This window comes from Camelus ferus, chromosome 6, assembly GCF_009834535.1.
Source record: "Camelus ferus isolate YT-003-E chromosome 6, BCGSAC_Cfer_1.0, whole genome shotgun sequence".
Classification (NCBI taxonomy): Eukaryota; Metazoa; Chordata; class Mammalia; order Artiodactyla; family Camelidae; genus Camelus; species Camelus ferus.
In genome coordinates this window covers 93,432,419-93,493,366 of record NC_045701.1, presented here as the reverse complement: position 1 = coordinate 93,493,366, position 60,948 = coordinate 93,432,419, and the positions used below count along the sequence as shown (strand labels likewise).

Here is a 60,948-nt window from a genome sequence, read left to right as displayed (position 1 = left end):
TGGGGTGGCGGGGACTTACTTTCTGGTCCATTGGATGCAGAAGTAATGATGCCATCGGGCATCTGGGGCTGGTCATGAGAGGCTTGGCCCCCTGTCCATGTGCCGGAGAAGCCGCCACAGAAGAAACCCGCTGATCTGAGACCGCCATGCTCGAGGAAGCCCCGGCCAGCCACACGGAGAGGCTGCACACAGGGAGCCAGCCAGCCAGCCAGCTACAGCTGTTCCAGCCAGCCAGCTAAGGCACCAGGCTAGGGGCGAAGAACGCATCCTGGACGGGCATCCCGCTCAGCCTTCAGAAGACTCCACCCCAGCTGCCACCTGATAGCACCCCAGAGAAACCCAAGGGGGGCTGCCCAGCTGAGCCAGGGCCATCCCCAGACCCGGAGAGAGAGAAACAGATGGGAGCTTTCAGCCATGAAATCTCAGGGTGCTCTGTCACACAGCAGTAGACAATGGGGACACGGAGTTAATTTTAAGGCCACATGGCCAGCCCCACCTGGGCTACCCTCCCTGGGGCCACAGTCCAGGGAGCAGGCCAGGTCAGGGCCCAGCCGCCCGACCCCAGCATGTGCGCCTACCCACGGGCGGCGGTGGCCGCCGCATCTGGAGGGGGTCTTGGGATCCACACCCAAGAAAGTGTGGGGCGGGACTTCTCGTGGGCGGGAACAGCAGCTGGCTCCTGAGGTGGAGGAGGGACAGCCCCAGAGATGGGGAGAGGCAGCTCCTCCCGGTGGGGCAGGTGGACAGTCCAGCTGGAGCCAGCTCCTCCCAGCCCCCAGGAACCGGGAGGGGAGGGCCTGGCTCTGCCTAGGCCCTGGCCCCTCCCCCAGCCCCCATCCCACTCAGGCTCCTCCGGCCAGGCCTTCTTTCCATGCTCGCTCTCCTCTCACCCGGGGCTCCCTAGAGGAGTGTAGACTCTCCCCAGCCACCCCCCTCAATGCCCACGCAGTGACCGTGGGCGCAGCCTCAAGTCCACCTCTTCTCTCCTCTTCTCTCTGGCTCCACTAGGCAGCTATGACCGCCAGCTTCTCTCTTCAGGGCTTAGTCGCCCTTTCCCTCGATGAGTGTCCCCACCCCTTAATGACCAATCTCGGAAAGTGCTCAACCGCGCTGGGGGAGGCATCCTCTCGGCTCATCCCCACGCTCCCCCACCCCCACCCCGCAAGCTGCAGCGCGCAGCGATCTCTCTCCCAACCAAGTTCCAGCGATCACCTCTCAGGACCGTCCCCTCCAGTCGTGCCCGCCCAGCCTGGCCGCACACTCGGCTGGCCCCCACCCTGCCGCGGGGTCCATTTGGCGAGCCCCCGCCCTGCTCACACCCTGCGCGGCTCCGGGAGCGCCCCGCAGCCACCAGCGCCCCACCTGCAAGCCGACCCAGGCAGGTGCTACCTGCGCACCGGGCCCGCTGGTTCCCGCCGAGGCGCCCGCCCCGTCCCGCCCCGCGCGCACTGGGCATGCCCAGAGCCCGGTCACGCGCCCGCCCGCTCTAGTCCCGCGCGGACCCTGCCCGCGTCCGCCCCGGGCCCGGCTGCCCCGCGCGCCGCCATGGAGCACATCGAGGGGGCGGCCGTGGGCCGCTGCGCAGCCTCGCCCTACCTGCAGCCGCTCACGCTGCACTACCGCCAGGTGAGCCCGCCCGCCCGCCTGCCGCGCCTTCCGCGCCTTCCGCGGCCTTCACCCAGCTCGGGAGCCCCGCCCCCGGCCCGGGCCCCGGAGCCTCGTCCCGGACTCCGGAGACCCGCCCACCCGCCCATCGCCCCGCCCATGGCCTTGTGGTCCCGCCGCCCCGCGGGGCCCCGCCTCCCCTCTGAGCGCTCTGCGGGTGGGGCCAGGTTGGAAAACCTGTGGAGCGCCCGAGTCGGGGAGGGTCCGGGAAGGGACCTCTCCGGGAGAGGGGAGACCGCTCATTCCCCCAAGGAGGTTTTGCTGGACCTCGGCGCTTTTAGCGATGGGACGAATTGGGCGGCCCCGAGATCAGGGAAAACTTCCTGGAGGTGGTGGTCTCCATTCTGGGCAGCGGAAGAAGGAGAGTGGAGGGAGGAGGCCGGAGAGAGAGCCGCTGAGCCCTGCAGAGCCTCTCTAGGTGGGCTTCCTCCCGAGGGTACCTCCTACTGGCAGGCTGGCTCCCAGGGCGTCACCTCCTCCTGCCCGTCGCTGGGAGGTGCGTGCATATAGCAGGCTAACAGGGAACAGTTGTTGGTGAAGAAGCGGCTCTTCCACTTCGGGCCCAGACCTTCTACTAGCGGCTCCACCTGCCCCCACGCGTGGTGTCCTGCTGGAGTTCCTCCGAGCCATCCAGGAGGAGACTGCTCCCCCCATGCCTGATGCGCCCCTCCATGCCCCCGCAGTCAGTACAGGTGGTCCAGGACTTTGGTTCCCCTGGGCTGTGGCATCCCGTCTCCCCTTCCTCCCTAGCCCCCTTCCTCCCTAGCCCCCTTCCTCTCGCCAACGCATGGAGCCCTCTTGGCCTCCAGTCTGAGGGAGGCTGAACCCCCACTCTCCTTGTTGCTGTTTCCCTGTTGGCTCCAGGGACAGGGAATTCCTGTCCCCGGCGTGGACCCAAGTTGGCAGCGCTGGCCTAGGGCAGAAGCCAGGGTCAGCTGAGGGACAGAGTGTAGGGACGTGGAGGTTGCTGCCCTTGCCCTGGTGCTGGCCTGGGGCGGGGATGCCCGCATTGGTTGCATATCCTCCAGGCACTGGGCCTCTGGGGCAGCAGGTGGGCACCCAGCGGTCCAGGTGTGTGGCTGCTCTGGCCCTCGGCCGCGGCACTCTCCCCCACTCCCTGTGAGGTGCGGATGGGTCCTGGCACCCAAAGCTGTGCTCCTGCAGGCGGCGGGCTATGGTGGGCACGGGCTGGAGGGCAGGCCAGCAATCCTTCGGGGCTGTGGGTCACTGGGCAGGGCAGTGCATACCACCAAGGGCCATCTGCCGCTTTGGGCCGTTAGCAACCTGTGGCCAGGGGAGATAAGGTGGATGGACAGACAGACCGACAGGAGGCAGGATGCCCCTTTGGCTCTGAGGTCTGGGGTCTTGGGTCTGTTTTGCACTGCAGTCCTGTTCCTTCCTCCCAGGGCCCGGAGGATAAGCCAGGCCTGGGGCCTGACCAGCTGGGCGGGGGTCCTTTTGGAGGGGCTGTCTGGGCCTCAGTGGGCCTCTCTGGACCTTCCCTTGTGCCCCGCCTTGGCTGGAGCTAAAGGTCTGACAGATGTTTTGATTGTGAGCTGAGAGGGTCTCTGAAACCCACACAGGGAGACATGCACCTTGAGGGAGATGGGGACACAGCAGGCACGTGACATACTGAGGGGTCAGGCTTCCCTGGAGCCTGTCCGGGTGGGTGGCTGGCCCTGGGGTGTCCGGGTTGCAGGCAGGCCCAGGCCTGCCTCTCGCAGGTGGCGCTTCACAACAGCCTCCCAGGCAGCCTGGCCTGCCCACCACAGGACGTTGGCTCCCCCTCCGCCTTGGAAACCGAGGCTGCTGGCCATCCAGGATGCCTCTGCCTCCCGGCCAGGCTCAGACCAATTTTCCCAGCTTCCCTCAGACTAACATGTGGGCCTCTGCGTGTCAGGTCCCATTGCCTGGAATGCCTTTTCTTCTCTTCTGTGGGGCCCGGAGCAGTGTCACCTCTTCTAGGAAGTCCTCACAAAGTCTGTGCCTTAGTGTCCTCCCTTTTCTGCAGCCCTGGCTGCACTCTGTGTCTCAGGTTCTCAGGTCCACGCCCATTTCATGGCTTGAACAGGGCCCCACGTGTGGGCCAGGAGCTCGCCAGGGCCGCAGGGCTGACCCAGGGGCTGAGGGGCAGGTAGGCTGAGCATGCTGGCGATGGCCAGTCAGAGGGCAGGGCTCCAGGGCCGTGCGGCCAGCCTCATCTTCAGAGACCCCTTGGGGAGGGGTCGGGGCCAGGCGGAGTAGCCCGGAGGGTGGGAGCCCGCCTCCAACAGTGGTGTCCCGCTGGCAGGATTCTGACCCCTCCTACCCACTGCCTGCTGGAACGTCCTTAGTGTCAGTCTGGCTGCCCCAGCAGTCCCCGCCCAGGCCTCTGCCCCACGCTGCCTTTCATCCAGTGAATGCTGCTTGAAGCCCTGGGAGCCCAAGGCGACAGGGCGCCCAGCGTGGAGGAGCAGGATGTCAGGGGAAGTGACCCAACAGCAGGACCACAGGACGCAGCAGAGACAGCCCAAGACGGAAAGTGGGCTGGGGGAGGGGTTGCCCCACTGCCCAGTTGGCATCACTGAGTCACCGGGTCCCGCGGTGTGGTCTCCCCGGCTCAGGCGCGCCCTTCTCCAGCTGCTCCTGGAGCTGGTGCCCTCTGGGGAGGCCTGCCCGCCCCTCCTGCCCTCCCCTCTCCCTTTGTCCAGTGGCCCAGGGGAGCTTCAGCTCTGAAAACCTGATGTTTGCTTTACTCGCTTGGGACCCCCTGCCCTGACTGTGAGGATGAGTCATGCCCACCCCACCCCCGTACCCCCAGGGTCCTTCCCACACTTGGTGACGGTGTACATTTCTTTGCAGCTCCCGGTGCTCACCCTGTGCTGGGTGGTGGCTCAGTGCTGTGCCTGGGACACCTTTCCACCCTTTGCCCTGGTTTTCTGCCTCCCTCTTGAGAGCATCAGGCTGTCCTTGATCTCCCTGGCCAGCCTGGGCAGTCCCCCCCACCCGGCTCTCACCTGCTGCAGCTCCTGGCTCCCGACGGCCCCAGGCCCTGACTGGGTCTCCCCGGGAGGAGCCGGCGCGGCAGAGCTGAGTGGCATTCTCAGCTCCCTGGGGCACCTCCGCCCGCGCTGGCGGCCCTTCAGCCCACCCTGACCACTGCCCTGCCTCTTTCAGAATGGCACCCAGAAGTCATGGGACTTCATGAAGACCCACGACAGGTGAGGGCCCAGCCTGGCTGGCCCCCGGGGAGACTGGGGCCCAGGGGCACAGAGCCCCACCTTGCACCTGCATTCTGAGTGTCCCCACTCCCTGTCCTTTCACCAAGGGGTCTGCCCAAGGCCTGGAGACTGAGCTAGGTCCCAGCCCAGGCCTCCTGGACCGTGGTGGTGGGCAGGCCCTCTTGGACCTTAGGCCATCCAGGTGCCTGTGACCCCGAGCATCGAGAGTGTGGCCAGATGGCAATGTGGATTCAGGAGTGTAGCTGGCAGCCTCTGGCCAACAAGAGCCACATGTCCCATCAGTCACCCATCCTCAGCTGCTGCCACCCCCGGCCTGCCCGGCTGCCCGACATGTCCTCCACCCTTCCCACCCCCATCCTACCAGCTGGAGTACAGTCGGCCTGGGTCCTAGTCTGACTGTGTAACCCTTATGCCCTCTGACCTCACTGGGGCCTCAGTCTCCCCATCTGAGCAAGGGACCCAGCATTCCTGGGCTGTTGAGGAGAGGAAGTGGGCTAGGCGGGCCGGGCCCAGGAGGCCAGCAGCCGGGGCCCCCAGGGAGGTGAGGTGACGGGTTGCTTCTGTGCTGAGCTCAGCCCTCACTTCGCAGTGTGACCATTCTCATGTTCAACTCTTCTCGGAGGAGCCTGGTGTTGGTGAAACAGTTCCGACCAGGTGAGGCGGCCAGAGTGAGGTGTGGGGGAAGGGACACCTGCAGGGTCACCTTCAGGCCCCTGTGGTCCTCGGGTCAGAATGCAGATGCAGGGAGAGAGCTCTAGAGGAAACTGAGGCCCGGCCAGGGGGTCTGGCCCAGAGTGGGTCACCTAGAGGTGGCCACCACACAGGTGTGACCATGGTCTGCCCTCCCCGCAACCAGCTGTGTATGCCGGTGAGGTGGAGCGCCTCTTCCCGGGGTCCCTGGCTGCCGTGGACCAGGACGGGCCCCAGGAGCTGCAGGTGGCACTGCCTGGCTCGGCAGGGGTGACGTACGAGCTGTGTGCCGGCCTCGTGGACCAACCTGGGCTCTCGCTGGAGGAAGTGGCCTGCAAGGAAGCTTGGGAGGAGTGCGGCTACCAGCTGACCCCCTCTGACCTGCGCCGGGTTGCTACGTACAAGTGAGTGGGGCTGGGCATCCTGCCGTCTGTGCAGCCCAGGGTGATGGGGCAGGCTTCCTGGGAGGGAGTGAGCACCCCATCCCCAGGGATGTGCAAGCAGGGTGATTCCTCCTTGTTGTTCAGTGTGGGGCTGGGAGAGGGTTGGATGCACTTCAGATTGTGATGCAGGCCGGAACCTGGGGCTCTTGGGGCACTTTTGCAGCACGCCCGGCCCTGTGCCCCCACCTAGCTGCGCGGGGCTGGGTCCTGGTGGCAGCTGCTGCTAACAGATGCCTCTGCTTCCTGTGGGATTAAGCACCGGGCGCTGGGGGTGGGGTGAGTCACAGATCTGCTCTAAAGGTGGCTCAGGGACGAGGGGAAGGCTGAGACCTAGGTTGGGGTTGGGGGCTCCGGCACTCCCAGGGATGGGGGATGAGTGTGGCCTGAAGCCTGGACTTCAGGGCCTGCCCCCACCAAGCCCAGGTGCCCAACTGCCACTCACTCTCCCCATGAGGCTCGCAGCTGGGGTCGTCTTCCCAGGACGGGGTGTTGGGGTGAAGCCCCCCTTGCCCTTGGGATGCTGCAGTGGGTCCCCAACCCCAGTGAAATCCAGCAGGACCAGGGTCTTGCAGGGTCTCACAGTGTCCCCCCAACACTGAGCACCAGCTCCTGGCCGCCTTCTCCAGAGAGAGAGAGGGGGCCTTGGAGAGTCTGCCTCCTCTCGGTCCAGCACAGGGGCCACTCGGTGCTGGGCCTGGGGCTCCCTGCCTCAGCAATGCCCAGGCCTTTTCCAGGTGTCCTCAGCCTCGGGGTGGGTTTCAGTCCTGGGAAGGAGGTGGGCCAGGGTTTGGGGCCTCCATATCACATGTGGCATTTCCACACCAAAGGGCCAGACATCGTGATGCGAGGGCCCTCAGTTATCTGCAGGCGTCCTTTGTGTGGCCAGCTAGTGGCCGCTTGGCCCCTGAGCCTTTTGGCTTGAGGTGCAGGGGGCAGGAAGAATCCATGGGGTTTGACCTGGGGTACGGGGTGAGCTAGTGGGCAGGCAAGGAGGAGGGCAGGCAAGGAGAAAGGCAGGTGGAGGGTTGGGTCCCCCCGAGGAGGTGAGTCTGGGCAGAGTCCTGGCAGAAGGGCTGCCTGCCAAAGACTCGGGGGTGACGGGACGAGCAGGCCCGGCTGCAGTGGTTCCACAAGCAGGGCCTCGGGGCTACAGCCTGATCCTGAGGGCACTGGGGAGCCAAGGAAGGTTCTAGACAGGGAACAGCGGCTCAGACTGCGTTTTAGAGGTGAGGGCGCTGTGGGGAAGCTGGAGTGGAGGTCAGGAAGCCTGACTCTCCCCGGGATCCTGACTGCGGGCTGGACCAGCAGCGCTGCTCGCGCTGCCCTGTAGGAGGGCCCATCTCTTCCTTCAGTGGTCTCCGAGGTGAGCCAGGCCATTCATCTGCCAGTCCTAGGTGACAAGGCCCGGGTGCTGGTTTGAGATCACCTCACAAAGAACGTGTCTGAATGAAGAGGGAGAGGCCTGGCTGGGCATATTCTTCTCAGCGCCTGCCTCCTTCACAAGCCGGCGGAAACTAGGCCTGGAAACCCCACAGACTAGCCGCTTCCATCAAAGGCGCAGGCTGTGGCCGCCGGCGGAAATGGGCCATCAGGAAGGGTCCGAGGGAGATTAAGGGGCTGGAGGGCAGAGGAAGCAGCTGGGTGAGGTCAGTTTGTGTGGGGGGCCCCCGCCTGCGGGTGGAGGGCTTGGGGGGAGGGGGATGGAAGCCCCTTTGGTTCTGCGCCTCGCCTGTGTGCTGGGCACATCTCCATGGGGGACTCCCACCCAGCAGGCTTTGGCTGGCCTCAGCCAAACTCCTGGGGACCCGGGGTCTCACTTACCCCTAGACATCCCTCCAGACACCCCCTGGTTCCTTTCCCGTCCTGGTCTGGGATCCATACTGGCCCCTCCATCACCCTGCTCTCACGGCGACAGTTGCCACGGCTGCCCACTCTTGCCGTCCACTGGTGCCAGTCTGGGCCACTGCCCTCTGCCTGGTGTCTGTCCCCTCCTGGTGGCCAGCAGCCCCCTCCTGGCCACCACCCACTGAGGGAGGGGACTCCTTTATACCCTTGTCCAGCCTAAGAACCATAGGCCTCGTCCTGAGGGCCTCACTCCAATCCTGTCCCCCACCTCCATGAGCCCCAGCCCCTCGCCCAGCCTGGTAGTGGTGTCCTGCAGGTGTCAGTGGGGGGAGCTCTCACAGGCCCAGGCCACGTGGGCTTCCTGTCGGTCTGGAGCCCTGGGTCTAAGTCCGGGCCCACTGTGGGGAGAGGCCCTGGCTGAGGTCCCAGAGCGAGCCAAGGGGCAGGGCCTGAGCGAGCGTCTGTGCTGCAGACTAGCCTGTCAGAGATGTCACGGCCTTCAGCAGCCTGTGTCTACAGCCTCACGGTGGGTGCGGGGTGGCAGTCCACTGGCTGGGGCCCTGGGTACCCCCACCGCTCAGCGTCTCACTGCGCTGCGGTCAGGCATCGGCTGGGCCTGAGGTCTAGCCTGGGGCTCAGGGCCACCCTCCTAGCTCATGCAGTTGTGGCAGAATCCAGCTCCTCGTGGCTGTGTGACTGAGGGCCCCATTTCCTGGCTGGCTGTTAGCCAGGGACCATGGTCAGCTCCCAGAGGCCGCCCCAGGCCCTGGCCACGTGGCCCTTCCACTGCACGGTGGCTGCTTTATCTTCAGGATAGCAGGATAGCGTCTGTCTCTGTCTGATTTTTTCCATTTCTGACCTCCAAACCTTCAAGGAAGAGCTCACCTGATTAGGTCAGGCCCATCCAGGATCATCTCCCTTTTGACGAACTTGAAGTCACCTGATTAGGGCCCTTAACTACATCTGCGGGATTTCCCACCTTCATCACCTGACCTCTCCTGATCATGTTGGGAACCTAAGCATGTTGGGAAGTCATATCCAACACATTACCAGGTTTCCCCCACACTCCAGGGGAGGGGATTACCTGGAGTGGGTACACTGGGGTGGGGGTCAGAGAGGGCAGTGGGGGTGTGTCCTGAAGGGGTGGGATGGGGAGGACTGTGGGAGGGGCAGGGGTGGCCGGCAGGGCCTGTGTGGACGCCTTCAGCTGATGCTGTCTCCTTCTGTAGGTCTGGCGTGGGACTGACCGGCTCCAGCCAGACCATGTTCTATGCAGAGGTGACAGATGCCCAGCAGGGTGGCCCGGGCGGGGGCCTGGCCGAGGAGGGTGAGCTCATTGAGGTTGTGCACCTGCCCCTGGACGGCGCCCGGGCCTTTGCGGACAGCCCAGATGTTCCCAAGACCCTTGGTGTCATCTTTGGTATCTCGTGGTTTCTTAGCTGCGTGGCCCCTGGCCTGGGTCCCCAGTGAGCCTCTAAGGGGTGTGCATGGGGCTGGTCTGGCCACCTGCCCTGCTGACCCAATAAAGGCTGGTGTAGCTCTAGCCTGTGTTCTCTGACCTCGCGTGGTGGCCAGGGCAGGCTGGGAGGCGGGGATGGTAGGGTCTCCGTGAGAACCCCCAGCTCCACCGGAGCAGAAACCTGGGCTGCGGGCCATGCAGGGAGCTATTGCGGCTGGCAGAGTGTCGCCTCTGGGGGCAGGAGAGGTTGGGGACTGGGACTCGCTCAGGCCCAGTGCTCAGGGCCCATTAGGCACTGAGCCACGGACAGAGCTATGGCCACGGTAGTGGCGGCTGAGCTAGCCGTGTCAGGAGCAGGTGCAGACCGCACCACAGGGTGTGTGCTCCCCGCTTCTGGGCAGAGGAGGGGTCCCCACCCTGACCAGGGCTGGGCCAGCGCCCCTCAGTAGCCCCTGTGCCCCCGAGTGTTGGTGTTGAGGTGTCACTCCACCCACTGGCCTTCATGCGGTGTAGCCCTGCACACTGTCCTGTCATGGGGGTCAGGGACTGCGTGAGCTGCCCTCCATGACCCTTGAGCATTTGGGGTCACAGGAGGGCTGGGTGCCGACTCAGCCAGGCACCCAGTAAGATCTCTCCACCCAGCAGGTGGGCTGGAGCCCACTGTGAGGAGTATGTGCTGGTCACCATGGCTGTGGGCACTTGTGGGTGCTGCTGGGCCATCCATTAGGGATGGGGCCCTAGCCTGAGGGCCAGGGAGGCTTCCTAGAGGGTAGGCCGGCCTGATGCTTTTTGAGGGTGGTGACCTGGCCTGGCCCCTTCCCAGAGCCCTCCAAATCCTCCAGTCAGCCCCTTGGGTGATGATGCCCTCAGGGATGAGATGGGGGCAGCCTGGGTCATGACCCACTGTTCCTGGGGAGGGCAAGGTGTCCAGGAGATGCTGCCCTGAGAGCAGGTGGGGACACCTCACCAGAACTGAGGTCCCCTTGCCCCACCCCAGGCAGGCAGGTGTTTGCTTTCCTTCCTGCTGGCCAAGGAATGCTTGTGGCTGAGCCCAGTGGGGAGGGGCATGGTGCCCACAGCCCCTGAGCCTGGCCTTTGAGGCTGCCCAAGGCAGCTGTGCCCAGGGGGCCCATTTGAGCAGCACCACCTGTATGCAAATGCCGGCTGTGACCCAGGTGCGGCCACCCAGGTAGGGCCTCCTGGGAGCCCAGCCAGGTGAGTGACTGCTGTGTGTGGGGTGTGTCCAAGGGCTGCAGGGCTGGCGGGCTGCTGTGGGGTCCTGAGCAACCCAGCTGCGGCCTGTCCAGAGGAGGCCTAGTGGGCTGCCCTGTGCCCTGGGCCATCTGGAGAATTCCTAGGACAGGAGCTCTGCCCTGCCTAGAGCTGCCCCCCCGCCTCCCTCTTGCAGCCTGCCTGAAGCCCACCTCCTGAGCTCCCCTGGCCTCCTAGGCTGGCCTGCAGGCACTGCCTGCTGCCTCAGAGGGGCCTCTGGTGGGTACTGCGTGGGGCTGGGGTCTGCTCTGGGGAGCAAGGCAGGGCAGGAGGCAGGGGACAGAGCCCTTGGACTTGGGTGCAGTCCAGCCCCTCACTCGGCTCTGCAGCCTGATGGGCAGGTCAGCAGGCACCACCACTAGGCCTAATGGAACTGGCATCAATTTCCCGGCATTGGAGGGGGGGCTGTAACCGGAAACTCCCCTCCCTAGCCACTATATTTAGCACCGCAGCACACGGGCGGAAGCGCAGCTCACTCCTGAGCCCAGCTGGCTCTGTCCAAACACCGGGCCGCCTGCACCCCAGCCTGGTCCCGAAGCCCCTGGCGGGGCTAAGCAGCCCCACCTTGCCTGTGCCTTGTCCAGCCTGAGTTCAGCACCTGCCCCAGAGCGTGCCGGGAGAGCCCCCGCTGCTGGGGGGCTGGGAGAGGGAGCCCTCAGGCTGGGGGCGGGCGAAGCCGGGAGACTGAGGGGCAGTGTGGCCCAGTGGGCCCCAGAACAATGATGATGGTCCTTCTGGAAGAGGCAGCCTGGTCCAGCAAGGGCGGAGGCAAGGGCCCTGGCTGCCACCGTATCTCCAGCCCTCTGGCCCAAGGGCTACAGAAATCTCTGCAGGAGGGGACCCCAGGAGGGAGGACCCCCCTCTCCCAGCAGCCCCAGCTCCTGCCCCTTCCCTCAAGCGGCCAGCTTCCTGACTTGACCCTCTTCTGGGTCCATTCGGTCCCAGCTGTGGCTCCTAAGAGGTGGGAGGGGTAAGGGGACCATGAACAGGAGGGGGAACCTGTGCACTGCAGGGCGGCACCCAGGTGGGGATGCAGGGAGCCTGTCCTCCTCCCCGAAGGGCTTGATTGGAGGCAGAAGGGGCCAAGCGCAGGGCTGCCTAGCGGGAAGGGCCCCAGGCTGCATCCTCCAGCAGGTTGAGCTGGGATCTTGAGGTGGGGTGACAGTCTCTCCCTGGTGCCTCCATGCCGAGACAGCTCTGAGCAGGGAAAGAGCCTTGGCTGAAATGCAGTAGCTTCTAGAGCCGGCGGCACAGCAAGCCCAGCGTCTGCCACGCCGCCTGCGAGCTAGTCCAGGCCGTCCTTCCCTCCCACAGCTGGCCACGAGCAGGAAGCCTCGGGGGTGGACAAGGGAGGGGCACATGGGGGCCTGTTAACCGGAAGCTGCCTCTTACTTGTGCTGGAATTCCCCCCTCCTCAGCCTTCACCATGGCCAGGCCCTGGCCCGGCCACCGGCCCCTCTCATTCATATGATGGCGGTGGCTGCCTATGGCCACCCTGTCCCGACCTCTCCCCTGCTGCCCCTCCCCCTGCAGCCAGTGATCTTTGTGACAATGGAAGTCACCAACACGCAGCCCAACCCAGCTCAGCTGCTTTCTGTAACTTCCCGGCAGTCTTAGTAGGAAGACTTTAGTCAGGCAGGCCCAGTGCAGCAGCGCTGGCCACCACCTCCAGCCTCACCTAAGCCCCTCACCCTCTCTGCCTTGGCCACCTGTCCTTCCCACAGGCCCTCGCTGGGGTCAGGCTCCCTCAGCCCCAGGGCCTTTGCATGTGCTGTTCCCAGCTCACCACCTGGCTGACTCTGGCCTGCCCCCTGGGTCTTAGCAGGCCTCCTCCCGGGTTTGCCCCCGCATGCCTCACTCACTCTTATAGTTTGTCATTCTGCCTTACTTGTCTAGGTTCCCTGCCCACTCTGGACCGGGAACCCCTGAGGGTGTGTCTGCCTTGCTTACCGCTTGACTGAGTGTGGGAGAGGTGCCCAGGGCCTCCTTGGATAGTGGAGCAGTGGGCATGGGTAGGGATGGAGCCCTGGACCCCTGGAACGGTGCGGGGGACTCCTCTTCCTTCTTGGGGCCTCCTGTACTCCCTGGGCCGGAGCAAAGAGGAGGAGGCCTACCCTCAGTGAAGCCCCCTGCCTCCACAGGCAGTACCTGCTGCCCACCCACAGAAAGAATGCAACTGGGAGGCTCTGAACACAGCTCGTGTTTCCTTATTTGGTGGTGGTGGGGTCACTGTGTGGTGGTGCCTGGCTTGTGTCCTGCCCCTCTCCCAGCCTAGGGAGGGGCTCAGGTAGGGATAGGCGCTTGGAGTAGGCAGAGCCAGGCCCATCCCTTTAGGGTCCCGCAATTGCTCCTGAGGCCTGGACCCTGGGGTGGAGCAGTGAAGCCAGGACATTGGGCCCCCAGGCTGCTGAATGTACACATCTGAGAGAAAGGGCACTGCCTGTGCTCCTGAGTTCCTTCTGCCATGCCCCCAGCCCCTGAACCTGGCCTTCTTCAAAGCTCTCTTCTTCCAGGAAGTCTTCCATCCACACACCACCCCCAACCCAATTCTAGCAGTGACTAACTGGGGGCTGGGGACTGTACTCCCCATATCCAGTCCAGGGCCGCAGGCAGATTTGCCTCTGGAGCCCGGGGAGGGGGGAATGAAGACAGCCAGTTGCTGTGGGGGTTGGGCTGGAAGACCCCTTTGGACCATATCTGAATCTCTCACTGCCAAGGTGACCCCAGCCTTGGAAGGAATCCTGATTGGCGCAGGGGAGGTGATGTTTGGAGACAAGGAGCCTTGGTATTATTGACTCCTTGGTGGCGAGGCGAAGTGGTCAGTCCAGCAGAGGGCAACAAGGTGATGACAGAGGGTGGGACACGGGTAGGGATGGGGACCAGGACAGCGGCAGGAGCCTCTTGGGTGGCCCTCACTTTGTCTTTATGGGCGTACACCACCGTTCTTTATTCACATCCCCAGCCTTGCCCCCGCCCAGGCCCCGACCCTCGTCCTAGACGTTCCTGGAAAGTATGGCCTGGCGATCTCCGCACCAGCGCAGAGCTGGGCACACAGCCTGCGCGGAAGAGCATTTGTTCCCTGGCTTCGCGACCCACGGGTCTTGAGGCGGTGAGGGCAGGGGCTTCGGAGGGGAGCAGCGCCCTCTGCGGCCGGAGTGGAGGCGGTAGGAACAGCGCGAAGGGGGTCATTCCCGGGGGAAATGGGAGCGCAGTAAGGCTGGGCGGGCTCGGGTCCCAGGCCGCGCCCGACCCGTACAGGGACGAGCCTTGATTCGTGCGAGAGACCGCATAGCCTCTGGGATCGTAAGGAGCGCGGCGGCGGCGGCGCACTAATGGGAGGGGACCACGGCGGTGACCTCAGGGGGCGCCCCACCCCCTGGCTCCTGACACCCGGCGGGGCTCGGGCGAGGGGAGGCCGCTTTGCAGCGCCAGGCCCCGCTCTCCTGGCTCCTCGGAGGCGTTAGCGGAGCCCCTGCGGCCCCGCCACTCAGTAACCCCGTGAAGCGCGCGCCGGGCCGGGGCGCTGGCAGGAGGCGCCCTCCGCCGCCTTTAAATCCCCGGCGCCCCCGGCCCCCCCAGCCCCACCCCGCGGCGGGGCCCCGCCCCCTCATGCATATGCAGGTGAGCGGGTGACGAATGGGCGAGCGAGCTGTCAGTCTAGTCCCGAACTTGTTGGCTGCGGGCGCCGGGAGCGCGGGCGCGCAGAGCCAAGGCCGGGACCAGCCACCGCCGCCGCCGCTGCCGCCGCCGCCGCCGCCGCCGCCGCCGGGAAGGAGCCGGGTCGGGCCGGAGGGCGGCTGCCTGCGAGGCCGAGCGCCGCCGCCCCTGCGCGCCCGCCGCCCCCGCGCGCCCGCCGCCAGGGCCCGCGCGGCGCCGCCTCGACCCCGCCCGCCGCCGCCGCCGCCGCCTCTGCCGCTGTCGCTGCCGCCGGCGCTCGGAGGGCGGGCAGGCGGGCGCTGGGAGGCCGGGGCCAGGCGCGCAGGGGCGGCGGCGGCGGCGGGTCGGCGGGCGGGGTCGAGGCGGCGATGCCGGCGCGGGGCCGGGGGCGCCTGCCCCGGCGGCTGCTGCTGCTGCTAGCGCTCTGCGTGCAGGTGAGCGGGGGGCGCGGACGGGGCGCACCGGGCCGCCCCTCGGGGCCGACGGCACCGCCTGCGGGCGCAGCCGTTCGGAAGCCCTCGAGGCTGCGCGCACCGCGGCGGTGTGGGGGCGGGGCGCCCCGGCTCGCGACCCCGGCCCGCGCCTCCCTGCGTTTTCTCTCTGCCTTATTTTTAGGCGGCACGGCCCATGGGCTATTTCGAGCTGCAGCTGAGCGCGCTGCGGAACGTGAACGGGGAGCTGCTGAGCGGCGCCTGCTGTGACAGCGACGGCCGGACGACGCGCGCGGGGGGCTGCGGCCACGACGAGTGCGACACGTACGTGCGCGTGTGCCTCAAAGAGTACCAGGCCAAGGTGACGCCCACGGGGCCCTGCAGCTACGGCCACGGCGCCACGCCCGTGCTGGGCGGCAACTCCTTCTACCTGCCGCCGGCTGGCGCCGCGGGGGACCGGGCGCGGGCGCGGGCCCGGGCAGGCGGCGACCAGAACCCGGGCCTCGTCATCATCCCCTTCCAGTTCGCCTGGCCGGTACGTGCGTCCCCATCCCCGCCCCGCAGTCCCCCCCTCCCTCGGCGGCCGGCCCCGCCCTGCCCATCGCCCCTCGGCCCCTCGGCCTCCCCGCACCTGCGGCCCGGGCCCCGCGTGCGAGCCGCACGCACCCGGACGGGGCGGGGCTGGGCCGGCAGGGGGCGCCCCGCGGCGGGTGGATCCCGGGCGCCTGCTCTGTGGGGCCGGGTCCGCGCCCGGCCACGTGGGCGCGCGGGGGTCGCGGCAGGGACTTAGTGGGGGTGGCCTCGGCCTGCGTGCGCGGCGGCCCGCAGCGTGTGCCTGCGTCGCGCCGCGCGTGTCTGTCTGGGTGGGGAGGCGCGGCGAGGCGCCTCGGGCCCGGGCAGGCCGCGGAGGCATGTGCGCTGCGCGTGCTGGGGCTGGTCTGGGGCAGGCCCTGGCGGAGCCGCCTGGGCCCGCGGCCAGCCTGCGCCCGCCCTGCCGTTTCCTGGATGCCCGAGGGTGGGGGTGGCAGGCGCCTGGGGACCTGGGTCCTGGAGGACCTAGTGTGTGTGTGTGTGTGTGTGTGTGTGGCCCAGACCCCGGAGGAAGGCTCAGTGGGCCCCGGGGCTGTGATCCTCTGTCGCACCTTCCATTCTTGGGTTTTTGGCTTTGTTCTTTTTTGGGAGGGGCCTCGGAGGTGGCCATCAGGCTGGAGCTGTGGGCCTGGGAATACTGGTAGGGATGTGGTGCTTCCCTGCGGGCTTCCCTGGGCCATGGTAGGCAAGGGCTAGGGTGAGCGGACCAAAGCCTCCTGCCTCCTGATGTGGCCTGAAGTGGTAGGTCTCTTACACACATGGGACTGGGTTGGGGAGAGAACCTTGTAAAGTGGGACCTCAGTGGGCTGGAACAGGTCCTGACAGCTGGCGTGGGCAGTGGCAGGAGCAGCGTGCCAGACTGTGCCTGAGGGGCCGTCCTTCCGACCAAGGATCTCTGGCAAGACCAGACAGTAGGAGACCACTGGTACCGTGGTCCTGAAAGAGACTGGAAGTTGGGGCCAGGCTGGCTGCCGTTGGGCTGGTAGGGCCTACTGTTTTTGGAGCCAGCCCCACCCCCGGCTCAGCCCTGTGCTGACACCCTCTCCTATGCTGGGGCCAGGGGGCCTGGCCCCCTCTCCCATTCCCCTCTTTCTGATTTTGGGCCACAGTCCCCTCTGGTCACAGACCTGCCCCCGCGTGCCCGACTGAGCGCTGGGGTCTGCCTTGACCCTGGGGCCGCAGGTGGGGAATGTGCCTCCGAGATGGAAAAGGCAGGGGCAGGCCTGGGAGGCCCCGGGCGTTAGGATGAGCCCAGCCCCCTCGCCCCCGCAGCGGCGCAGCAGGCAGGTCTGAGCAGGGCCGGCAGCCTGTCATCTGCACTTGGGCCGGAGCCAGCACAGTTCGAAATCGCTACCTGAGGATGTGTTTTCTGCTCGAGTTGGCAGCAGTGGGCGTGGGGGCAGGGAGGCTAGGAGGAATGTGGCGGGCCAACGCGTGTCCCTCATGGCTCTCGGCCCTGCTAGCCGGCCGGGGGTGGAACGGGACAGGACAGGCCCTGCCTCCCCTGGTGGGAGCCCTGTAGTCTGGGTACCAGGTCTTGAGCCAGCTCACCTCCCTTCCTCCTGCTCCCAGCTGGTTCTCCCCCGGAGTGGGCAGGTGGCCCCCCCCAGGTGGAGGAGCAGGGCCATGAGGTAGCCATGTGGTTCGGGGGTCTCTCCTGTCTCCGCCTCCCTGACAGCAGTGCGGCCTGGCTGCCGGCTGTGTAGTCGGTGCGGTGATGCCAGCACCCTGGTATTTCCGCTTGGTCGGCAGCAGCCTGGTGGCCACACTGCCTCTGCTTGCTGCATGTCCAGCTCTGTCCCATGAGCCGGGGTGAGTTTGGAGCCCAGCATGCCCGGGGGGGGCACTTGGCTCTGACCGGGGAGAGCAGGGACTGCTTGGCTCCAGGGAACAGAGGAGGGTTCTGGGCCTGCCTCAGGGGCTGCAGGTGGGAGTGGGTGTGCTCCAGTCCAGGACGGGCTCAGACTCTCAGGCTCTCTGGAGTCGGGGGTGTGAAGAGGGCCTTGAAGGTGGCTGGGGTGCAAAGGTGTGGGGAGCCCCCTCCTTTACCTGGCCCAGGCTCTTGCAGACCAGAGGACTGGGAGCTGGTCTGGGCTCCACACCCTCCAGTGATGCTCAGCCAGTCCCGAACCCTCCCATTCCCCTCCCCCTGCCTCTGCTAGTACCCCAGGCCTGGTTGGGGGGTCTTCTGCACCCTGACCTGGTCGCATGGGTCAGTTTTCTGCCGTCTGTCGCCTGTGGTTCCAGGTGGGTGTCAGGCACAGCTTTCTGCAGGTGGGTCTGGGGCCTTGGATGTGGGGAGGTGAAGGCAGGCTGGATACGGAGGTGGTCCTTTCTCTCCTGGTCCTGCCTCGCAGATGCCCCCACGCGTCCTGTTGGCTCCCCAGGAGGTGATACCCTGTCGGCCCGGAACCTGGCCTGTAGCTGAGCGTGTGTGTGTGTGTGTGTGTGTGTAGGTGTGTGTAGGTGTGTGTGCATGTGCTCTCCCTGGGTGTGGCGGGTGGCCAGTAGGGCTTTTAGGGGGACCTGGTGGAGTGCACTGTGTTAGCAGGGGCCCTGCCCCAAGTGAAAGGGCATGCTGCCCAGCTGAAGACACCTGCCTACCTGGTCCATGTTCTGGTACCAAGGACCCCAGGACTCGGCCCGCAGGTCCAGGGCCCTGCCCCGGCCTGTGCACTGTGAATTGGAGGGGGTGGCTGTGTGTGGTGGCACAGATGGGGTGTGATCACTTGTGGAGGACAAAACTGGAGTCGTGGCAAGGGCCACCATGGTGGGCCCAGGGCTAATCTCCTTTCTGACAGTGTAGTCAACTGAGACCTGGGGCCACGGCAGATCCTGGGGCCAGGCTTTCCCACCTGTGAACTGGTGTGACTGTGTGATCTTGTGAAGGGGGACGGGACAGGGCTGCAGGGCTCAGAGCTGTGAAAGCCCCTAGCCTGGCCTCCGGTTGGCCCAGTCTCCCCCCTCCCCCCCTACTGGCTACCCAGCAGAAGGCCGGGGTCCTTAGGGGGCTGTGCTTGCTCACTGGTGTTGGGGGGGGGGTCTGGTCAGGGGCACACATACCCAAGGAGGGCGTCTGGTGGGATGTGAACACGGGGCCCAGCCCCACCACAGCCAACTGCCAAGGCCTTGGCAGCTGCCTGAGCCCCAGCCTAAGGTGGGGCAGTCCAGGGTCTGCACCTGGGGGCATCTAAGCTGCCCTTGGTGGTGGGAAGCACCCTTCTGCCTGTGCTCCCTGTCCCCCCAAGGAGCCGGGGACTGGGGTCAGGGCAGACATGGTACCTGGCCCCGCCCCACCCACTGGGGCCGCCTCTGTGTGCACTGGGGCCCACTGCCCCTTTCCTTCCCGTCCCTTCCCAGCTGGGGCCTGGGGTCCTGCTCAGGCAGGGCTGGGCAGTCTGCACCCTATCTGCAGCCAATCACCCACCCCGTACATCAGAGGTCTTGTATCTGGGCTTCGGTACTGGGCAGCAGGGCGGGGCTTGCAGTGCCTGGGCAAAGTCGGGGCCCTTGGAAGGCTGCACTGGCCTGGGGGGGGTGGGGCTTGGAAACGGGCTGGGACTTTGTCCCTGGGCCTTGGCGGGTGGGGTGGGGAGCAGGGCTGCAGCAGAGCAGGGAAGAGGATGCTGGAGAGTTTGTGGCAGGGGCTTCTTCAGGGATTGTGGCTTTTAGGGACTCTCTTGAGGGCATCAGGCTGGGCCGATGAGGGGCTTCTTGAAGACAAATATCTCTAATCCTCAGGCTTGGGGTCCCTACCCCCGGACCCCAGGTGAGCCAGGGTCCAAGCCTCAGGCCCAGGGTGAACTAGGGTCCTCATCTTTGAGACCGCAGGTGAGCTGAGGTCCCCAGGCCCCAGGGTCGACCTGATCGTGGGCTTTGAGACCACAGTCCCACAGGGTGCACGTGATGAGGTGCTGGGAGACCCTGGGCTGCTGCCCACAGGGGAGTGGGTTGGGCGTGCCCAGGCAAGGCCCTGGCTGGTCTCTGGAGCAGAGTGTGGGTGTCTGGGTTGCCTTGTAGGGAGACGTGTGGCCCACTCCTCCTGCTGTGGCCCTGGGGCCCAGCGCCTTGAGGGGAGGCAGCCCCTCCCCCTCCCCCCTTGGGAGACAATGGAGGCAGAGGCCTGGGCCTCTCCAGAGCTCGGGTTTCAGGAAATGTATCTGTGCTTGGTGCTCCTGGCTCTGCTCTGTGAGGGGGCCAGGTGGGGATGCTGCGGGGGAGAAGCCAGGTTGGAGCCCGTGGGTCTGGGGAGTGGGCCCAGGGTCTATGCTGGGCCATGGGGTGCTATGGGGTGTGGCACATCTGGTCCCATGTCTGCCTTGTGTCATTTCCATGTCTTTGAGTTGCTGTCCTGTTACTGCTTTCTAGGGGTCAGATGAAGGATTTGGATCTGGCCTTGGGCACAGGCCAGGGAGGAGACCATGGTCGGGCTGGGATTCTGGTGCAGGTGGGTCAGGGTGGGCTTTGGGAGAAGCAGTGTGGCTGGGCCTTCGGGGACGAAGGCCGCTGGGTGGGTCTCCCAGCGCTGAGCAGGCTGGCAGCCCAGCTGGGTCTGGCCGGGGAGGTTCTCTGCGTCTTGCTAGGGACCCACCGCCGGCCGCCGTTGCCCCTCCCCAGGCATCTGGAGTGGCGGGACGCCCCCCGAAGCCTGCAGTCCAGGCCTACTGCCGCTCCTGTTTTGTAGGGATTTAGGGTTGACAGACCGGGTCCCAGCACGTGGCCCGTGAGGCAACGGCGCTGGAATGAAAGGATGCAAGGTTGCCGTTTGCAGAGGGAAACTGAGCCCTGGAGGCCAGCGGGGTGGAGGAGATGGGGCAGGGGTGGGGGCAGGGGATGCCACACTGGTGCTGCCCCGCCCACCGGCTTGGGTTCTCTCTGGGTGACTTCCTGCTGTCCAGGTGTAGGTAACCCAGCTGGCGGGCGGTGGGGCCCTTGCGGGTGGGTGGGCGGGTACCTGTTCCTGCGGGAGCAGGTAATTGGAGCCTGGGCTTGGGCGAAGGTGGTGGTAATCCTACCTGAGCCGCTGGCATGGGGTTTCCTGGGAGCCCGGAGGAGCTCCTGGCTCCCCGAAGTCCAGGTGCCGGGCAGTGGGCCCCGACAGCCCTGTGGGGTGAGCAGCCTCATGGAGCGAGCGGCCCGGGGCCTGCCTCATTGGTGGGCTTGACCACCCTGGCCCTGGCCTCTCGGGTGCAGCCCATAGTCATCTCCCTGCTCCCTCCCAAGTCTTCCCTTGTGGCTCGTTCTGCCCGGTGGCCATGTTGGTTTCCGGCCTCACTCGGACCCACCTGGCATGCTGCTCAGTGTTAGCAGCCGAGTTGGTGGGGAGCCTGCGGCGCACACAGCTTAGCTCTGAGACCTCTGTTCCCCCATCCCTGCTCTTCCCGCCCTGGGGCCCTGCCATATAGCCCCTTGTGTTTGGGATACTTCCTCCCTTGCTCTATGCAGCCTCAACCCCAAGGGCACCCTCTCTGAGGCCTGCCCTGACTCCCTTTGAGAACAGCGGCTCCATTCCCATCCCCTGGAGCCCAATTGACTCATCCATCTGCCAGGCAGTGGTTTTGGTCCCTGGGGGCAGAGCTGTGACTGGTGCACGCTCGATGGATGGACGGACAGATGAACGAATGAATGAGTGAGTGAGTGCTGCACGGGGTGGGGGCTGGGCACTCCAGTGGTCTGGCACCGGGAGTGAGACTGGCCGGGGAAAGCTGGCCTGAGGGTGGCATTCCAGGCAGAGAGAGGGAACTGTGTGTGCAAAGGCCCAGGGTCCAGGTGGGCATGCGGGGTGGCTGTGAGGAGGGCAGGAGTCATGGGCAGCCCCAAGAGGGCTCTGGGCAGTGAGGGGCATGTGGACAGGGCCCTGAGGGTCTCTGGGACCCTTGTGGACAGGGGTACGGAGACCCCAGTGACTACAGGGAGCTCTTGGAGGAGATGGGCGGCCTGTGCGCTGGACCTGCTGGCCTGGCAGAGGGTGGTGGCAGGTGTGGGGCAGGGGGTTTCTGGGAGACACAAGAGGTAGGTTTGAGAGCCTGGGGACAGCGCTGCGGGAGCAGGAATCGGTTCCTGATTCCTGCCATGCTGTTGAGCAGATGTGTGTCCTAGGGTGGCAGCTGGCAGAGGTTCTAGGAGTTGCCCGGGGGGTTCCAGGGGGCAGGTGCTAGGGGTGCTGGGGGCAGGGGCAGCGCCATAGGGGAGGTTGAATGAAGCTGAGGGTGGGCATGGTGTCCTGGGCCCTGATGCCAGGTTGTTGGAGGGACGGTTGGAGGCATGGGGAGGACAGGGAGAGGGTCCCCAAGGGAAGGCCCTGCTCCGGTGCCCAGAGGCTGTGGGCATGATGAGATGTGGCCGACAGCCCACGGGTGGGGCGGGGGCCCGGGATGGGGAGTGCAGCCCTCTGTGAGTGGGGCTGTGGGGGAAGGCAGAGCCTGTGCTGGGCCAGGGTAGGGGTGCGGGGGTGTGCAGGCAGGGGGGAGGGCCGGCAGGCTGGGGTGTGGGCTGCAGCAGGAGGCTGTGGGATGGCAGGGATGGCCTAGGTGTGGGCCCTCGGCGAGGAAGCATGGGTTTCCCAGACCCCTCAGGCAGGAAGCCACCAGCTGGCGGCCCCAGAGGTGGCCCTCTCCTGTGGGCCCCCAGCCTGGGGTGGAGCTTGGGCTGGGTGGGAGGTGATCAGCACGTCCATGGCTGGTCCGAAGAGGGGCCGAGCGGCAGGTTGGGAGGGCACGGAGGGCCCCAGGTAGGGGGTGGCGAGGGGCGGGGCGAGCTTGTGCCTGTGTCAGGGCACCCTTGCAGAGGGATGTGTCTTGGGATTGCTCAGTGATGTCACCCTGTCGTCACATCCCCTGGGGCATGAGGGACGGATGGTCTTGGGGGAAGGGAGGGGAGTGACCACGGGCTGAAGCTGCATCAGGCGGCCCCTGGGCCTCAGTTTCCCCACCTGGGCAACGAGGGCCCCGTTTGCTGCTGCTTCTGTTGTCACAGGAGGCAGGCACGTGGGCCGTGCACTGTTTGCTGGGCACTTGCTGTGTCCCGGGCGGCGGCACAGTGCTTGGGCCTGTCAGGGGCCTTGTGGTGTGTGTGCCTTGGCCCTGCAGTCCCCGTGTGCCTGGCAGAGGGCACGGGGTGGCAGCGGGGCAGGGCTTCATCCCTCCTGGGCGGGCTTGTGGCAGGACCTCCTGTTTCCCACAGTGGGTCAGGCTCCAGCTCCCCCTGGATCCGCTCTGGCCCCAGGCCACCCCGGGTCCCGATCTGTGGCCATGCCAGCTGCTCCTGCCCTCTGTCCGCTGCTCTGTCTGGGTCGCTCTCCCCTTTCTCCATGGCCTGTGGACCACAGGGCTGCGGGAGCTGGGAGTCCAGGCCTCTTGAGCCTCCGTGACCTTGAGGGGCAGCCTCCCTCCTCCAAGGGGTCCTGTGGGGGTCTGCTGAAGAGACGTGGCCTGAAGCTGCTTCTCATAGCTGAGGGGTGAGGTAGGGGAGGGAGGGTGCAGCCAGGGCCCAGGAGGAGGAGGGCTGTCTGGCGGCAGGTCTCGGGTCCCTGACCAGCCTCCTCCCCGTGTCCACAGCGCTCCTTCACCCTCATCGTGGAGGCCTGGGACTGGGACAACGACACTACCCCAGATGGTGAGTTGGCCCCGGCTGGGTGGGCCTGGGTGCGCTGCCTGCAGGGCCTCCTGCAGGGCTTGGAGAGGCTGACCCCGTCAGTGGGCGAGATGCATGTGCCAGGTTCTGGTCCTGTGCCTGCAGGGGCCTGGGTCCCCTATGACAGGAAACCTGTCCTGACCCTGAGGATCTCGTGTGCTGGCTCCCTTTTTGCTCTGGCTGCCAGGAAACTCTGACCCTTTGTGATCTGCAGAGCTGTGCGTGCGCTTCCTCCCCAGTCTCAGCTTTGTCTGTGTTGTTCTGATGGACGTGTTTTTGGGGGACTGTGTCAGTGGCATACTTCATCAGGTCACTGCAGAGATCTCTGGCTGTGTGGTTGTCTCTCTTCCCATCTGTCTTGGGATGCAGGGCTTGGTGGCCCTCTCCCCAAGGCTCACCTGTGGGCTGCCTGGGCTGCATGAGGGGGTCTGCGGGGCCCTGTGCTGGTTGGGCAGAGGGGTTTTCCATGGACAAATGGGGACGAGTATTTGCATGTGCAGCAGGAGCAGGATGTGCAAAGGCCCTGGGGCAGGAGTGAGCCTGGGTGGTTAGGGGACAGCTTGGGGCCTTTGTGGCAGGGAGCGGAGGGTCGTGATTAGGTCAGTGAGGCTGGATCAGGTCACGGAGGCTTCAGGGGCCACTGGGAGGATGCTGGCTTTTCTCTGGTAGCAGGATTGCTTGGGCTGCCACATGAGGGCAGATTACAGGGCCAGGATGGAGACCAGTGAGGATGCTGTTGTGTGAATCCAAGAGGCAGTTGGGGGTGCTTGGACAGGAGCAGCCTTTGGGCTGAGAGGGGCTCTGGCCACCCTGAAGGTAGAGGCACGGGGCTAGCCGGTGTTAGGACGAGGAGAGAACAGGCAGGGGCCTGGCCCTGGGCAGGGGGCCTGGGCAGCTGCGAGGTGGAGAGGCCGTCGTGGGGATGGGCCAGATGCAGTTTGGAAGTGGATGTCAGGCGGGCAGTTGGATGCTGAGTCTGGCCAAGCCCAGGTCCACAGGTGTCAGTGCTGTGGAGACACAGAGGGGCCGGGCTGGGCGGGCACGGGGACAGGCTGCCCGCCCCTCCCCAGGCAGGAGTGTTCCTGGGAGGAGACTGGCGATGGGACAGTGTGAGGCGTAGGCCCTGTGAGGAGGGGCCAGGCCTTTGCTAGTGTAGCCGGAGGGAGCACGGGTGCGCGGAGTTCCTTAGCCTTTCATTGTGGAGAACCCCAAACTGGTACAAATGCATGGGGAAACTACAGACCCTGTGTACCCCTGGCTGTCAGCTCGGGGTGCCCTCTCCGCGCAGCAGCGTGGCTTGAAGGGAGGCCCAGCTGTCGGATCACTGGTTCGACATGTTCCCTGGGCCTAGAGAGGCTTGTTTTAAGACAGGGCAGTAGTGAGCAGTGCTCAGAGAGAGGGACGTCCCGGAGCAGGAGACGGGAGGACGGCCCAACCGTGTCCTGTGCTGCGAGGGGGACGCGGTGCCTGGTGGGGAAGCTGGGAGGCACGAGGTCACCATCTGCAGGCACTGGCAGGGACGCAGCGCCCCAGAGCAGCCCCCCCCAGTCCCGGCTACATCTGGGGCTGGGAGCAGGAGTCGCCTCTCAGCCCTGGGCTTTCTGCGGTGGCTGGGCCCGTGGCCCTGCTGTCCCGGCACCGCCTCCCGGAGGCTGCCGGCGGTCGGTTTTGTGGGCTGACTCTGCCACCTCCCCAAGAGGAGCTGCTGATTGAGCGGGTGTCGCACGCGGGCATGATCAACCCCGAGGACCGCTGGAAGAGCCTGCACTTCAGTGGCCACGTGGCGCACCTGGAGCTGCAGATCCGTGTGCGCTGCGACGAGAACTACTACAGCGCCACCTGCAACAAGTTCTGCCGGCCACGCAATGACTTCTTTGGCCACTACACCTGTGACCAGTTCGGCAACAAGGCCTGCATGGATGGCTGGATGGGCAAGGAGTGCAAAGAAGGTGCGCGGGGGGCGGGCCCACGCGGGGCGGGGGCAGGGCGGGGGGGCACGCTGGGGACAGGGGGCAGGTAGGGTGGCATGCAGGGGGTGAGGGGCAGGGCTGGGGGGTGATACATGGGGCAGGGGTGGGGCCACGCAGGGGGCAAAGGGCAGGGCAGGGGGGCACACGGGGCGAGGGGTGGGGCGGGGCGGGGGGGCCGCCACCCCACACCTCTCCAGGCACTGCAGCGCGGGCCTCTGCTCTCTGTTCGCAGCTGTGTGTAAACAAGGGTGTAACCTGCTCCACGGGGGATGCTCTGTGCCTGGGGAGTGCAAGTGAGTGCCGCCGCCTGCCCCGTCTTCACCCTGAGCACGCTCGCTCCCTCTGCCAGGCCCCAGGCACTGTGCTGCGTGTTGGGGACACACCGACTGGGGACACAGGCCCTGCCCCTGTGCAGCTTGTCATCAGTGTGGGGACACTCGCATCCTTGCAGCTTGGGCTGTGCCCATCGGCAACAGCCCTGTGAGGATGGTGTGGCAAGGGGCAGGGGAGGGTGGCCAGGGTCATTTCACAGAACACGACTGGGACAGCCTTGCCCGAAGTGGGCAGGTGTCTGCTGCACAGGAGTTGCAGGGGGCACAGTGGCTCATGCCCATGGGTAGGGGACAGGGAGAGGCCAGTGAGTGGTCTGCTGGAGGGTTTTAGATCTGAGCCAGGCTGGGTGCCCAGGACCAGGGCAGCTGCTGTCTGGGAGGAGCCAGGCCGAGGCCACTGCAGGAACACAGGAATACAGGGAGGGGTACGTGTTGGTGAGATCTGGCTGGAGGGAGAGAGGTGGGCCAGTTCTGCGGTTGCCCGGGAATGGATTTGATGTAGCGGTGAGAGGAAGAGTGGAGGGTTAGGGAGGACCTCAAGCATTCTAGCCCGTGCTACTGAACAGTGGAGCTGCCAGGACTGAGGCAGGGATGGCCTCAGGCACAGCGGGCCGGGTAGAGAGGCAGGTCATGTTGGAGGTGATGTTTGCCCTGGGTTTGTGGGGAGAGGCCTGGCTCGAGACACACGTGGGGCCCCACGGCATCCTACATGTTGGCAGGAAACGGGCAGGTACCGTGACTCTTCTGCCCCAGCTTTGGGGTCACTTATCCCAGGACCCCTTCCGGGGGGGTGGGTTTGCTTCGGGCACATTTTTCAGATGAGGACATTGAGCACAGAGACACTGAGGGCAAGGTTTGGGAGCTGCTGGCTCAGGAGTCAGTGGGGGGTGGTGGCCCTGGACCCTTCCGGGGAGGTGGCATGTGGAGTGGACCCGCCAGTCCTGGGGCAGGCGGGGGGCTAGCTCATCACCCACCCAGCCACTCACGCTGCCAGGTCTCAGACAAGAAGAGCCTGACTTAAGGCGGTGTGGGGAGCACAGCATGGGTGAGGGGGCCCCTGGGGGCCAGGACCACGGGGTGTCCGTGTCTTGGGGGGCACGCACCTCTGGGAGCGGTACCCGAGTAGGAGAGGAGGGTGCCTTCCCCTGCAGCCCTGCCCTCTAGCCTGTGTGCTGGGTGTGAGCCTGGGGACTCTGGGCAGACAGTCCATGGGTGGTGAGCACGGCAGGGGCACACACCCTGCCCAGCTCCGTGTGCGGTGCACAGTTTAGGTGCTGTGACCATGGCCCTGGGTGGCTAGTGACTGAGCAGTTGGGGTGGGAGGTGGGTGGGAGAGGGCTGTCCTCTGCTGCCGGTGTGGGCTCTTCAGGAAGACAGGGGCAGGCCCCCCTGGGACAGAGGCCATAGGTGAGCCCCACCCGCCCTCCTCGCTGGCGCTGTGGGTGAGGCCAGCTGCTGCCGGTGACGGCGCAGGGCTCAGGTTTCAGTGCAGGACACCCCCCCACCGGATGCCGCGGAGATGGCCGTGCCTTCCTGCCGCCTCCTCCCTGGACTTCTGGAGCTGAAGTCCAGGAAAGCTGGGGAGGTGGGGGCCTGGAGAGGGCAGCCCCACCCAAGGCTGAGGGCACGCCCTGGGACCCTTGGGTTACTGGGTCCCACGTAGGCGGGCCTGAGGCATGTCACGGCCCCGCCCCCAGACTGGGGCTCTGAAATCACCTGGACAGAGGGTTCCAGGCGGGAATGTGCCACCCACAAGGATGCCCACCTTCCCTGCATGTCCAGGGCTGGTCGGTGGAACCCCTTTTCATGAGCCTCAGTTTCCCTGTCCTGAACTGGCTGAGCCAGCCAATGTCCCTTCTGGGTGCTGTGGGACTTGGGGGTGGCCCAGGAAGGGCCGTGGCTCTTTTCTCTTACAAAAATAAACTGATGTGGCCGGTGTCAGTATGGAAGCAACGTGGCCTGGACATCACTCTGTCTCAAGGGACTTCTAAAAGGGTCCCCTGGAGGTCCTGTCCAGGGCCTGGGGGGCAGCCTGCTGGCCCCAAGGCATCCGTGCAGGATGCTGGTCTCTCTCTTCCCTCAGGGCAGTGAGTCAGGCTGAGCTCAGGGCCCTCAGAGGGGTGGCCACGCCTGGGCTGGGCCTGCACTGCTGGCCTGGGTGTCTTTCTGCCCCTCCTCCTGAAGGACTTTCCAGAGAGCATGTTGGCTCACGGCTCAGGCAGGGCTAGGCCTCGGGGTCATGGCCTTGGAGCCGAGGGCCTCTTGAGGCCGTTTGCCAGGGAGCGGGTGACTCCTCCCAGCTCAGGAATGGCCCTGAATCTGGCCTCTCATGGGGCTGGCCTGGTGCAGTCTGGGGGCCTCCGTGTCCCCTGGTGAGACATGCCCTTGATGGAGCCTTGAGGAGAGAAGTGTTACTGCCCTTGAGCTACAGGTGAGCTCGCACGCAGTGCCCAAGGTTACCAGCCAGGGCCAGGCCAGCAGTCCTCTCCAAGGCCTGCCCAGCCCTGGCAGCACCTGGCACATTGGAATGGTGCGTGTTCCTGGGGTCCCGGCAGGGCCTTCCTTCCCTGGCGCCTGCTTTGGGGCCCGGCTGGGGGTGAATCCCAAAATAGCTCCAGGAGGAGTGACTGGACAGCTGTGGCCAACCATGCGAGGCCAGCGGCCCGTGACCACGTGGACCAGCCAGCAGGGCCATAACCCCCCCACCCTGGCGCGGGGCCTGCTCCAGTTCAAAGGCTGAGGCGGACCATCCTGGGGGTGGCCCATGTGACACTGCGCTGATGTCCCTGAGCACCCCCGGGAGTGGCCCCAGGTCCTGGGGTACGCGCTCACGTGCTGGCTCTTACGCCCATCGGCTTTCCCTAGGTGCAGCTATGGCTGGCAGGGGCGGTTCTGTGACGAGTGTGTCCCGTACCCCGGCTGTGTGCACGGCAGCTGCGTGGAGCCCTGGCAATGCAACTGTCAGACCAACTGGGGCGGCCTGCTCTGCAACAAAGGTGTGGCGGGCGGCAGGCGGGTGGGTGCTGGCTGGGGGAAGGCAGGGAGTGAGGTGTGTGGCCTGCCCCTCTGAGCACCCCACCCCTGTCCCCAGACCTGAACTACTGCGGTAGCCACCACCCTTGTACCAATGGGGGCACCTGCATCAACGCGGAGCCTGACCAGTACCACTGTGTCTGCCCCGACGGCTACTCGGGCAAGAACTGTGAGCGGGGTATGTCGGGGCACAGCGCCTGGCAGGATGTGGGTTCCCAGGGGCTGGCTAGGGCCACCTCTCTGGCCTTCGTGCTGCAGGCACCCCGTTACCACCACCTTGGGGCCTTGGGGAGGAGCCCTCGTGGAAGGAGGGGTGTCTGGGCCACCACGCCCACCCCCCTCTTGTTCCCAACGCAGCTGAGCATGCCTGCACCTCCAACCCGTGTGCCAATGGGGGCTCGTGCCACGAGGTGCCCTCAGGCTTTGAGTGCCACTGCCCGTCGGGCTGGAGCGGGCCCACCTGTGCACTTGGTGAGTGTTTGAGGGAGTCCAGAGGGTTGGGGGTGGGACAGCGCTCTGAGGACTGGGCATGGAGTGGCCGAGCCCACACACGTGGCTGTGGTCCTAGTGGTCAGGGGAGGAGTGACAGGAAGACCCAGTCATGTGCCCCTCCTGCAGTCTCTCTTCCTCATGTGCCCCTTGCCCCCGGGACTCCCCTCCCCCTCCTCGTGCAACCCCCTCCCCTCCCTTCGCCCTCCTGTCCCTTGCAGACATCGACGAGTGCGCCTCCAACCCGTGCGCAGCGGGAGGCACCTGCGTGGACCAGGTGGATGGCTTCGAGTGCATCTGTCCCGAGCAGTGGGTGGGGGCCACCTGCCAGCTGGGTAAGGGCCCCCCGGGGTACGTGTGTGCATGGACTGTGCATGCGGCTACAGCTGCTGGTGCCGCTGGTGCTGCTGGTGCTGCTGGTGCTGCCGGTGCTGCTGGGGCCACTGGGGCCGCTGGGGCCGCTGGCGCCGGGGCAGGTGGGGCAGGTGGGCCCGGGCCCCACCGCTCCCCTTGTCTCATTCACAGACGCCAATGAGTGTGAAGGGAAGCCGTGTCTTAATGCTTTTTCTTGCAAAAACCTGATTGGTGGCTATTACTGTGATTGCCTGCCAGGCTGGAAGGGCGCCGACTGCCACATCAGTCAGTATGGGTGGGTGGGCAGCCATGGGCGGGGCTGGGGGAGGTCGAGGACCCCACTGTGACCCCATCCCTCTGTCCCACAGACATCGACGACTGTCGGGGGCAGTGTCAGCACGGTGGCACCTGCAAGGTGAGGTGTGGCCGGCCACTGGGCACTTGCACCCGTGTAGGGGGAGTTTTGGGGCTGAGGGTGGCTTCAGGGCGCTCACCACTCCCCTTGCATCCACCCTAGGACCTGGTGAATGGCTACCAGTGTGTGTGCCCACGGGGCTTTGGGGGCCGGCACTGTGAGCTCGAGCTGGATGAGTGTGCCAGCAGCCCCTGCCACGGCGGCCTCTGTGAGGACCTGGTGGATGGTTTCCGCTGCCACTGCCCCAAGGGCTTCTCTGGGCCGCTCTGTGAGGTGAGGCCTGTGGGCATGCTGCTCGCCCTTCTTGGCCTTAGCCAACGCCCCAAAGCCACAGGGGCAGCCTGTCATCCCCAGGCCACCCGTGTGGCCAGGAGGGGCCACAGTGGAGGCTGGTCCTGCAGACTGTCCTGGGCTCAATGCGAGGCCGAGACCTCGGCCCCAGAGTCCCGGCTGCCTGGCCAGGCAGGGGCAGGGGGAGGCCCGCAGGGTCACTGCTTATCATGACAAGGCCTTCCTTGTGGAATGAGTCAGCTGGCTGCCCCCATGCCCTGCCTGTCTCATCCCCACAGAGGCTAGAGGGTAAGTGGCCTGGGTGGGGAGAGGCACTTGGGCAGCCTGAAAGGGGCACTGAGTTGGGGGGCAGAGCTCACGCCCTCACCTCCCTCTGACCTGCCCTGGCCTTTGCAGGGGGCAGCGGTGGGCCTGCAGGGGTACGAGGGGTGTGTCTCCTGGCCAGCTGGCTTTCTGGGGTCCAGGGTAGAGGTCCTGTGGAGGGCGGTGGAGCCACACGGTGGTGCTTCTGGGAAGGACCCACAGACCGGGCTCAGGGCAGCCCTGGTGGCTGGGGAGGGGGTCCAGGAGCTGGCCTTCCCACCAGCAGAGGCAGGCGGAGTGAAGGCCGGATGCTGCCTGGGGAGGCAGAGGAAGAGGGCTGCCCTGGAGGCAGGGGTGGCGGGAGGGGCCTGACCACTGCAGGTGTTTCCTTCCAGCTGATGAGCCTGGACAGTCTCGGGTGGGCAGTCTTTCAGTCTCTGGCTACAGAGGCCTGAATGTCCAGGCTGGCTGGGGCCTGAACCTCCGGGTTCCTCGTATGGACACAAGGCCTGGCTCCTTGTCCAGTACCAATGATGGGGGTCTGGGCCCTCACAGATGCCCCTCTGCCTTGTAGGTGGACATTGACTTCTGTGAGCCGAGCCCCTGCCGGAACGGGGCCCACTGCTACAACCTGGAGGGCGACTATTACTGTGCATGTCCTGACCACGTGGATGGCAAGAACTGCTCAGAGCCCAGAGAGCCGTGCCCTGGGGGGGCCTGCAGGGGTGGGTGGGGCAATTTGTGGGCGTGGCCTGCAGGGGTGGGAGCATGGGGTGGGGGCCTGTGGGAGTGGGTGGGGTGATGTGTGGGCGGGCTGCAGGGGTGGGCGGGGGAGGGGTGAGTGGGACAGACAGAGTCTGGCTGAGGGGGCTGACCCTTCCTTGTCTATCTGTGGCAGTGGTGGATGGCTGCGGGTTCGAGGCTGGGACCAGGATGGCCGGCACTGCCCCCGGCGTGTGTGGCCCCCATGGACACTGTGTCAGCCAGCCCGGGGGCAACTTCTCCTGTGTCTGCGACAGTGGCTTCACGGGCACCTACTGCCATGAGAGTGAGTGGGCATGGGCGTGGATGGTGGAGAGGGGCCGGGCTGGCCTAGGGACCCCCGCTCACCCCTGCCTTCTGCAGACATCGATGACTGCCTGGGCCAGCCATGCCGCAACGGGGGCACATGCATCGACGAGGTGGACGCCTTCCGCTGCTTCTGCCCCAGCGGCTGGGAGGGCGAGCTCTGTGACACCAGTGAGTGGGCTGCCTTGCTCCCTCCGGGCCCCATGTGGCCTGTGCCTCCCTGAGCTGAGCCACTGCCCCCCTCACCCCTCAGCGGCCCCAGATAGTCATGGCTCCTCCTGGCCAGTAGGTGACCGGAAGTGGAGACCCCTCCAGTGCCTGGGGCCTGGCTCCCCCTCCCCGCCCCCCTCTGGCTCCCCTGGCCCAGCTCTGGTGCCTCTTCCCCTGGGAAACCCTCCCTGAGCGCCGGTGACCCCCCGCTGACCGGCGTCCTCGCCCCCAGATCCCAACGACTGCCTTCCTGATCCCTGCCACAGCCGCGGCCGCTGCTACGACCTGGTCAATGACTTCTACTGCGCGTGTGATGACGGCTGGAAGGGCAAGACCTGCCACTCGCGTGAGTGCCTGCTGGGTCCTGTTGCGGGGCTGCCGCCAGGCCGCAGCCACTGCTCCCAGGCAGCCCACTGAGCGGCCGTGTGCCTGCAGGTGAGTTCCAGTGTGACGCCTACACCTGCAGCAACGGCGGCACCTGCTATGACAGCGGGGACACCTTCCGCTGCGCCTGCCCGCCGGGCTGGAAGGGCAGCACCTGCAACATCGGTGAGGAGCCTGCGGGTCCGGGGCCCGCGCCCTCGGCCTGCGGCCGGGCCTGACCCCCGCTCCTGGCTCTGTCCGCCCCCATCTGGGTCAGGGTGTGGTGCGGGGACCCTGGGTCTCCCAGGGCCAGGTGAAGAGGCCCTCTTCCTCTGCTTCCTTCTCCTCCCTTGCAGCCAAGAACAGCAGCTGCCTGCCCAACCCCTGCGTGAACGGGGGCACCTGCGTAGGCAGTGGGGACTCCTTCTCCTGCATCTGCCGTGATGGCTGGGAGGGCCGCACCTGCACGCACAGTGAGCCTCTGGGGTGGGCGCCTGGGGGGTCTCTGTGAGGATGGGAGGCCGTAGGGGGTGGGCTGGGGGCCCATTTCTCTCCACCAGCTCCCCAGTCCTGCCCCTCTTGCCTCTGCCCTTGCACTCATCCACCAAAGCCCTGCTGAACCCCAAGACACGTCTGACTTCCCCCAAATTCTGCAGCCTTGTCCCCCTACCTCCCCATCGGTCTCCTGCAACCACTTGCTCTGCAGCCTGGGTTCCTGCTCATGCACCCCACCCTCCTACTACAGGCCTTCTCTGGGATGGGTGCTCTGTGACCCTGCCCAGGGCCACCTTGCCCAAGAGCTGCCCCTGCCCCCTCAGCCTAGTCAGGGTGGGCTGGCGTGGACGGTGCAATGTCCGCCCGCCCCGCACGTCTGGGGCACCCAGACCTGGCACAGAGAGGCCCAGGGCGGGTGGACGCCGTGCCCACCTTCTCTCTCTCCTCCGACGCAGATACCAACGACTGCAATCCGCTGCCTTGGTGAGCGGCAGTCCCGGAGGCGGGCTGACCCGGGGGGCGCGGCCTGCCTGCTGTGGGGCCCGCTGACTCCCGTCCTCTCCTCCACAGCTACAACGGCGGCGTCTGCGTGGACGGCATCAACTGGTTCCGCTGCGAGTGTGCGCCGGGCTTTGCGGGCCCCGACTGCCGCATCAGTGAGGGCTTGTGGCGCCGGGCGGGCGGGGCTGTGCGCCTGGGGGCCCAGAGCCGGAGGTCGCTGATGTCCACACACCTTGAGGACGGGTGGCGTGGCCACGGACACTTCCTGCCTCACTCTAAGCCACAGTTTCCAGTCTGTCCCTTGCCAGCAGTGCTCCTGCAGCTGGGGGCCACCCTGTAAGGGGGCAGAGCTGAGTTTGGGCTAGGACGTTTGTTCCCAGAAGCCCCTGCCCATCCTGTTCGGAGAGGCGCACAGAGGGTGGAGGGTGAGGGGTGCTCGTTGAAGCCTCGGCCTGGTGACAGTGACAGTGCCAGGCCAACCGCAGAGGCCCTGTGGGGTGAGCCGCGGCCCGAGCTGGCCGGGGGCTGCTCCTCCCACTGGCGTGGGCCTCCCCTGCTACCGCAAGCCGCCTCCTGGGCCCCACATGTGGGCGCTGGCCTCCCTCTGCCTGCTGAGCCGGCCGCTTTCCCTGCAGACATTGACGAGTGCCAGTCCTCCCCCTGTGCCTATGGGGCCACGTGCGTGGACGAGATCAACGGCTACCGCTGCAGCTGTCCGCCCGGCCGGGCTGGCCCACGGTGCCAGGAGGGTAGGTGGGGGCGCACCAGGGGCCAGGCATAGCTTTCGGGGCCTGGCCCCCACACTGACCCCTCCTCTTGTCCGCACAGTGGTCGTGTTGGGGAGGCCCTGCTGGTCGCAGGGTGTGCCCTTCCCTCATGGGGGCTCCTGGGTGGAGGACTGCAATAGCTGCCGCTGCCTGGATGGCCGCCGGGACTGCAGCAAGGTGCAGAGGGCTCCTGCCCAAGAGGCTCTCCAACCGGTCCTGCCCAGCCAAGCCTTATCTTCCCCCGACTCCCCTGCCCGGGTCTGGTGTCCCAGTGCCTCTGGCCTAGGGTGTCCTGCCATTCGTCCATAACCATGTCACTCACTCTGGGAGGGCACTTGGGGTGGAGGACGGGTGAGCTGAGTCCGCCACCTCTGCCAGGCATCCTGGGAGGAGGGCCCTTGGTCACGCCAGGCCTCTCCATTGGGGCACTTGGGGAAATTGAGGCTCGACCTTGCTCAGGCTCCAGAAACTCCCAAGCTAGACCCCACTTGGCCCCACCCTTCCTTGGGGCCACCTCTGCTCTGGGTGGGGGGTCCTTCCTGGTGCTGAGTTCGTCCTGGGAGCCCTGGGACTCGCTGACCCTGACCGTGTCTCTCTCCCCCACGTGGTGCCGTGTGTCTCATGTGCGGTGCTGCCCTCTGTGCGCGTGCCCGGCCTAGGTGTGGTGTGGGTGGAAGCCTTGCCTGCTGGCTGGCCGGCCCGACGCCCTGAGCGCCCAGTGCCCGCCGGGGCAGCGCTGCCAGGAGAAGTCCCCAGGCCAGTGCCTGCAGCCACCCTGCGCAGCCTGGGGGGAGTGTGGCACCGAGGAGCCCCTGCTGCCCAGCACCCCTTGCCAGCCCCGCTCCGGCCACCTGGACAACAACTGCGCTCGGCTCACCCTGCGCTTCAACCGCGACCAGGTGCCCCAGGTGAGCGGTGCTGAGTGCCCCAAGATGCCCCTGTCCTTTCTCAAGTGGCCACTCGGATAGCCCAAGACCCCTCCTGGCTGCCCAGCTGCCCGGCTGCAGCTCGGCCCCAGGGGGTCAGGGAGACGGGGCTGGCTGTGTGGCCACTAGGGGAGCCTGGCCTCATGCGATCAGATGAGATGGAACGTTGAGCCCAGGGGCAGCCGGGAGTGGCAGGCCCTGGGCCAGTCGTCCCAGGGCCCTGAGTTGAAGGTGACCGTGGGCTGTCCTCTGGGCCCTGTGGCCTGAGTACTTGGAACCTAGGAGGGAGGGCCTCTGACCTGGGTCAGGCCCCCCTGCGCCCTCAGTCCCCAGGTGCAGCTGCTCCCGTATGTGGGGGCCTGGCCCCCCAGGCCCCACCCAGCCCTGACTGGCAGTCTGCGTCCTTGGTGGGAGGACACGGGACTGCTGTGGGAAGCCACTCGCCCCCAGGCCCCTGCCTCCCTGCTCTGTCCCTGGAGGTGGGCTTGAAGGCGTGTCCCACTGCATGCCCCAGGTGCCAGCTGAGGACTGAATGCTCGCAGCCCCTCAGCCCCTGGGCCACTCACGTGCAGCCTGTCTCTGCCCAGGGCACCACCGTGGGCGCCATCTGCTCAGGCATCCGTGCTCTACCAGCCACAAGGGCAGTGGCCCGGGACCGCCTGCTGGTGCTGCTTTGTGACCGGCCATCCTCGGGGGCCAGTGCAGTGGAGGTGGCCGTGGTAAGTACTGGCAGATGGGGTGGCCACCCTTGTTCAGACCATCCTCTCCTGGGTCCCACTCTGTACATGCTCCTAAGAGGTGCTGGGGCAGAGAGCCTGGCCAGGCTGGTCCCCAGGTATATGGGGACATGGGGCAACCACAGACCAGGAACCCACTCTGGTACAGTTGTGAAGGGTAGGGTTGTGGCAATTCCCATGCCCTTGTTGGAGGCCAGTGGAGCTGTGTCAGACCTGGAGGAGAGAAGGTGCTGGCGTGGCAAGGGTGGGAGGAGAAGGTGCGTGGGTCTGGTGCATGCAACTGGGACTCTGGGCAGGGGTTCCTGGAGCTGTGAGGGGCCCTAGTGACAGTAGGAGTTGGGGTGCAGAGGCAGCACCAAGAGTGGGGAGGAGAGCGGCCAGGGCCCAGGGTGGACAGTGGTGGGGTACAATCAGAGGACCCCTCGAGGGCAGGGCTGGGGGAGTAAGGAAGGCCGTGGGGCAAGCTGAATCCACGGGCCAAGTTGTGGTCTGGATGCCTATGCAGACGACGTGGGCAGGTTAGTAGGTGCGAAGTCTCCTTCCCCTGCAGGCTTATCCACACCTGGACCCCCAGCTGCCTGTGTCTTGCTCCTGGTGTCCGTGCAGGAAGGGTTTCCATGGGCTCAGGCTGCCCTGGGATGTATGGTCCGGGCCCCGGGCACCTGCCTGGGCCCTCGGCTGAGTGGGCCCTGCTCTGGGCCCCAGGTGGATATCAGATGTAAACAAGGGATTGCGGGGATCAGGGAGGCTGTGGCTCTGGGCTGTGCAGGGAGAGAGGAGGGGAAAGGGCAGGGCAGTTTCTCAGGGTGCTGGCTGGGTGCTGGCGTTGGGGCGGAAGGGGCCGCAAGGCGGAGGCAGAGTCTGGGGGGAACCCCAGCGCTGGGAGCAGTGCTGGGTTTGCAGTGCCCTCAGGACTTCAGATGTGAACGCTCGGCCTAGCAGCCTACCTGGAAGGGACAGTCGTCCCTGCCTGGGTGAAGGGGGTGTCTGTGGAAAGTGTGGGCCAGGCCACAGCCACCTCCCTGTGAACTGTGTCTCCACCGCAGATCTCTTCTTCAGGGAGCCTTCCCCTGAGAAGCCCTGGGGACCCCCAGGATCCCGAGCCCTGGGCCCTGCTCCAGCGCTGCCCTGCTCATGCTCAGCTGCCTGTGTCCCTCTTTGTAGCTGAGTGGGGGCTGCTGGCCTGGGTGGGCGCCTGGGCGTACCCTGGAACTGTGCTCAGGGCCAGGACTGCTGTCCAGGCTCTTGCTGGTGGGGGTGGGGTCACAGGCCCCGGCCATGGGCGGGTGGCTTCTCAGCGCCGTCTTCTGTGCAGTCCTTCAGCCCGGCGCAGGACCTGCCCGACAGCAGCCTGATCCAGAGTGCGGCTCACGCCATCGTGACGGCCATCACCCGGCGGGGGAACAGCTCGCTGCTGCTGGCTGTCACCGAGGTCAAGGTGGAGACGGTCGTCATGGGCAGCTCCTCCACAGGTCAGCAGGCCGGTGGGGGCTGCACCTTGGCCTCCTGGGCCAGTGGGAATCTTTCAGATGCCTGGTGCTCAGAGGAGTGGGACTAGGCCACACCTCGGCTTGAAGTCCACAAGCCCTGCCAGGTGGCCGTCCCACCCATGAAACCCTGAAACCCCTCTGCGCCTGCCAGTCGAGGGCCCCCAGCCTCCCGAGCACCCCTCCCCAGCCCCGATCCTGGGACCCTCCCCACAACCAGGAGCCAGAGGGCTGGGCATCCCAGGGCCGGGGCCTCCCCTCATGGCACCCCTGCCCCAGGTCTGCTGGTGTCCGTGCTGTGCGGCGTGTTCAGCGTGCTGTGTCTGGCGTGTGTGGTCATCTGTGTGTGGTGGACCCGCAAGCGCAGGAAAGAGCGGGAGAGGAGCCGGCTGCCACGGGAGGAGAGCACCAACAACCAGTGGGCCCCGCTGAACCCCATCCGCAACCCCATCGAGCGGCCGGGCGGTGCGGGCGGCGGCCCCAAGGATGTGCTGTACCAGTGCAAGAACTTCACGCCACCGCCGCGCAGGGTGGGCGAGGCGCTGCCCGGGCCGGCGGGCGGCGGGGAGGACGAGGAGGACGAGGAGCCCGGCCGCGGCGAGGACGACTCCCTGGAGGCCGAGAAGTTCCTCTCGCACAAATTCACCAAAGATCCCAGTTGCTCGCCCGGGAGGCCGGCCTGCTGGGCTTCGGGCCCCAAAGTGGACAACCGCGCCGTCAGGAGCGCCGGCGCCGCGCAGCGGGCGGGCAAGGAGTAGGAGCGCGGCCGCCCGCCGGACCACAGGAGGCCGAGGCTGTGTGCATAGTTTCTTTATTTTGTGTAAAAAAACTCACCAAAAACAAAAAACAAATGTTTATTTTCTATGTTTCTTTACCCTTGTATAAATTATTCGACAACTGTCAGGCGGAAGACAGCGGAGTACTCTTGGATAGTTGCTATTTTTGTAACGTTGCTGTGTGTCGCACCTGCTGTGTGGCCAGAGAGAGCAAGGGTGTCTGTGTCCTCAGCAAAGCGTATAGCGTTTGTTACCAGAGGTGGTGTGCTGTTTACAGAATCTTCCTTTATTCCTCACTTGGGGTTCTCAGTGGCTCCAGGCCAAAGAGCCCGTGGGACCCGTGGCCATCGGTGGGACCACCCGTGGCTGACAGTGTGGCCGAGGCTGTCAGTGGACCCATGGCTCTCGGTGGGACCTAGGATGTTTGGCGTGGCCTGTGGCTGTCAGTGGCACCTGTGGTTGCAGTGGGGCTTGAGGTCATCGGTGGGGCCCATGGTGGTCGGCGTGGCCAGAGGCCCGTGGGCAGACCCTCGCTGGCTCCCTGGTCCGTCCCCTCCAGTCTGCCGTCCTCGCTTGCTCCTGCCCGGAACACTCGCTCCAGAGATCTCTCAACTGTGCTTTCAGAAGTGCCCTTCCCGACTGCTCTGTTCTCCCTGGGACGGTGGCAGTATTGAAGCTCGCGACAAGTGCCTTCACACAGACTCTCCCCTCGCAACTGTCAACGTTTGCCGTGGGCACCAGGCCACTGCCCACCTGCCAGCCCCGGCCACCCCTCCTCGTGAAAGTGCATTTTTGTAAATATGTACATATTAAATGAATCACTCTGTATATTGGATTTAATAACTTAAACGTTTTGGCCTCCCTTGTCCTTTGGGTGCTGTCGCTTTGTTACTTAGAGCTGGGCCAGGCGCAGGGAGGCTGGAGGGTGGATTGCATGTGTGCGGTGGGATGGTCCTGCGACCTGGGGCCCCCCTTGGGCCACGAACACGTTGGTGTCTGTGACAGAAGCTTTCCTGGAAATGAGGCGAGGGGAGGGGCTTTCCACCCACCCCAGTGAAAACAACTTCAGAGAGCTTCCAAAAGTCAAGTTGCTTAGCTGTGGGGAGCTGTCCAGGTTTGAAGGAATCAGCAGGTCACAACTCGAGAGAACGGAAACCCTAGGCCAAGAGTGTCTCTTGCATCTGGCTGGTTGGGCAAACTGGGCTCAGCTTGGCTGTTGGGGGCAGCCATCGAAGGCTGGCTCTGACGTCTGTCCATTTGGGCACAGGTCACCCAGAGGGGCAGATGGTCGCTCAGTGCTGTTTGGCCCAGCCTCACGCTGCCACCCCTGGGTAGCCAGCCAGACCAGTCCAAAGCTTTAATCTTCCTTTCAAGCCGTGTTGACCTGACTTGGGCCTCTAGGTGCCCGTGAGAAACAAACCCCAATGGCCTTTGTCCGTGAGCTTTCTGTGCTCTGTAAGTGGTTTTCCAACGTCAGTGAGCAGACCACAGTCCAGACCCTGGCGCACGGGGAAGCCGGCACCTGAAGCAAGCGACACTTGCCAGGCTTTGTGTGCCTGTCGGACACCTGGACCCAGAGGACGAGGCGTGCTTGCTGGCCATGCTCAAACCAGCAGGGTGGGCAGTCCCAACGGGCTGGACGGGAGCCGGAAGATAATCTAGCAGGCTTGAAAAAGAAGCAAGTGGAACTTCTAGAAAGTGACAAAGTGCCACCCCCAAACTAAAATCCAGACAGCCACTCCAAGTCACGTCCGGAGAAGGAGTTAGTGAAGAAGAGGCTGGAAGAAAATGAACCAGGTGCAGCCCAGCGACAAGAGGGAGGGCCGAGTGAGCGGCCCGTGCGGCTCGTTGGGGCGCAGCCCAGTGAGCCATCCCCAGGCGAGGGGCCGTCAGGTGTGGAGTGGGCAGAGGCGGGGCAGGCGAAGGTGGGGCTGCGTGAGTCCTGTCCTCGGGACTCATGCTGCGGGTGATGCCAGTGGGTCCCCCACCTTCTAGGCGAGCCCCCTGTTACCTCAAGGGGGCGGGTCCCGGCTGGGGTCTGGGGGGCTAATGGTACCTTGTCTCCTCAGGGAAGGGCCTGCTGTCACAGGCGGGAGCGGGTGGCACCCCTAGGCCATCTATGCCCACCACACCCCCTGTGCACATGCACGTGCAGCCTGGCCATCCCCCCAAGGCTGCCCCCCGGCGTCCTGAGCCCACTCAGTTTCTGGCCTTCCTTCCCCGACTCTGGCCCAGCCTGGGTAACCCAGTGCCTGGCAGGGGTGGGGACAGGGCTGTCCATGTGCCTCTCCGGGGACTGGCATGTCCTGCGCTCCAGCCCAGCGCATGCATCACTGCTGACTGGTGGGGCCCCTTCTTCCAGCGCTGCCCCCTGCTCCTGGGAGGCCATGAAGAGTGGCTGGGACCGTGTGCCCGTGGCCCCCAGGGCCACCTCTGTCCCCAGAGCACCACTTGTCCCATGGGCCCCTGGCTCCACTTCGTCTCCCCATCCTGAGGGCCAATCCCCACAGCAAGGGTTAGGCCCCTCTGTCCCCCACCAGCACCTTGTCCTCTCCTGGGTGGGCAGTGAGCCCCCAGAGGGGCAGCTGCTCCGTTAGGGGTTTCAGACAAAGGATGACACAAGGTGCTCTTGCTGTGGCTACCCCGTCACCCCAAGGCTGGTGCTGGGTTCCCGAGTCTCCCTGGGAACTGTCCATGACCCTAAAGCGAGGCTTTTCCGTTTGCCTGCGTGACGAGGCAGCATTGCACTGTGGCCAGATGGGAGTGGACATGAAGTTCAGGCACTGTGAAGGCTCCCTGGTCCCCTCTGCAGCCTCCTTCCCACAAGCCCACCTCACTCTGCACAGCTGGGGGCCTCCTCTCCTGCTGCCCCCGGCTCTTCCGTATCCCGGATGAAGGCCATGCGGGAGCCGGATGGGAGAGGCTGGGGCTCAGCCTGCAGGGGGCTGGGGGTGCCCCTTCACTGTCCCTGGGGTGCCTGAGTCACCCTGGAGCCTGGTGGGCAGTGGGCTCTGGGGGAGGCACGAGACTCCGCGGTGGGGCTTGGGGGCTGGGGTTCCTGAGAGGGCAGTCGGGCCAGGGCCTTTGGACTTGCTCCCAGCTGGGGTCTGGGGGTGCTGAGTGGGCCCAGCAGGAGCTCCGTGTCCCCCTCATTTGCATCTATGACCCTGGCGCTGGGCAGTTGAGAGACGGTGTTGGAATCAGAGCAGCCATCAAGAGGGAGGCGGGCTTCAGGTGCGCAGGGAGTGGGGGGTGCACGCGGGGGTCCAGCACAGAGTCGGGTGGGGGGCAAGGCGGCTCAGCAGATGGCGACCTGAGGGCGCGGCCGGGGCCGAGGTGAGACTGGGTGGAGATCTGAGGCCCCGGGCGGCCGCCTGGCCAGGCTGTGCTGGGGGCAGGGAGACAGGGGCAGCTCCGGGCAGTGGGCACTCTCTCCACCGCGGGGGACTCCAGGCTTCGGGCTGGGGTCAGATGGCCCCCCACCTCCTCTTATTCCTTCATGGCCAGAGCAAGGAGCGGGGCTGGTCCCGGCCCAGTCAGGACCGAGGGGAGTGTCCTGGCCCAGTGTCCTGACGGGCAGGAGCAATGCTATCCACACTCACCACCCGCTGCTCCCTCGCTGCTGGGCCCCCGGGACTGCACCAGCTGGCTCTGCTTGGCGACTGCCGAGTCTCCGAAGAAACCGTGCCCCGGGGAGCAGGGAGGAGATTCCACACGTGTCCCCAGGGTGGCCGGGCTGTTAACCCCTGCAGGCCAAGCTGTGGAGGGGCGTGTGGGCTGCATGGTGGCCTGGCTCCAGCCATCCCGGAAAAGGACACAGCCTGGCTTGCCCCTCCCTCATCAGACCCCCAGGCCCAGGAAGCTGTTTTGGCGGGGACCTGGGAGGGTCTCCAAGTGAGAGCATCAGGGTGCCAGGGGCTGGGCGACCACCCTGCAGAAGGGAAAGCGAAGCCCATGAGGGAGGGGTCTGGCCTGCGACGGACTGTGCCGTCCCCGGCCCTGGCCGATTCTGGAAGCCCACCACAGAGCCACGGAGGGTTCGCCAGGGCCCAGATGACACTCCTCCAGGCCCAGGGCCAGCCTCGAGGCCAGGAGGCAGCTGGAGGGTGCCTGAACACAAACACTGCCAAGGATGGGCTGGAAGGGGGCTCTGAGCAGGGGTGGGTGTGTGGGGATGTCCCGCCCCTCGGGCCGGGGTTGGGGTGTGCTGGGAGCCCCTGGCCCCCGGGCGCCTAAATTTCCCCCTCTGCCCCCCAACCCTCTGTACCTGCTTATGGGAGAAAAACAGCACGAGGCCCAGGGACAGCCACACCCCCAGCCCAGCGATCCCTGCCTCCCTTCCGCCGGGCTCCTGCAGGGCTGGGGGCTGCGGCCCCCTCAGCCCCATCCCTGGGTAGGGCTGCTGTGCCTTCCGTTCCCACAGCTCCCCAGCCCCAGGATCCCCGGAACGAGGCAGACCCAAAAATCACCCTCAGGGGGCTCGGTGTCCAGACAGAGGCCCAGTCAGAACCCCCAGCACCTGTCCCGTGAGACAAGGGCTGATGGAGACACGGGCCACAGAGCCAACTGTCAGAGAGAGAGAGAGAGCACGCGTCACAGGAGACCAAAGGGCAGCCCGAAACGGCTCTGGAGCTGGAACAGGACATCCCAGCAAGCAAGTCAGCAGCGAAATGGAAGGAACAGGTGGTCAGCGTGGAGACCCAAGCCAGGGCCCTGCAGATCACAAGGGAAAAGATGAAATCCTTGGGGTAGAGAACTCAGGGATGCTAACATGAGTAACAGGAGCTCTGTCCAGAAGGAGAGGAGGAGCAGGTGGGAGAAGCAGGGACTTAAAGTGAAAGAAACATTTCTGAGCTAAATGCAGGCCCAGCCAGCCTACAGAAGGGCCCCTGGGTCCCGGCTGAGCGCAGGAGAAGCTGGCACATGGATGGGGACTGCAGACGCTCTGGAACTCTCGGAGGAGTGGGAGACTTGCAGAGAGATGAGCCAAAACCGTGAAGGAGGAGAGCGAAGCAGACTGGGTGGCAGGTCCCGGATGCCCCCCCTGCACTTCTGGTACTTTCTCTCCAGGCCGGTGCCCGGCAGGTGACTGTGCTGGGTAACCTGTCCCCCTGGGCGGAGCCTTGGGAGTGGCGTGTGGTTCTCCAGCCTCTGGCCCTGCTGAGCCACGGAGTGAGAGGGACCCGCCACCAGATGAGGCCTGGGGCACCGGGACCCCCATGGAGAGCCGCCCCAACCCAGTGGGCTCCCGTGGGGGCAGGGAGTCCACCTGTGTGTGTGAAACCACCGAGACATGGGGGGTGCTCGTTCCTGCGGCGCATCTTCCCTAGCCTGACGTAAGCACGTGGGGTGGGACTCCCGCTAGTGCAGACACACCTCGCAACACTGTGCTCAAAACGGCTGCGTTTTTCATAAACGGAAGTTTGGTGGCAACCCTGTGTCGAGTAAGGCTTTCAGTGCATTTTCCCAACAGCACTAGTTATGAGTGAAGGTCTGTACTTTGCTTTTTCAGACGTAATTCTAGTGCCCACTTACTGGAGGCATGATGGAGGGGCTGCAGAGACATGCTGGTTCCTTGCAGGGAGCCCGAGGGAACAGGAGGCTTCTCCTCCCCATCCTGGGGGAGAGGGGTGGGGTGGTCCCGTGGGCCCTGCCAGGGGAGCGCCAGGGCGCCACGGGCAGATGAGGGCGCCCAGAGGAGGGAGCCCACCCCTCACCCTGGCTGCAGAAATCCACGATGCCAAGCGTGGACCCCGGGGTGGGGGGTGCACAGGCTTACACAGGGGACCGTGGGGTGCACAGGGGACCCTGCAGCCTGGGTGCTGCCTTGGGAGGTGGGGCCGCCGGAGGGAGCAGCTGGGGCAGCTGGAGAGGGGACAAGGGTCAGGCAGGAGTGGCCTGCGCAGCCGGAATCCACAGGGTGAGGACCTCGTGGGAGGACTGTGTGGGACATACTGGGAGAGTGGAGAACCCCCATGGGTGGTCCCTGGGGTGGGGGCTCCAATGAACTCAAAATGTGCCCCCTGTCATCATGCAGGCACGGTGGCCGGCTTAGGGCAGAGAACCAAGCAGGGGCCTCGCCCTCCCCAGAGGCCCTGGCCCGAGGGAGCGGGCAGAGGAGGGTGGGCTGGCTGCTGTACCTCACAAGGTACAGACCAGCACAAGGTCCCAAACTCACCACCAAGCCCAGGTGCAAGAAGAATGTGGAAAACGAGGTGGAAGAAAGCGTGGAGGCAGAAGAGATCATTGGAAGAAAACTGAGCCAAGACCGGAAGCCTCCAGGAAAGGAGAGGGCAGTGAGCGTGTCCACTTCTCATCCTCTGAGGGGCTGGCGGGGAGGGCGGCCCACCACGGCCTCCTCCGCAGGGGGTGGGGTGTGGGCCGGGCGCTGGGCTGCCTGGCTGCCACAGCCGGGGACTCCTTGTGTCTCAACGGACAGCAAGCAAGTCCCCACACACAGGAGGCCCGGGAAGACGAGGGCGGACCTTCAGGTGAACAGGGAGATGAAGAGTGACCAGCACGCGCTGCCTCAAACCAGCTGGATTCAGAGCAGGACGACCTAGCCGCGCTGCAGACCAGGAGAAGGATGACGGGGTGTGTTCTGCCGTTCGGTCCCCATGGCCCAGCTCGTGCCACCGCTCTCCCCGGGGAGAGGATGGTGTTAGCAGGGTTAATAACCACGCTGTGTGCCACTCGGCACGCACACAGGCGTGCACACAGGCGTGCACACACACGCTTACACAGGCTCATACACACTGACCCCCGAATAGAACAGAGTCTAAAACTGGATGCCAGTGTCCATGAGACCCATGTGACAAGGCGGCATCGGCCAGACGGTGTTGGCACACAAGGCTCCATCTTCTCTACAGCGCAGTTCATCGGAATCCAGGTGTAACGTGGGAGAGTCGACACCTGTGCCATTCAAAGAGCTTCTACAAATTAACACGAAGGCAAACATGTCTAGCAGAAAATCGGGCAACGAGTAGGAAGAAAGAGTTCTAACAAAAGCCAATCCAAACAGCACGAAGGGAAAAGAAAGTTTGGTGGGCGGTTCCGTTCCTAATCCCTGGAACCTGGGAAGATGGGACGGTACCCGGTCAAAGGACTTTGCAGATGTGACCAAGTGGGAATCTGGGGTGGGGAGAGGGTCCTGGGTCACCTGGACAGGCAAAGTCTTCACACGAGCCCTTAGAAAGCCTGCCCTGGCTGGGGAGACGCTGCTCTGGAGGAAAGGTCCCAGAAATGCGACACTGGGAGACACTGAAGATGGAGGAGGGTGGCCGTGAGCCAGGAAAACGCGGGCTGGAAACGAGAAGCTGGAAAAAGTGAGGAAACGGATTCTTTCCTAAACGCTCCGGAAGGATCAAAGCCCTGCCGACGCCTGGATCTTAGCCCAGCGAGACCCAAGTTGGAATTCTGACCTTGGGAACCATGACATAGTAAATTTGTGCTGTTTAAAGCCACTAAGTTTGTGGTGATGTGTCAGCAATAGGAAACTCGCAGAGAGAGAAAAAGCCACTCCAACTCCGTAACGGCCTGAGAAATGCCAGTTAAGGTAACAGTGAAATAACCCCTTGAACCCATCAGAACCCAGCCCCGTCAGCGGCGGGGACGCGCTGCCAGCGGGCTTGGGGACAGTTCCCCGGTGGATGCCGGAGTTGGGAAGGAAAGATCCAGGAAAGGGGGTGATGAGATCGTCTGCATCTTCTTTTAATTCCATTTCTCAAAATCGTGGTAAAATCTACATAAAATAATTTACCGCCTTAACCATTTTGAAGTGTGTGGTTCGGTAGTGTTGAGCGTGTTTGTGTTGTGGTGAAACAGATCTCCAGAATTTCTCATCTTGCAAATCTGAGACTCTGTCCTGTTAAACAACAGCTCCCCCAGCCCTGGCAACCACCATCCTACACTTTGTTTCTACGAATCTAACTATTTTAGATAGATCATACAAGTGGAATTATACAGTACTGATCTTTTTGTGACTGGTTTGTTTCGCTTGGCATGCCGTCCTCAAGGGCCACGCCTGTCGTAGCCAAGCGTCAGCAGGTCCTTCCCTGGTAAGGCTGAGTGACGGGCCATTGAATGGATGGACCACATCTTGTTGGTCCAGTCATCTGTCCGTAGACATTCAGACTGCTCCCACCTCTTGGCTATTGTGACTAGTCCTGCTATGAACATGGGAGCGCAAAGAGCTCTGAGACCCTGCTTTCAATTCTTTTGGATAAATACGCAGAAGTGGGATTGCTGGATCATATGGTAGTTTTATTTTTGATTTTTGGAGGAACCACCATCCTGTTTTCCATAGCAACTGCACCATTTTACATTCCTACCAACAGCGAACAAGGGTTCCATTTGCTCCACATCCTTGCTGATGCTCAATATTTTAAAAAAATTATAGTACCCAACCTAATTGGTATGATGTGGTATCCCATCGTGGCTTATGATTTGCATTTCTTTAATGATTAGTGATGCTGTGATGATCTGTGTTCTTTTAAAAAAGTCATGACTTTCTGTGTCATACACACAAACACATCTACATGTATTATGTGCATATATGACCTCACAGGCTTCAAGAGAGAATAGAGAAATTGTACATACACACCAGGTGGGTGACCTGGTGAAGGTGCGGCTGGGGTCAGGGGAGGGGTAAGGAGGATGAGGTTGGAAGGGAAGGTGGACCAACAAAGAAAAGGGGGAGAGAGCAACTTTAAAACAAACACGCACAGTCCGATGACGTTCATGTATTTGTGTGAAGTCAGGTGCGACACTGAAAAGCAAATAAAATTAGGGCTTAGCACACAGCAGCAAAGCATTGTCTACAACTGCAGAACCACAAAACTGGGGCCAGAAGGACTGTCGGAAGAAAACACGTAATATTTAAAGGTGACTTGGAGAAGTGGGAGAGCAGTAACAATTTAAGCGTAATGGGTGTTCCTTGAAAGACATTAAAGGAGACCTAAGGAGGTGGTAGACATCCCATGTTCAGGAGGGGAAAGACTTCATGACATAAAGGAGATAATTCTCCCCAGACTGACCTATGGACTCAACATGATCTCTAGCAAAGTCCCAGGTGGCTTTTTTTTTTTCCTTCAGAAATTGACAAGCTGAGTCTAAAATTTATGTGGAATTACCTGGGACCCTGGCTAGTCAAAACACTCCTGAAAAAGAAGAATAAAATAGGAAGACTTACACTTCCCCATTTCAAAACTTACTACAGGGGAGGGTATAGCTGAATGGTAGAGTGCATGCCCAGCATGCACAAGGTCCTGGGTTCAATCCCCAGCACCTCCATCAAAATAAATAAATACCTAATTACCCCCCCCCAAGCAAAAAACAAAACAAAACAAAAAAACTTACTACAGAGCAACAGTGATCAAGACAACGTGGTAATGGTGCAAGGATAGACATACAGATCAATGGAATAGAACCAAGAATCCAAAATTAACTTGTACACTTACAGTCACTTGATTTTCTAGATAGTTGCCAGGTCAATTTAGCTGTTGGGCGGGGAGTGGGAAATAGTCTTTTCAACACATAGTGCTGGGGCAGTTGGACGTCCATACTGCAAAAGAATGAAGTTGGATCCTTACCTCACACCATGTACAAAAATTAACTCAAAATGGGTCATAGACATATATATAAGAGCAGAAACTATAGACCATTGGAAGAAAACACTGGAGTAAATCTTTGTGCTCTTGGATTAGACAACAGTTTCATAAATATGACATCACAAGCACAAACAACAGAAGAAAAGGAGAGGTAAATGGGACTTCACCAATATTAAAAACGTCTGTGTTGCAAAGGACACCACCAAGGAAGCAAGAAGACAAACCATAGAATGGGAGAAAATGTTTGCAAATCATGTGTTTGGTAAGGGACTTGATCTAGAATGAATAAAGAACATCCACAATTCAGTAATAAAAAGGTAAACAGTGCAACAGGAAAACGGGCAAAGGACCTGAACAGACATGTCCCCACAGGAGACGCACGCTGGGAAAGACGCTCAACATCGCGACCCTCCAGGGCATCTCAAATCAAAACCACCAGGAGACAGGACTTCACGCTCACCAGGGTGGCTACAATTCAAAAGACAGGTAATAGTAAATGTCAGTGAGGAAGTGGAGAAATTGGACCCGCATACATGGTTGGTAGGAATGTAACGCAGCGCGGCCGCTTTGGAAACCAGTCTGGCTGTTTCTTCAACAGGTAAAGGCGGAGTTACTCTGGCTATCCTGAAGTCCAACCAAGTGTGCCTTTCAAATGGGTGAACTGTACATTACACCTGAACACTCACAGCATAGCTTCCCTTTTGAGGTTAGATGGTGAGTTGACCTCTGCAAGTTTTATACAAAGATGAAGCTGAAACACAGACGTCCACATTCTCATCAGCTTCCTTCCTCAAACTCCCAATGCGTTTGCTCCTTCAGTTTCTGGTTACAAACTTGTGTAAGACCTTAACTAATCTGCCCCCCAAAAGGCATTGAAACACCGTCTTTCAGGTTTTTCTCTTTTATTGATTAAAAAAAGTATTTTTGTTGAAGTGTTGTTGATTTACAATGTTAGTTTCAGGTTGCAGCAAAGTGGTTCAGTTATACACACATAGATATATACATACAGATATGTATTTTTTCCTTTTCAGATTCTTTTCCATTGTGGGTTATTATAAGAAACTGAATATAGTTCCCTGTTTTATACAGTAGGTCCTTTTCGATCTATCTTTCGCGTGAACTTTTGGAAAGAGGTAAACAACTGTGTTCATTGCTAGACCAGGCCCCCGTGTGGTGGTGAAGTGGCCGGGAGCAGCTATGAGGCCTGGGGAGTGGGGCGCTGCATGGAACCGGGGTGTGTCCAGCTGGGTCTGTGGGCTCTGAGCCACTGGCGAGGCCGGACGTCCCCCTTAGCCCCGCGTCTCTGCAGAACGTAGGATGATGCCTAGTGCTCACCAGATCTTGCTGGACGCAGAAAATTCTGCTTTCTTCCCAGGCTCCCCACGTGAGGATGTGAACAGAGCGCAGCTGTGTTGTAAACTGGAAGGTGGTAGCCCTAGGTTTCAGGCAGAGTGGCCTCAGTGCTTTCTGCCTGCACATTTCTGCTGTAAGAACCATGAGTTCTCCTAAGGAACAGAATATCTGTGCGTTGGTGGATAAAAATGTGCAGTTTCCAATGGCTTTCAGTCCTAGCCAGAGGAAAAAGCTCACGTCCTTAAAGGATCCTATCTGATTGGGTCCACCCCATTTTCCTCTGTCCCCCATTTCTCTCTGCAGCAGCCACAGTCCCAGTCAGACTCCTTATCATAATCTGGGGTTGGTTCTCCCACCTGACTGGCATAGGATGTGGTAATGATCCCATTGCAGTGGAAAGTGGGATGTGAGAGCCCGTATTTGCAGTGACCAGTGATTCCCCCATGGTCATCTGGAATAAAGTGCTACAGTCAGCTGGTGCTGTGTAACAAACTTCCCCAAGCTCAGTGTAAAACATGAAGTGTTCTTGGTCATGAGGTTATGACTCAGTGGGGGGGTTCTGCTAATCTAGGCTGAGTTCACCACGGCCTGTAGTCACCTGGCAGGTCCCCTGAGGTTGACTAGTTAGGATGGTCTCGTCACATACCTCGGAGCTGCGGCCTGCTGGCTGGGGCAGTGGCGTGTCTGAGCCATGCATCTTGGCACCAGCTGACCACCTGGGCCTGTTCTCTTGGCAGCTGAGCAGGACAAGAGAAAGTACTCAAGGTTTCTTTTTGGTTCTTTCTTTTTTAACAGCTTTATTGAGGTATATTTTATAAACTCTAAAATTCACTTGTTTTATGCGTACAATTCAATTATTTTGTATAAGTTTTAAATTATGCAGTGATCACCACAAGCTCATTTTAGAACATCTCCATTACCCTAGAAAGAGGCCTTGAGCCCACTCCTTGTCCCCATCCCACTCCTGGAAGCCACTGATCTGTGTCTATAGATTTGCCTTTTCTGGACATTTCATATTAATAGAATCATACCATCTGTGATTGTTTTTTTTTTTGGTCTCATCTCTTTTGCTTAGCATAATGTCATCTTATACCATGAATCAGAACTTTGTTCTTTTTTGTTGCCAAGTCAAATCCCGTTGTGGGGATATATCCCACCTTGCGTATCCACTCACCAGCTGATAGACATTTGAGTTGTTTCCAGCCACAAGTTTTTGGGTGGGCGTATGTTTTCATTTCTCTTGGGTGGATACCTAGGAGTGAAATTGCTGGACAATATGGTACATTTTTGTTTACCATTTTAAGAAACAGCTGGGCTGTCTTCTGAACTATGGCACCATTTCACATTCTGACTGGCAACGTACGAGGTTCCAGTTTCTCCAAACCCCTCTCCCTGGCTGGTAGCTGCCTTGCTTTGTGACAGCCGTCCTGGTGTGTGCGCTGCGCCTCACTGAGGTTTTATTTTGCGTTTCTCTACTTTGCTGAGCCCCGTTTCAAGTGCTTATTCGGCCATCTGTATATGTCCTTTGGTGAAATATCTAAACTTCTGGCCATTTTTTTTTTTAAGTTGGATTATTTGTCTTCTTCCTATTGAGCTGTAAGACACACACATTCTGGATACAAGTCCTCGGTCAAATACGTGTCTTGAATATCTCCTCCCGTTCTGGGGGTTGGCATGCTTGTTGCAAGTCAACTGAATTTAAATGTCAGGAACATTTCCGGACTCTCGGTCCTAGTCGTTGATCTGGACGCCTGTCCTCCATCTAGTACCGCATTATCTTCATTACAGGAGCTTCGTAGGAAGTTCCGAAATCAGGAAGGGCGAGTCCTCCCGCTTTGTTCTCTTTTGAGATTATTTTGGCTCCTCTGGGGACTTTGCATTTCCATGTGAATTTTAAGATCAGCTTACCAATTTCTGCAAAAAATAAAAAGCCAGCTGGGATTTTGTTGGGATCGCAGTGGTCTATAGATGAGGACGAGGAGCATTGCCATCTTAACAGTACTGAGTTGTCCAACCCAGAAGACGCTCTCCCTGCATTTAGATCTTCAGTCTTTCTTCAGTTTCGGCGTACAGGCTTTGCATCTTTCCCAAGGTGTCTTGAGGCCCAGGTCTGGAATTGGTACATGGCCTTTCCAGCCCACTTTGTGGACACAGGGAGCCCTGAGGCCCACCCCCGGATTCAGGGAGTGGGGGATAGGCAGCCCGGTGCCAGGGAGGACTCGCACACTGCACTGTCAGGGGTGTGGGCGTGGGCAGGGCTGAAGGCTGGCAGCTGTTCCTGCGATGGCTTTAGTGCAGGTGGGAGCAGAGACTATGGGGACCCAGGACTGGCCGCTGCGTGTGCCCTGGCAGGGGGTTTAGTGAAGATCAGCGAGAGCCTGGGGCTTTATTTTTTCTCTTACAATGTCAGCTTCTACAAGGGCCTTAGAAACGTCTCTTGGAGCCTCAGCACAGACGTGGTTGAAAGTCAGACCCAAACCTGACCTCGCAGGTGCAGAAGTACCAGGGTGGTTGCATTTAGAGCCTCAGCAGGCAGCTCACGGGAACGTCATCATCGCTGGGAAGAGCAGATGGGAGTGTGAGGTGGGCTTGAGTGCATCTGAGACCCTGCACTCCAGCGCCTCCGGCCTCCCGGTCAGCGGAAGGGCCCCACCCCCAGCTGCACAAACTGGCCTCCCTTTGCTCCACAGGCGTGTACTTAAGGGTCCCACGGGGCCCTCAGCTCCTGAGAGGTGATCTCTAGGCCCCTGGAATGTCCTGCCTGGTAAGAGGGTCTTTGTCTGGGGGCCTGTTTTCTCAATGAGACTTAGGGTGGGGCCTCAGATCAGCTTGACCTCCCGAGGGGCAGTCGGCTGTGGAGTCCCAGTGAAGACCCCGGACATGTGGTTGGCCACAACTTGGTGGGGACTGTCACATATCGTAACCCCAGGGAGAGGAAGCCCGGAGGCCCTCACACGGCCCTCCTGGGCCCCCCCAGCCTCCCCCACCCCAGGACGTTAGTCTGGGTCCTTCCCGGTGATGAAGCGTGCGGCTGCACTCTGTGAGTTCTGAGCATCCTCCCGGAGAGTTCTCAGACCGAGGCGGCCTTGGGGAGCCAGGCTTGCAGCTGTACCGTCACAGCCACCCTTGGTGACCCGTCCTAGGTCTCCTCTCGGCCCCCGGCTCCCCTTCCCTAGGCCCAGAGCTAGAGTCTGACCCCGCTGTGTCCCTAAAGCTGATGTGGGTGCAGGGCTGTGGGGACGGCTGTCCGTGGTCAGCCAGGGAGAGCGTGCGCGTGTCCGGTCACGCCAGTCAGTGCCAGCTTCCCTGCGGAGACTCCCCGCCCGAGGGGCCACCTGCGGCTGGCAGGGTCCTGGGGGCTGCGTGGCGAGACGGCAGAAGCCTGAGCCCAGTGGCCTGCACGGCCGAGGTCGGGTGCCAGCACATCTCAGGGCGGCTGAGAGAGAATGGTGGGCTGGGGCGCAGGGCTGGCGTGATCATCCCGCGCGGTGCCTCCTGACTCGGCCCCTCATAGGTCCCCGTCGGGGAACCTCAGCTCTCTGCCCTTGAGTGAGGTCTGACTCGGAGCGCACGGTGTTCTCCACACGCCAGGCCTCCTTCCAGACACTTTACAAAGTACTCGCGGGATCACCCCCACCCCGGCGCCCACGAGGGCCACTGGGGGTTCGGTTACCATTCTCACCTGCAGGTAACACACTGAGGTGCTGGAGTGAGGCTGTGGATCAGATAAGAGGCCCCCCAGTGGGCTCCCTGGATTCATCCTGAGGTCGACCCCCTGGGGTGAGGGCCGGGATGGAGACTGAGGCAGGTCTGTGCTCCTATGTCTGGCCAGGATGGCCAGCTCTTCTGAGCAGCAGTAACGGGGCCTCAGAGTCTCAGCTGGGAATGCATGTCACGGGGCAGCCGTCCCTGGCAAGGTCTGGGAGCTGCGTGTCTGGGCCACGTCTTCTGGTTTCCACACCCCTTCACCTGTGGCAGGAACGGCTCACACCCCGCGGACTGACTGTGTGGCCAGGCCTGGCTGAGCTCTTCTGCTGGTCAGTTCCCCGGGGGGCTTCAGTGTCGCTGGCGGGTCCCCTGGGGTCTGGTGGCTCTCGATGGCACAGGCCTGGCGGCCGGCGCCCAAGTCCTCTCTAGGCTCTCAGACCAGCCAGGGCTGCTCCCTGTGGGGCCAGCTCCGGAAAGCGAGGGCAGAGGCTGCCTTCTCTGGTCAGAGCTGGTCACAAGGCTGGTCTCTGTCCGAAGAGCTGAAGTCAACTCCCCTCCTGCCTGGAGGAGCCTCAAAGGACCTGTGGTCATGGGGCCCTTCCCGCAGCAGGGGGTGGGTGTGTGATGGGGCCTCTGAGGCTCAGCTGGGCTCCCGGTCTCCGGCTCCCCTGTGGCTCCCCATTCCCTCCCTTACTGCCTGCAGTGGCCAGAGACTGAATCTTGTCCCCTGCAGTGTTGGCACCAGCAGCCAGCAGGCCTTCAAAGGGGAGTCTTGGAGGCTGTGAGGACCCAGTACACCGGCTGGCGGGACTGTGGGAGACCGTGGCACCCAGTGGTGAGACAGTCACCCGCACGGCCGCCTGTGCTCAGCTGGGATGAGGCGCACGTGCAGGGAAGGTTGGCGCCCTACTCTGCTCCGGAGTCTAAGGAAATAAAGCGACCTATGCAGCGTGTTTGGCTCCTGAGCTCAAGGCTCGACCAAAGAGCAAGCGTGTCCTGCCATCACTAAAGGGGTCTCTGCTCTCCTACGGCTGTGCAGGGATGTGCTCCAGACAGACACAGAGCCTTATCCGGACGGACTGAGCTGACCTCCTCTCCCCGGTCCCTGGGAAGGCTAGGGCACGGTCAGAATCAGACCCCAGAAGTGGGGCAGAGGCGTGGAGGACCATGCAGACCGTGCGAATGCCACGATAACCGTGCCGAGCAGAACAGCCCCTCGCCGCAATGGGCCTGGCCCTGCCTCCTCTGAACCCCACAGTGACCTCTCCTGATGCGGTGACTTTGCAAGCAGGTGCGCATTTTCACCCAGCTCCACCTCCCCCGCCCCTCACTGCCTCCAAGCCTGCAATTAGAGTCAGATCCCAGCACGCCCGAGGCCGGTAAGCACAAACCTAATTTGGGAAAAGAGGGTTTACACATCAAAAGGCTTGCAAGACTTGTCCTTTATGTCGTCAGGAGACTAGGGGTGTGTGGGACGGTGTCTGCGTGTCCTCGGCCAGGAGGAAAGTCATACTTGTGGATTGGGTTAAATCTTCCGAGACCTGTGCAGTTACAAGGGATTTGGAATTCAATATTTTCAGCTCAAGAGGCTGGAAGGGTCCCTCACTTTTTCCTTGGTTGGTTGATTGAAACCGGGGCTCAGTAATCGCCCACTGGTTGAGGTTGAGAAAGCCGTGGTGTGATGAGAGGGAGGAATGCAAAATCAGGAAGAGGAGTCACTCGTCTCCCAATTCTGGTCCCTGGAAGACCCAAGGACGCTCCTACCGCCCGGGCCCTGAGCACACAGGGCAGGAAAGCGCTGGCGTCCTGGGATCCCTTGGGGCTGCCCCTTCAGGTGGAGTGAGATTCTGGGACACTGACACCAATGCATGTGCCCTGGTTGCGGTGAGGATGAGGGCAGATTTTTTTAAAGGGTCAGATAGAAAAGATAAAAGAAAACAATGAATGGATTTGAAAACCAAAAGGCGGAACTAATAAATAATTCCAAGAGCTAATTCTCTGGGGACAAAGTCACAATAAAATAGAGAAACAATTAGAAAACCTCTTCAAGAGAGGGAACGTTAACAAACAGGAGAAACACGAGGGGACTCATCACAGCCGTGGGAAGGACCTACCTGTGAGGGCTGCTCTGGCGAGCACTGAGCAAATGCATAAAGCCGGGCTAAACAGATGGCTTTTCTAGGAAAGTATTACAATTAATAATGACAATGGTGTTATAACTGGTCCCTGAAGAGATTTAAAAATCTAAGCACACCAAGGAATGCAGACCATTTTTTGTGTTAGTTTGTTTGTTTTTAATAGACTTTATTTTTTTAGAGTAGTTTCAGGTTCACAGCAGAAGTGAGCAGAAAATACAGAGAGTTTGCACACAGCCCTCCCCACCCACACATATATCCTCCCCTACCCTCAACATCCCTCATCAGTGTGGCGTATTTAGTACAATCGGTGAGCACACACGGACACATTATTACCAACCAAAGTCCATACTTTACATTAGAATGCAGACCATTTGCAAAGCCACCCCTGCAGAAGTCATCAGGCCAAGACAATTTCATAAGAGTGCTGTACATTTCAAGAAAGGGACAACTCCATTACTATACAATTGTTCCAGATTATAGAAAACTAAGGGAAATGCCCCATTTTAAAATGTTTCTTGAATAATCTGCATAGCCAAACTCCAAAAACATAGCCCAATAATGTCAAATCACAGACTAAGCTCACTGATGTCAGTGCTAAGATACTGGCAAACGAGTCAAAAGCACACTCAAGGGCTTAGCCTCTAAAACTAAGTGGGGTTTCCTCACGGAAGGCAAGGATAGTTTAATAGAAAATATTTTAATACAATTCATGTTAGAAGACAGAAGTCATGTGAGTTTCCCTCAGATGTTTGGGGAGGCATTGAGAGGTGTGCGGTAGACTTGATCATATGTGTTCTTTTGTTGAGGTATTATTTGTATGCAGTCAAATGGACAGGTCTTTCAAAATGTTTAAACAATCTTAAACCTTATCTTAAGAGTTTCAGCTTTTTGCCTGCTGACCTGATGCCCCATCACCCCCAAATGCTTTACTCTGTATTTAACACAAGAAAGGACATTCTATTTAAACACAACCAGAACACAACTATTTAAACATTTTTTAAATTTATTTTTATCTTTTTTTTTAAATTGAAATATAGTCAGTTATAATGTGTCACTCTCTGGTATACAGCACAATGTCCCAGTCGTACATATACATACACACATTCATTTTCATATTCTTTTTTATTAAAAGTAATTGTAAGATACTGAACATAGTTCCTTGTGCTGTACTGAAGAAATTTGTTTTTTTATCTATTTAATTTTTTTTTAATGGAGGGACTGGGAATTGAACCCAGGACCTCATGCCTGCTAAGCATGTGCTCTGCCATTGAGCTGTTCCCTCGCCCCTAGGATACAACCACTAAAACCAGGAAATTCACGCTGATGTGTTCCTGCCATCTGACCCTGAGCCCCAGTGCTTCCTTCTTTGCGCATTTCCCTGTTCTCTGGCAAAGAAGGTGTTCCAGGCCCAGTGACACTTCCCCAGTGATCAGCCATCTCTCCAGGGATCTCCAAGGATTTGAGTGGGGAGCAGTATTTCAGCATACAGATCTGAACCGTGCAATTCAGTGAGATTCGACAAACGTATACACCCAGTCACCAGCCCCTCCAGTCAGGGTGTAAGGTGTGTCCGCCCCCTGTAAGGTTACTTTGCCCCCCGGAAGATTGTTCCTATGCCCTCGGGACACCCGCTCTCCTGACTTCCGCCACCACAGACTCATTCTGCCTGCTTTTCGGAGCAGAACCGCAGGGCACACGTGACCTTGTGTCTGGCGGTTCTTTCCCTCCAGTCTGACGCCTGTGAGATCCACCCACGTTGGGGGATGTATCAGCAACTCACTCTCGTTTCTGTGACGACCGAGCAGCAACTCCCCTCTCGGTCTCCTGCTGAGGAGCGTGTAGACGCCCCCCAGGTCTGGGCTGCGAGGAACAGGGCTGCTGTAACCCTTCTCGTGCAATCTGCGTGTGCTTGTGTCTTCCTTTCTCCTGGAAAAGCGACTACGAGTGGAGTTACTGGGCCCCGGAGCAGGTACATAGCCGCAGAGGAGGTCTGCAGGGCGGCACCACTCCGCACCCGCGGCGGCAGTGGAGGGGTTTGCTCCGTGGTTTCACCAGCACTTGGTGCTGGCGCTCTTGTCCATTTTGATTAAGTGGACGTACGAGTGGCGTTTCATCGTGGTTTAAGTTGCCTCTGGCTTCCATGACTTTGTAAAGTGCCTACACGTGGTTCTCCTTGCTTTGGGGTACCCTGACCTTGTTGTAGCTGTAAGTTTATGTTTTGCACCAAATTTGGGGACTGTTCAGCCGTTATGCCTTCAGAAAATTTTTCTGCCTCATCTGTCTCTCCTCCCCAAGGAAGCCCCTCAGGGCGCAGGTTTCAGACCTCTTGCTGTTGTCTCAGCGATCGCCTCGTCGCTGATGGCCTTTCCTTCAGTATTTTTTTCTTTCTGTTCTTCAGTCGTTCTCTCCTTCATGCTCACTGATCCTTTCTTCTGCAGCATCCAACCTGCCTGTCAGCCTCTCCAGAGATTTTTTTTTTTTAATTCAGATATTTTCTTATGGTTAGAAATTCTATTGCTTTATGGTTTCCATTTCTCTGTTGAGACTTCTTGTTTGTTACCCCATGTGTAAATTTGCTCCTTTAAATTCTTGGACATACTTACAGTGGCTGTCTTGTTAAAGTTCTGGTCTGCAAAATATGGTCACCTGAGGATCTGTTTTTAGGGAATTCCCTGCCTCTCTTAATTATGAATCTCTTTTTCAAGCTTCTCTGATAACTAGTAATTGTTTGTTATGTGCTAGACATTGTCACTCATTCACTAAAAGGGGTGTAGAACATGTTGTCTTCTTTTAAAAGACGTTGTTTTATTCTGGATGCCAGTTAAAATCCCGGTGTGGCCATGCGAGGCTCGGTCACATGCCCTGGGCGTGAGTCTGGTTCAGGTTTGCTCTTAGTCTTAGGTTGTGGCCTGTATTCGAGCGTGTGATTCTTATTCCTAAACCCTGGCCTTTCTGGGGTTTTGCTCGGTGCCCAAGGTGCCCTGGGAGCTTTCTCCACTCAGGCTGGGCAAGAACTGTGTCACCAGCTTGGCACCATGGCTGGCTTCTCCATCTCAGCCTCACAACAGCCCCGTCTGCTGGGCTTTATGGAAGACTTCCCAGCTCATATACAGCCTGGCCCTTCACCAGGATCTGAGGGGAGCCCCCACGCAGGTTTATTGTGATTGTGTGGCTTATAGTAAGAAATCTATATTTGGTCTTTGTCCCTGATCCTGCCATAGAGCTCCTAAAACTTAGAGAATTCCCTGAGATGACAGCAGTAAAGGTGACTTCTGCTATGTTAATGGATGACTCTGGGACCACTTAAGGATGGCATCTGGCTGCCAGGGAAGCCAGGTGATCAGAGGGTTGGAACTTTCAGTCCTACCACCTTGACCTCCATGGAGGGGAGAGAGGCTGGAGGTCGAATCTGTGACCAAAGGTCAATGGTTTAATCAATCACACCTATGTAAGGAAACCTCCACAAAACCCCAGTGGGCAGGTTCACACAGGTTCCCAGTTGGTGAAACAGAATGCATATACTTGCCCCAAACGCCACTGGGACAAAAGCTACTGTGTACGGACCTGGCCCTACATAACTCTTCGTCTGGCTGTTGGTTCATATCCTCTAATATCCTTTGTAACAAACTGGTAATCTAGTGAGTACACTGGGTTTTTGGGTTCTGTGAGCTCTTCTTGCAAATTAAACAAACTCAAAGAGGGGGTCCTGAGAACCTCCCATCTATAGGCAGTCAGAAGCCCAGGTGACAACCTGGACTTGCCACCGGTGTCTGAAGTGGGGACAGTCTTGTGGGGCTGAGCCCTTAACCTGAGGCATCCAATGCTGTGTCCAAGTACACAGTGTCAGAATCGAGTTGGATTGTAGGACACCCAGCTGGTGTGGGGAAGCCCCCAGTGAGAATGGGTGTCAGACTCAAAATTCTGTGCCCTCACTGCACACAGCTCCTTCATGCCCTGTCTCTGTCCAGCTCAGCCAGCTGCAGCCCCCCAGCCCCCCAGCAGCTCCCAGCTCTCATCTCTGCCTCCTCAGCCAGTAAGGCTGTTGACCTCTGTTTTGGCTTCAGCTCTCTGGACCTTGGAAGGGAAACCCAAGGCAGACATGGGTCTCACTTCATACCATCTTCCTTCTCTCAAGGGTCTCAGTCCCATTCCACCTGGTGCTCAGTGCCCATGAATAACTGCCTCATCTGTTTGCCCAGTGCCACAGCCGTTTATGGCAGGAGGGTAGGGTCAACGCCAGGTATAGTGCCACAGCTGCAGTCGATGTTCAGGCCTGATCAGATTTTCTTGATATGATGCCACATGTCTGTGTAAGTCCCCAAGCTGTCCCCGTGTCACATGGGGAGCTGCTAGGGTCACGCCCATTAAAGCAAAAACTCAGGAAGGCTTTCTCCTATTGTCACTGTTACTCAATATTTTTGCAACTGGAGATGAGAAAAATGAGCTATAAAAAAGAACAAGGGAGGGAACAGAATGAATAGCTTTGCAGACGATGTGATTAAATCCCTGGAAAATCCAAGGGGATCCATTTCAATTCTATTCCGAGCAGTATTTCGGTACTGTGTGTGGGACAGAAACAATACAGTCGTGAGCCTTGATCTGCACAGAAGCCTGTTGGCAGGAGGGGCGATGAGAGAAGAGCCCATTAGCCATGGCACGGAGAAGCTAAAATCCCCCGGAATAAGCTCACTGAGACGCTCGTGAGCTCCAGGGGAGAAACTGAAATTCCGCTGAGGGACACACACACAGACGTGAATGAATGAAGAGCAGGCCACGTGCTAGGATCAGCAGATCCAGCGTCGTAAAGACGCCAATCTCTGCTTCTAGGAATTCGTCCTACGGGTGTGATCTCACGCGTGTGAGAAGCAGCCTGTGCAGGGACGTGCATTATAGCGTCGCCTGCGGCAGCAGCAGACTGGAAGCTTTTCAAAGGCACGGAGGGCTGGTCAGATAGCTGTGACACATGTGCGGTGGGTGCCGTCACTCACTCTCCAGGCATGGAGGGAAGATGGTCTCAAGACTGATGACTGCAGGAAAACATCAAGGTGCTGAGAGTATAATGTTCGGTCATCGTGAAACGTACGTACGTACGTACGTACGTGTGTGTGTGTGTGTGTGTGTGTGTGTGTGTGTGTGTGTGTCTGTTGTTTTGTACGTTAGAAACAGCTTGGCTCTAAGGAAAAGAAAACCTAACAGCATGAGGTCAACAAGTAGGGATTTATTTTCTCACAAGGCCCAGAGGAAGCGGTCCCAGCCCTGTCTCACTGCCCAACACAAGCCTCTTTCCATTCTGCTCTTCGTAGCAGGTTGGCCTTTCCCCTCAGCCTCTTTGCCTTCTAGTTGCAGGGTGGCTGCCTTGGCTCCGGCCCTCGGTCCCGCATTCTATTGGAAAAGCCAATGTTTTCTCTCAGCAGGCATTGCTTGTATCTCATGGACCAGAATTGAGTTCGTGGCTGCTCCTGGCTGCAAGGGAGGTGGGGAAATCAAGTATTTAACCGACTGTGAGGACGCTGTAGCAGAGAAAGAAGAAGAAAAGGCTGAGAATGGGGGTGGCCTGAGTCATTTACTATGTTGGCCATGCTGAGAATGTCTTCAAAGGACGAGAAATGGGGAGAGGGAGTAGCTCAGTGGCAGAACGTGTGCCTAGCATGCACAAGGTCCTGGGTTCAAGCCCCAGTACCTCCATCAAAATAAATAAATAAATAAACCTAATTACCTCCCTCACCCCCCCAAGAAAAGGACACAAAATAAATTGGTGGCTCTAGTTGACTCTGGAAGGAAAACAGAGTGTCTGGGGAGTGTGTGCGTCCTATTCTGTGAATTTAATACTCCGTGCATGCATTACCTACACAAGAAGTAAATGAAATACAGTCTTCATAATGGAAACCAGTAACACAAGTCTGGCTTCACATAAAAAAGAATAAAAGCTTGCCATTTGCAATAACCTGGATAGATGGACTTGGAGGGCGCTGAGTTTAGTGAAGTAAGTCAGACAGAGAAAGACTAATACTGTACGATATCACTTATACGTGGAATCTTAAAAATACAAACACACAGAAGGAAGCAGACCTGCAGAGAACAGACCCGTGGTTACCAGTGGGGAGAGGGAAGAGGGGGGCAATATTGCCGTGGGGGGTTAGGAGGCACACAGGGAATAGAGCAAATGTTTTATGATAACTGCAAATGGAATATACCCTTTAAAATCATGAACCTCTGTGTTGTACACTTGTAACTTCTATGATATGTATCAACTCTACTTCAATTAAAAATATGGGAAAAGTACGGCTTAAAAGAAAGTACGCCTTTAAAAATACCATGTTCAGAAACTTTTTGGTGGGGCAGGAGGTAATTAAGTTTATTTATTTATCCATTTATTTATTTATTTAGCGAAGGTGCAGGGGGCTGAACCCAGGACCTCGCACATGCTGGGCAAGCACCCCACCACTGAGCTGCGCCTCCTCCTGGTGAAACTTATTTATCATTTTTATTTTTATCGAAGTACAGTCTGTTTACAATGTTGTGTCAGTTTCTGGTGCACAGCAAGATGCTTCGGTCGTACATGAACGTATATAGATTTGTCTTCATGTTCTTTTTCACCGCAAGTTACTACAAGATATTGAATATAGTTCCCTGTGCTGTACAGTATGAATTTGTTGTTCATCTCTATTTTATATATAGCAGTCAGTATCTACAAATCTCAAACTCCCAGTTTATCCCT

General features: G+C 61.2%; 2 protein-coding genes across 7 annotated transcripts; both read left to right on the top strand.

Annotated features, from left to right (window-relative positions):
* Positions 1–1,303: 1,303 nt before the first annotated feature.
* NUDT14 (nudix hydrolase 14) lies at positions 1,304–13,870 on the top strand. 4 transcript variants are annotated; one of them, XM_032482845.1, is made up of 5 exons: positions 1,304–1,626; positions 4,822–4,865; positions 5,476–5,540; positions 5,743–5,980; positions 13,574–13,870. In XM_032482845.1, the coding sequence occupies exons 1-5, from the start codon at positions 1,546–1,548 to the stop codon at positions 13,590–13,592; spliced, it is 447 nt and encodes a 148-aa protein (XP_032338736.1). In that variant the 5' UTR covers positions 1,304–1,545; the 3' UTR covers positions 13,593–13,870. The 4 variants fall into 4 exon arrangements, with proteins under 4 accessions (XP_032338736.1, XP_032338737.1, XP_032338738.1 ...); XM_032482846.1 differs by lacking the exon at positions 13,574–13,870 and adding an exon at positions 8,739–8,995; XM_032482847.1 differs by lacking the exon at positions 13,574–13,870 and adding an exon at positions 7,408–8,730 and having other exon boundaries at positions 1,305–1,626.
* Positions 13,871–14,552: 682 nt separating this feature from the next.
* JAG2 (jagged canonical Notch ligand 2) lies at positions 14,553–38,289 on the top strand. Of its 3 annotated transcripts, XM_032482841.1 has the most exons (26): positions 14,553–14,686; positions 14,868–15,218; positions 22,831–22,888; positions 24,604–24,855; positions 25,109–25,169; positions 28,074–28,204; positions 28,300–28,419; positions 28,599–28,712; positions 28,952–29,065; positions 29,256–29,369; positions 29,453–29,499; positions 29,602–29,772; positions 30,668–30,818; positions 30,992–31,141; positions 31,219–31,332; positions 31,604–31,717; positions 31,807–31,920; positions 32,091–32,207; positions 32,685–32,712; positions 32,800–32,885; positions 33,366–33,479; positions 33,559–33,674; positions 34,157–34,405; positions 35,011–35,142; positions 36,476–36,632; positions 36,927–38,286. In XM_032482841.1, the coding sequence occupies exons 1-26, from the start codon at positions 14,621–14,623 to the stop codon at positions 37,403–37,405; spliced, it is 3,720 nt and encodes a 1,239-aa protein (XP_032338732.1). In that variant the 5' UTR covers positions 14,553–14,620; the 3' UTR covers positions 37,406–38,286. The 3 variants fall into 3 exon arrangements, with proteins under 3 accessions (XP_032338732.1, XP_032338733.1, XP_032338734.1); XM_032482842.1 differs by lacking the exon at positions 29,256–29,369; XM_032482843.1 differs by lacking the exons at positions 14,553–14,686; positions 14,868–15,218 and adding an exon at positions 19,643–19,721 and having other exon boundaries at positions 36,927–38,289.
* Positions 38,290–60,948: the final 22,659 nt, after the last annotated feature.

What these genes read in the sequence shown, in the direction of transcription:
- NUDT14 (XM_032482844.1), top strand. Translation starts at nt 1,546, where the DNA reads ATGGAGCACATCGAGGGGGCGGCCGTGGGCCGCTGCGCAGCCTCGCCC. An exon ending in TTCATGAAGACCCACGACAG is followed by an intron (nt 4,866 to 5,475) that starts GTGAGGGCCCAG and finishes CTCACTTCGCAG; the next exon opens with TGTGACCATTCTCATGTTCA. An exon ending in CGCCGGGTTGCTACGTACAA is followed by an intron (nt 5,981 to 9,093) that starts GTGAGTGGGGCT and finishes CTCCTTCTGTAG; the next exon opens with GTCTGGCGTGGGACTGACCG.
- JAG2 (XM_032482841.1), top strand. Translation starts at nt 14,621, where the DNA reads ATGCCGGCGCGGGGCCGGGGGCGCCTGCCCCGGCGGCTGCTGCTGCTG. An exon ending in TGCTAGCGCTCTGCGTGCAG is followed by an intron (nt 14,687 to 14,867) that starts GTGAGCGGGGGG and finishes CCTTATTTTTAG; the next exon opens with GCGGCACGGCCCATGGGCTA. An exon ending in CCTTCCAGTTCGCCTGGCCG is followed by an intron (nt 15,219 to 22,830) that starts GTACGTGCGTCC and finishes CCGTGTCCACAG; the next exon opens with CGCTCCTTCACCCTCATCGT.